At 53.3% G+C, this 70,595-nt stretch overlaps 1 protein-coding gene across 3 annotated transcripts; it reads right to left on the reverse strand.

The window, feature by feature from the left end:
* Window positions 1-2,088: 2,088 nt before the first annotated feature.
* TNIP3 (TNFAIP3 interacting protein 3) lies at window positions 2,089-27,375 on the reverse strand. Of its 3 annotated transcripts, none has more exons than XM_059695589.1 (11): window positions 26,859-27,375; window positions 22,526-22,606; window positions 20,003-20,068; window positions 18,721-18,852; window positions 17,544-17,672; window positions 14,427-14,546; window positions 12,855-12,980; window positions 11,711-11,761; window positions 10,393-10,491; window positions 6,981-7,041; window positions 2,089-2,302 (listed from the first exon to the last, which is right to left on the reverse strand). In XM_059695589.1, exons 1-11 carry the CDS (start codon window positions 26,892-26,894, stop codon window positions 2,256-2,258), a joined length of 948 nt encoding a protein of 315 aa, XP_059551572.1. In that variant the 5' UTR covers window positions 26,895-27,375; the 3' UTR covers window positions 2,089-2,255. The 3 variants fall into 3 exon arrangements, with proteins under 3 accessions (XP_059551572.1, XP_059551573.1, XP_059551574.1); XM_059695590.1 differs by having other exon boundaries at window positions 2,089-2,874; XM_059695591.1 differs by lacking the exon at window positions 26,859-27,375 and having other exon boundaries at window positions 20,003-20,120; window positions 22,526-22,592.
* Window positions 27,376-70,595: the final 43,220 nt, after the last annotated feature.

Consider the following 70,595-nt stretch of genomic DNA (forward strand, 5'->3'; position numbering starts at 1 on the left):
GCTCTGCCCTCCCAGCGGGGACTTGCACGTGGCAACGAGAGGACGGTGCCCTCTCCTCAGTCCAAGGCTTGAACCTGGCCACACGCTGTAGCCGCTCCCACAGAAGGTGTCGGGATTCGGCCTTGATTTCTCACCGAGGCGCCGCTCTGTGTCTGAGTTAACATTCGAACCCGAGGTTTACAGCGCCGGGGCCTGACTTCCCCGAGCACCCTCCCCCGATTTGCAGACCCCAAAGGGGTTCTGTTCCGATGGCTTATTTATTAACATCCCACTTGATGTAAATCACCAGGTACAGTCAAGGCAGCACTTCCGGAGGAGGAGTAAGGACCAGATGGGGCCTGGGGGTGTTATTCCAGTGGCACTTGTCCCGAGGTTGCCCCATTCACACCTCTCTGAAGGGGCTTTGCCAGATGAGGGGGAAAGGCAAGTGCAGAACTGCATTCTGTGTCTTGTTCCAGTGTTTTCCACAGAAAGTCCACGAGCATGTGCTGCCCGGTAACCCAGGGTCCCACGGTGTCAGGCTGCCAGCGTGGCCTTCATGGGCCACATCTGATCGTGTCGGATCCCGTTACACAGGCGTGGCCAGAAGTAGGGGCACCGGTGTGCGTGTGGACGGTAATACAGTCACTAGTAGAAGTAAGACAAGCGTGGACTGTCTCGCACACGCACCTGTCCGCCTGCTGTGCCCGCCCGGCACCTCACTCACCTCGCCTTCAAGAACTGGCAGGCGGCCTGGGGCTGGGGGATCAGCTCTGAGGGGAGCGCGGCCGTGGGAGCACGTTTGTTCTCGAGGAAGGAGGAGGGGCATCTGCTCCCCGCAGCGTCCCCGTGAGGATGACACACATGTTCCGTGTTCTGTCAGCAACCACTGTCTCGGACGCTCACTCCGTCCTGATGCCGTGTCAGGTGCGGGTTCACCTGAGACACCCGCTGGCAGGGGAGGCGGGGCTCAGTGTCTGGGGGGCCAGCGTCGGGGTCGCCGTGTTCCCCTGTCCCCGGGGTTCCCATCGGGAGCCTGGAGAGCACACTTGGCCCAGGTCTGTTTGCTGGCGGAACCTCCTAGAAGGGCAGTGCAGGGCGAGGGTCTCCCCAGGGCAGGGCAGGCACTGCGGGTGGAGAGAGCAGCGGAGGGAGGGAGGGAGGGAGGCGCTGGTGCAGGAGGACGCGGGCCTCCGCGGGGCGGGGGGGGGGGGGGGGGCGGGTGCACTCAGATCTTACTCGCTGGGCGCACCTCCGTGGGAAACCTCCCACCCCTACACGTGATGTTACATGCCTTTTTCGCTCATCGGAGAGAATGGGAATTTTTGAAAAATGCCACAACATGTCAGTGCAGCTGGCTTGTGAGTTCTGTTGTCCTGACTCACTTATACTGAAATGCGGTTCAAGCATGACTCACCTCAATAAATAGTAGCAAAAACAAACAAGCAAACAAACAAAAAAGGCTCTAGAATAGTGGTTCTCAACCTTCTGGCCCTTTAAATACAGTTCCTCATGTTGTGACCCAACCATAAAATTATTTTCGTTGCTGCTTCATAACTGTCATGTTGCTACTGTTATGAGTCGTCATGTAAATATCTGATATGCAGGATGGTCTTAGGGACCCCTGTGAAAGGGTCGTTCGGCCACCAAAGGCGTCGCGACCCACAGGTTGAGAACCGCTGCTCTAAATTCGCAGGACAATTCTTTCTCAGGCCTCGTGTTCGAGAGTGGAAGACGAGGCTGGATGTAGTGGAGTGTCCAGGCTCGACACCTTCCTGTACACGACGCCTCAAGTATTTCCAGAAACTGGAAAAAACACCCCAAGCACTTGCGCTGGAATTAAGCAGCGGGTTTCTGGACGTGGACGCTATATCGTCTCGGCACGGGGTCTGTGATTTCCTGCGGCTGCAGCTTCAGCCGATGGCCTGGTTTTCCAGGTGCTTCTAGTGGCCCTGCCACAGAGGGTCACACCCCCCCAGAGGGTCCGGGGTCCCCGCAGAAGCCTCAGCAGATGCGTGAGCGTAAGACTCTAAAGCCGGCTTAATCGTCAGACCTTGGCACGCCGCTGTGCAGCTGAGTGCGATGCTAAGTTACTGTGCAACTTGGATGCATTTGCTTTGCATTTTAATTGGCGTGAGAAGCTGGGGTTATGCTTTTCATTAACAGCCACTCGAATCCACAGGAAACAAAACCACACATTTAACCGCAAACCCCAGGTCTCTGAGCTGCTTCTGGGCGCACACGGGGCCCAGCCAGTGGTGCCGCCAGGACTCCCCTCACGGTCTAGTCGCCCCGCACGAAGGCGGCGCCCCGTTCTCCGCACCTCGAGTAAGGAAAAGTGGCAAGCTTATCATTTTATTCAGGTCGAAGCACTCATGTGGTTCCCACAAGGATCGACACCTCCTCGGTCCTGCCTTTGGGTCTCTGAGGCCAGGAGTGAGGGTCGGAGTGAGGCCTGGCTAAACCGCCTCCAGGCTGAGCCCCCCAAAAACCCTCAGAGCCAACCTGTACCACTGCAGACACTTTCCTCGGGGAACATGTGTTCCCGTCAAATACAATCTCGCACCAGCGGGGAGTTGCCGGGATCACGGAGCTGCCCCTGTGCACCCCATGGCGTGTGCCGGGGTCTCAGGGAGTGGCGCGCGATCGCCTGCCAGTCTGTGCCGCGGACACGGCGGTGTGTGGGCCGTGCCACCCTGGCCTCGCAGACCCCACGGGATCTCAGCCGTCAGAGCCTTTTCCTCTGCCCGGGCCCAGGCGTCACACGGGGGCGGGGCAGGTGACAGGGCAGCTGGCGGACGCGAGCCACTGTCACGGGCAGCGAGCACCCCGTCGGGCTCTCCCTGCGCCCATGCTCCTCGGGCTACTGGTCATCTTTCTTTTCTGAGGAGAAACCTGTGAAAACAGCAGAAAGATGTTTCAGATTGGAAATAAACAGCCCACCTCTCTCTCTCCTGGCTGAGGGTTAGCGTAAACCTCTGGGCTGGTAAAGCAGAAATGGTCTATCGGTGAGCTGCCCACAGGTGCCTGCCGAGACCCCCGAGGCAGGAGGTGGCAGGTGCTGCTCTTGGCGCTGGCAGGTGCCCGCCCTCTGGGAGGCCCCGTGCGGCCGGGGGCAGCCGTGCCCGAGAGGAACGCTCCGTCCCTTCTCCTGTGGGCGGGCAAGGCATGTGCTATGACACTGCGTCATACGTGCTGCTGGTAGGGTCAGTTTTTAACCAGAGAGAGACAGCTTGCCAGGTAAACGCCTTTTAAAATACGGCCCTGAGTACCGGCCGTCAAAGCCACAGAAGAGAATGGTCGGGGGGACTTATAATCTGAATTAATCTGAAAGTAATCATAGTATTTTAAATCTCAGAACACATATACTTATGTGAATAGGGGGTTACGTTTTTCTAAAGCTTCCTTTTCAAGGCCTGTGCAAAGCGATTGAGGAGGTGACTCAGCTGTGAATCCAGCAAACAGAACCGATAAGCATGGTCAGACGACCTACCAGGAGTCAAAACATCATCTCATCAACGTCATCTCATCAACATCATCTCATCCACATCATCTCATCCACATCATCTCATCAACGTCATCTCATCAACGTCATCTCATCAACGTCATCTCATCCACATCATCTCATCCACATCACCTCATCCACATCACCTCATCCACATCATCTCATCCACGTCATCTCATCCACATCATCTCATCCACGTCATCTCATCAACGTCATCTCATCCACATCATCTCATCCACATCATCTCATCCACATCATCTAATCCACATCACCTCATCCACATCATCTCATCCACATCATCTCATCCACATCACCTCATCCACATCACCTCATCCACATCATCTCATCCACATCATCTCATCCACATCATCTCATCGCCTGATGCCTGAGGATGGTAGTTGACATCCTCGGACCCCAGGCCTGCACGTAGCTGTATTCCTCACCCAGCCCCTTCCCCTTTATAATCCTGTCTCCTGCACCTGCTGTAAGATAGGATTTGATGCCTGTAAGCGCCCTGTCTTCCTGGTGGGCTGGCCTTCTCAGCAAACGCCTTATCTGAGTCAGCCCTGCCTTCCTTACTGGACACAGCGCCAGGCAGCCTGAGCCCAACGCGGGTTTCCGGCTACAAGATCTCAGTGGGAGCCACAGAAGACAGAGTCCAAGTGGCCCACCCGTGGCGGCAGGAAAAAAACGTGATTGATGCCGAAAATTGAGCTGCTTCCCTTATTCAGTGACAACCTGGAATGTGCTAGGGCCGTGGTGGGCAAACTGCGGCTCACGAGCCACCTGCGGCTCTTCGGCCCCTTGAATGTGGCTCTTCCACAAAATACCCGGATCGCTAAGGGCGGACACGTCAGACGCAGCTCAGCCCCCCGCGTGAGGGGTGGGGAGGCGCAGAGGGGACTGGCCGGCGGCAGGCCCACGCAGACCTTCTTGCGTGTCGCCAAGGACGGAACAAACAGCTCAAGGTCACAGTGTTCCGGGAACGCGGACGTCATTGTACGTCCCATTCTGAGAGCAGATGAAACAGGACTAACATGTTCTTTGTCAAATCACATGTTTCTAAGCCGAAGCATTAACAGCTGTGGACATCAACGTATAAAAACCCCACTAGGTAACGCTGCACAGAGAGAGAGCCTGATGCGTCTTAAATGCCTTGAAAACCTCCATCGAAATCTTCAGTTTCTGAAAGAAGAGTTGTGTCCCCGGAGCACAGCCTCGGACAGTGACGGAGAGAAAGGGGAGATGAGTGACCCCGAGGCTGTCCGAGGCGGCCCAACACCCCTGACCCAGCCCTGGCCCCGGAGCCTTCGCTGCGTCCCCACTTTCAGGGGACCCGCCTGCCCCGCCCCTCCCCTCGCTGTGCGAGCTGCCGCCCTCTAGAATACGATCACACGCAGACCCCCAAACCCTCTGCCCAGGGGGCCCCCGGCCTGCTTCCAGGCCTCGTCACTCTGACGTACTAGTGTGCCACGCACCTGACCTTGCACAGGACCGGGCCTCCCCTGGGAGGCGGTCAGCGGCCGTGAGCAGCACGGAGCACACGCATGTGTCCGCGGGAAGAGGAGATCACCGAGGGTTGTTATGCCGCTTCCCAAGGGTCAGCCCCGCTCTCATAGTCATAGCTCTCATTTGATAAACTTCTAATGCAGCAACGGGCACGTTTTCAGGGCCCTGTGGGCTGTGACTCAGGCGCAGGTGTGGGGTTCGCACACGTGGGATTTCACCCCAGGCCGGAGTCTTCCTATGGGGACTCGGCGTGCTACTCACAGTCCTAAGCCTCAGTTCCCTCCTTTGTAGATGGTATCACAGTGAAAACTACTTTACAGCATCTTGTGAAGATTAAAACAGTGCTTTAAAGATACTCAGGTTAACATATAATAGAGGCTTGTTTTTTTAAAAAAATTTATCTCTGTAGCAACTCACACAGCATGTTTATGTCACAAAACGCATTCTATTTCTTCCCAAGTAGACAAAAATCAGTAGGTTTCCTATACCAGCTGTAAAATCCTATTTTTTCATATTTTATTTTGGTTCATCTCAGCTCGTTTCCATTTTATATCGTGATTAGCTCCTGTAACACTGGTCCAGGAAGAATCTAATAGTGACGTATAGATGGCCTGATGATATTACTGCATTTTCTTCTGAGTAATTACAGTTTCTAGCGATTACACTGTAACTCGGGAAGAAAATATCTTTAATATTCATTCCAGACCAATCCAAAATGGAAAAATTATCATTTTGGGGTGACACCTCAGCTATTAAACTCTGCTACCGGATTTCAACATCGCAGACGTCCCCAGCGGTGACGGTGGGAGACAGCAGCCTTTCCGATAGAAGCTCTCACTGGGGTGCACTCAGCACCTCTGAGAACCAGCGGCGGTGTTTATAGTGGAAGCAGAGGAGGAAGAAAGCTGCCGTTTTCCCGTTCCCTCTTTCCTCTCTGTGAGGGTCCGAGCCCAGGCCTCTGTCACGCCCGTGCAGCTGTGCACGGCTGGCCAGGTGTGCACGCCACAGCTCCAGGGGCGTTCCCGACGGCCAGGGGCAGCCCTGGGACAGGTGAGGGTCACAGCCTGGCAGATGCACGGGTGACCCTGGCTCCCTGCTCTCCCCCCGCCCCACTGTGGGCTCCTTGTCCTGAAAACCCGCGTTCTGTGACCCCAGGCGCGAGCTCAGTGAGCTCAGCTTCCAGTGCGGCCTGACGCTGGGTGGGCTCAGCCTCCACTCTCCCGGGTGGAGTCACGCCTCTGGCAGCGAAGCGCCCAGGGCCCCGGGCGTGTGTCCTCAGAGACTTACACACGTGCACCGCGGACTTCAGCCTGTGTGCGGAGGGAAGTGGGACCGTGATGCTAACTAACTGGGCCAGGCCGGCCTGGCAGACACGGCCCACTCCTGGGTGGCCACGTGAGAAACACGCCAGAGAAAGGGGAGCAGGTTCCGGACAGGCGGGGGAGAGGGGGAACCAGAGGAAAACGAGATGAAAGAGTCTTCCAGGTGTGGGCACGCTCTGAGACTTCCTAATCTCCCCAGCAGCTTGGAGGTGGGCGTGTGGCGCGCCCGGCCGGGACGGGGTCTGCCTTCGCCATCAGGGACACATGTGAGCCTCGGTTCCCTCTGTCCGTGTGCCAGTGACACTGGGAACATCTGTGGGGAGAGCCCCCCCGCCCCCGGTCGAGGGGGGAGCATCTGCCTTTGGAGGGGAATCACAGAGCCCGTTGCGGCTGCACCCGCTCCAAGTCTGCCTGTTGGCCCAGATGGAACCCTGGCTCTGAGGCTGGAGCGGAGCGGCAGCCAGAACCGGCCCACGCGCTTCCTGGTGGGATCCTCTGTTCTTCTGCAGGACGGCAGGCCTGCCCAGGTGCGCGGAGCATAGCTGTGTGCGCAGCACAACCACCCTATAGCGCGTCATCCACACAAACCTACGCAAGTGAGCATCCCCCGGAGGCCCCATTAGGACGCAAACATGACAGACCGCGCGGAGCAGCTGTGGCCTTACCGTGCGCCGCGTGCTGCGCGTCTGGGGGCAGCCGGCCCGGAGCACCACGCTGGCGGTCTGGCTGTGTGGACAGGAAGCCTGGTTAGAGCGTGTGGGTACCACGCGCAGAGGGGCGCGTGCACAGGGTGACGAGGCTGCACAAGGTCGCTTCTACCCAAGCCGCTGGCAGTCCCACTGGTCTCTGAGGCCCCCCTCAGCACCCCGGCCCCCTCCCGACCCTGGCCCCCACCCCCACAATCCACCCCGTGGAAGGCCAGATGTGACTGCTCTGGGGTTGTGGCACATTTTGTTTTTCCAAAACAGATGTGTTCAGATGTGTCTGGCTGTCTGCCGAAGTATAAACACTTCTGTAAAACTCACTATAGCCCATAAATAAAACAAAGCCATTTCCTATCAACAAATAACAAAAGAAAAGTTCTTTTTAGAACTCCACACAGGAGGCAGCAGGAAGACCAGAGAGAAAAATGACAACTTTGGTGTTTTCCAGTGGATCCAGGGGGAACGCTGAGCTGTGGAGGGAGGATCGGGCCCTGGGGGCTCAGGGTAGGGGGCAGGACAGCTGGGCGCCCCCCCTGTTCCTAAGAACCGGCCCCACGTGCCCAGGTGGGTCAGGCTGGAGAGGCCGACACCAGAGTGCAGACCTGGATTTCTCTCCAGGGATGTGTCCCGGGTTCCTGCCAGCTCAGAGCAGCTAAGTGCTGAACATCAGGGAGCACATCACACGAACTGCCTTCCTTAATCGGCCTGTGGTCGGCCGTTTCAAGATGCACTCCCAGCCCAGTGTTTTTCACCGCTCGGCGCAGCAACCTGAACCAGACCTGCCCGCGAGGCAGCTGTCTCTGCTCCATGCGCTCAGCCTGCGTCCTGCCCAGGCCCCGCGTTCACGCCTGTCCTGCCCTAGTTCCGTCACCTCTAGGAGAGACCTCGGGGGACTTGCTCCGATCCAGAGCCACGGGGAGCTTGGCAGGGCGGCCCGGCCACGGGAGGTAACCCCAAACTCAGTCCCTGACAAGACACCAGAAAGCTGTGCTCAGCACAGCCTGCCCCCCACCCCCCCCCAGCACCCCCTCGGACACCTCGGCTCTCGGCTCCCTTCCTGCACAAAAAGCTGGGGCGGAAATGGATCGCCTCTGGTTTTCATCGGCTCGTTTATGTCGAGCTGCCTCGGTGATGCACTGGGTCAGGGGATGAGCCTCCGCCTCACAGGCCAGCGGAGGTGCCCAACGCGGGCGAACGCGCTGTCATTTCACCAACGCGCTCGCACCTGCTTCCACTCGGGCTCGGAAACAAGCACGGAGCGGCCTCTTAAAACTAATTCCGGGTCTTGGCGAATCCTGCCGTCAGGCCGAGATTCTGTTTGCACAAGCGCTGCTTGGAAATGCAGGCGTGACACAGGGCGTGGCGTCTTTTCCCAAATGCAGGCCTTAGGGGGGTAATTTCACATGATCGGCCGCCTTCTCAGTTGTTGTCGATGGGGAAAGTTTGACGAGCTCTTATGACAGGAGGACTTCTCCCTCCTGTGCATGAGTGAAGGTGTGAAGAAAACAGCCGTTTTTACTTCCAGATAAACCTGGATGATTCTTTGGTTTTACAGTCAACCGACCCCAGAAATAGTCTTCCAATTCCTCAACCTGTGGGAACTAACATCTAAGTAAATGTCTATCTCTTTATAGTTCCCGCCATATTAATTTACGTCTCCCTTCTCCGAAAAGTATTTAAGGAATCGTAGCTGCATTTGAAGATTCCCACCCTTGCGAAAGGGCTTCAGTCACGTTCAGATGCTGAAGTTTGGGCCCCGGAGGGTCCCGCTCTCTGTGGGTGCTCCGCTGGGGAAACCCAGCTAAACCTCAGACTCTTTGCAAAATTAGAAGCACCATTAATAGTAAAAGCAGCGGGAGAGGGGAGTGGTTGGACCAAATGCAAAACACGGAAAAATGCATCTTTTGTCTCCCTGTGTGAAGACCGTCTGTGCGGGCAGGATGGAGGGCGTCGGGGAGGGCGGTGGAATCTGGGACTAGAGGCAGGGAGGGTGCTGGGCTGACATGCAGGCGGGCTGTCCAGGCATCTGCCTGGGTGGACACAGCCGTGGGGAGCCACGGAAGTGGGTTGCTTTTTCTTGGCCCCTTTAAGAATATCCTTTCAATTGGAAAATGTTAGAAACTATTTTGCCCAGATGTAGCGCTGTCCACAGTAGTTCAACCTAAGTTGACAACGGAAAAGGGCGTCTCTTGAACTGAATTTTGCTTTATTCCCTTTGCTTTTCTTTGTACATGTGGACGGAAGGGGCCGCAGGCTGACCTGACGAGCTCAGGGGAGGCCTGCACAGCAGTCTTGCAAACTCAGAGACCTAAAGTCACCACAAAAGATGGTCTGAAATTACACTTTAACTAAAAGCAGTGATGGGGGGCAGTTACGTCCTAGGCAGGTATCTTCACTGACAAGGTGAAGGTCAACCTTTACCTTAACTGAGCCTGTCTGTCTTTTTGCATCTGTGATAACATACCCTTGAAGTGTCTGGGTCACTGGTAACTTCCCTTTTTCTGGAGCCCTTGGGGCACAACCAAATGTGCTGGGCGCCAGGACAGAGACCACAAATTCCTTCATCATCATGTTAATTGTTCCTGCACCCACCTAAGTGTGTGTCCATCATTTTACTTTTTATCCAATCCCAGGGGTTTCCCTGCTTTGCTTTCTCCCTCCTCCTTAATCTATCACCAATGGATTTCATGTAACACACCTATGTCCCTCCTTTGATTGCAAATGTATAAATACAGATGTAACCCGCCATTCTCCGGAGCACTATCTCAATTCATTGAGGTTCTGCTTCCCGGCATATGTCAACAGTTTGGCTCAAATAAACTCACAAAAATTCCTTACAGCCCTAACTGGTTTAGCTCAGTGGATAGAGCGTCGGCCTGCAGACTGAAGGGTCCCAGGTTCGATTCCGGTCAAGGGCATGTACCTTGGTTGGGGGCACATCCCCAGTGGGGGGTGTGCAGGAGGCAGCTGATCGATGTTTCTCTCTCATCGATGTTTCTAACTCTCTATCCTTCTCCCTTCCTCTCTGTAAAAAAAATCAATAAAATGTATCTTAAAAAAAAAAATTCCTTACAGGTTTCAATGTGTTTTGTTTTTTTTTCGTTAACATGCATAAAAATGTCCTCTTGGTAGAATCAGGTCTGGCATTGAAAACGACCCATCTAACATGCTGTGTGTTTGTTCAAGGGATCAGAGCCCAATGGGGCACCTTGCAGCGAATGTTCGTGTCTCTGTGGCAAGTCAGTGACAGTGTGTGTGGCCCCTGTCACTCTGCAGATTGGGGGCGGAGCTAAGGTGCCGCATTCCAGTGATGGGCTGATTTCAGGGCAGAAGAACGCCGGGCCAGCCCGCAGGCCCGGAGCGGCTTACTCACCGGCAGCCTCGGCAGGTCCGGCACGGCCCCGGGGCCGGCGGGGGCGCCCGCGTCCGGCAGGTGGAGACCCAGGCCGCAGCGACAGGCCGGGATGCGCATCTGAGGAGACAAGGCCGGCGGTCACTGGAGTGGGTGCAGCGGGGCCTCACCCTGACACCTGCTTTTACAGTCACATGGTTTGGTTTCAGTTTTTTTTTTTTTAATTTATTGGTTTTAGAGAGAGAGGAAGGGAGAGAGAGGAAGAGAAACATTGATGTGAGAGCCAAAAGTTGATCAACTGCCTTCTGTACACCCCGAACCCGGGACTGAGCCCGCAGCCCGGGCATGTGCCCTGGCCAGGAATCCAACCTGCTACCTGTTGGTGCTCAGGACAACACCCAACCAATGGGCCACCTGGCCAGGTAGTCTTTTTTTTTTTTTTTTTAATTGATCTTAGAGAGGGAGGAAGGAAGAGAAAGAGAAAGATCAATGTGAGAGAGAAACTTGGATCTGTTGCCTCCTGTATGAGACCCAACTGGGGATTGAACCTACAACTTGGGTATGTGCCTTGAGCAGGAATCAAACCCATGACCCTCTGGTGCACAGGACGATGCTCGACAGCGGAGCCACACGGGCCAGGGTTAGCCTAACTCTGTCACAGCAGGAGGTCGGACCCTGGACCGACACAGATGAGCTCACAGCTGACTTACTTAAGGTGAAGTTGCTATTTTTCTAATTTTGAAGAAATTAGCAGGACTTGAGAGGTAGCTAGTGTTAACTTCACGGAGTTGTCTTCACAGAAGGGCCTCGCATTGCGCTCTAGGGAGTTCTCTTACCTGAGGCGACACCCTTGGGCTCAACTAGTCAGAGCGGAAACAGTAGAGGACTACGATGACTATGACAGCCATGGCGGACGGGACAGTGTCGGGGCCGAGAGGGGACCCTATTCCCCAAAAGAGGTGGACATCTCGGTGGTAGTTTCCCACCGTAAACTGTCAGCAACTGCAGGGCCACAGGGAGGGGCTTGCCCAGCGGCCGTGGTCTGCACAGGATGCTCCTTGTGAGAACACACGGGCTCAGGCTTCATCACGTGTGGCAGAGCATGTGTTTCTCATGTGTGCAGGGCTGAGGGTCCCTGACGCTCTCTCCGCGGCCCTCGGCCTCAGTGAGCACAGGGCTGCCGGGCCCCGTGGGGACATGGAGGCCCTGGGACTGGCCTCGGGGGAGCTGCCATCCAGGGAGAGCAGGGGCGCGGGGGATGGGGGAGCGCAGGGGCGCGGGGGGTTGGGGGGTGTGCGGGCGCTGAGAGGCTTGGGGAGTTCAGAGGGCGGCCACGCACCTGTTCCAACTGCCGTTCCAGCCTTTCTTGCTCCAGCCGGCACGCTTTTACCTGTGGACAAAGCACAGGCACCTGCCTGTCAGAAAGGGTCCGATGGCTCCTCCTGACGCTGCTAGGGACTGGCTCTCGGGGACGCCCGGGGGCTGCGGGGACCAGGAGCGGAGGCGCCGGGGAGAGCAGGCGGGCGTCGGCTTTCCGGACACGCCTGGGCTCCGTCCCGGAAATCCCACCTGAGGGCTGGGGACGTGGGCCGTTCAGGCTGTTATGGCAGTGTGTTCGGGGGCCTTACAGTTCTCAGCGTGAGGGGGTACATTTCCGTCTGGATGGAGGAGGGGGGAGGCGCAGATGTGGGTGTGGACATAGAACAGCTTCTGGTACTCACTGAACGGAACTGGGGCGGCCGCAGTGTCCGGTCCCACAGGGGCCCGGGCACGTCCTGAACAGTGTCAGATAGTTGGTAGTGCGTTTTCCTTTCTTAAGCCAGAATTGTGTCCCCTGCACTGTCTCCATTCACATTAGCATTTACCCGTCATGGTGGCTTCCTGAGTCTGCTTTTAATATAGCCGATCACGCTTCATTTTAGCAGCTTACATTAACAGACCCTATTCCAACGAGTTGGCTCACATCACTGGCTTCTCAAATACTCCAGTCACAGTGACCCTGGGGCCCTCAGAGGGAACGCCTCGGTCCCACCAGACAGACACGTAAATGACACTTAGCAACGGGCCTGTGTTTGGAAGATGGGGACATTCCACTCAGCCCTTCACAGAACGTGACCAGGACTTGGACACAACGTCACTGCCCCGGGGAGTTTCAGGTTGGAGTTGGGAGTCCCGGATAAGCCAGCTCCCAGGCGACCAAAATAAATATCAGGAGGAAAGTATCAAAAGAATTAGAAGTCAGAAAAGAATGTTGGTGTCCAGCTGCTGGGGAACTCCTCGCTACACTTAACGCTAAAAGAAATACCCAGTTGCTCCCAATTTCTCACAAGATGGTTTAAGAATCGTTTCATCCCCGGTGCTGACCTCTCAGAAAAATTCAGCGTGAAATACCAGAAGCCCCAGGGCCTCGCGTTCTGCCTTAAGGGAGAGGGTAAACGGGCGGCACACACACGCGGGCCAAGGCCCTTCGCCCTGATGTGTACCTCGGACTTCAGCTGGCTCAGCTGGGATTGCGACGTCCGGTTCATTTGCTGCAGCTGCTCTTTCTCTTGGTTGAGTCTCTCTCGGTCTGACCTCTCCCTTCTGAAGTCTTCCTCGTAGATCTGCACCTGGGAGACATTCGCCCCGGTTACCGCGCTTCCTTTCTCCTCAGCGCGGGGCTCGGGGGCGTGTCCGTCTGCGTGTTCCTTCTCCCTCCCGTGACCGTCTCCTCGCGGCGGGCTACACCTAGCATGCAGGGCTGTCGTTGTGACTGTGATTCTATCTTTCTCTCTGCATAGAATGGCCCTTCTCCACTTCCTCCTGAATCCATGGGTTCAGAAGTAGAGTCATAACATGGACATTTTGAAAAGCATTGTCCTCGGCCATCGTTTGCTGCCTATTGGATGGCTGTGGTGACCTCTTCCCGCGGTAAGTGTGACCCTTTAGAGAAGCCACCTTCCCCGGCTCAAGGCTCAGACGTGTGGCACCTGCGTGCCGTTCTGAGAGAAGTTTGCTAACAACCACTGAGACACTAAGTGTTGACATGCTGTGTGCAAACAGAAGTGACAAGGTGAGCCCAGCCTGGAGACGGAAGTCTCATATGTGGGAGAATCAAAGCATGATCACCCATAGGTTTCCACAGGCGATTTTGGAGGTAAATTACAGAAAAGGAAATGTAGCAATATTTCAGTGGAACAGCTCTCTCGAGATGCTCCAAATATTCCAGAAAAGTAAGCAAACCAAAGAGAAAAGCGGACTTAATTGCTGCTGTTTTTCATTGGCTCGGTGCTGACTAATGGCTGGACGGCTAGTACGTGGAGCTGCGGAAACAGCAAACGAAGCTTCGGGAATGAGGCAAAGGGGTTCCTCCAAGACCATGACTTAAATTGCAACGTATATGGGAACCTGGTCGTTAGAGCTTTGTCTGTTAGCACTCATGCACATGATACCTTCATCCCCAACAGGCAATGAGTTTTACCTGGTGGTTCGTCAAGTTTAAGTCTGTAAGACTACAAAATGTAATCAATGAGAGAGGAAGAAAGTAAACATCTCATGTAGACTCCCATGTAGGTGTACATATTAATATTTAAGGCTCGGCAGCCATGAACGGGGCTAGGTGAGTGGGGAGGAGGCGGACCTGTGTGAGGGCGGAGGAGCAAGTCTAGCCCCTCGGTGAGGTGATCAGTATGGAGTATTATTCCCTTTAAAACCACCCTCGTTGTTCAAAAGCCCGGAAGCCGAAAGCTGCAAAACAACAGCCCAGCTGTTCCCATTGTCTGAGATGAGACGGCCCGAGACCCGGTTAATGCTGTTTGCAGAACAAAGCAGGCCTCCCTGAAGCTCACAGCATCGCGCCAGGAGGGTCGTGGTGTGACCTGGGACAAGCCTCTGAACCCATCCGACGCTCGGTCCTTCTGCTAACAGCCTGAGGTGCCGTGTTCTGGATTCTGCCCAGAAGCTTTGAAATGAGCTGATTCTACCTGACACACTGAATAGCAGACTCTCACAGGTGCCCGAAGGCGCCGGACCCCGGGCCAGCCTCTCCACGTGCTCACGCCCCTGCAGCCCCTCACCTGCTGTCTGAGCACCTCCATCTCTGTCCTCATGTCCTCGTGCCCGCACCCCGCCTCAGGCCCCCCCAGACGGTCCTCGGGAAGCGGAGCGCACTCGACCTTCAGGGCCTCCTGAAGAGCCTGTGTTGCAAGACAAGCACATCGTTGGCCTGAGAGGCACATGGTCTGCATTTCTGTGACAGTTACTGTGATCGTCTCCCCGGCACCCAAAGGCAGCGTTCCCTCTTGGGTGCCGCTCTCATGACCGAATGACTTCTGGTTTCCTGGCCTGGGCGCTTCTGTCTTTTCTCCACGAGGATGCTTGTTAGTCAACCCTCATTGCTATTCTGAAGGCTTTGCTGTGGCAGCCCCTCCGCCAAGCCCGCTGCGAAAGGACAGCATATCTATGCTCCTTCTCTAGCCTCTGTCTTTCTCTAGAGCAGCGGTTCTCAACCTGTGGGTCGTGACCCCTTTGGCGGTCAAACGACCCTTTCACAGGGGTCACCTAAGACCATCCTGCATATCAGATATTTACATTACGGTTTATAACAGTAGCAACATTACAGTTATGAAGTAGTAATGAAAATAATGTTATGGTTGGGTCACAACATGAGGAACTGTATTTAAAGGGCCAGAAGGTTGAGAACCACTGCTCTAGAGTCTCTGCTTCAGTCAAATAACGATCAGAATTGAGGGACAGCTTCCCCCGCGAGGCAGCAGACGTGCCCACCCCTGGGCGCTGCCTCCAGAGACCCTGGGTCAGCAGGTCAGGGCTGGGGCCTGAGACCCTGCCCCCCCCCCCCCCCCCCCGCCCAGAGCTGATGCTGCTGGGCCAATGCCATTCCGTGGAATATTCTGCTAGATCGCCGTGTCCCCGTGGGAGAGGGGGACACAGAGACGTGAGCCATGCGGAGTCACGGCCCGTCCCCGCCCTCCGCAGCAGCCCGCCCGGCCTCGCCGCAGCACCCTGCTCCCAGGGAAGGCGCCCAGGGGCCCACGGGGTAGGGGGCAGAGAAGGCCTCCGCTTTCCTGGCATTCGGTACAGCGTGGCGTTTCCCGGGAGGAGGAGGTGAGGAAATAAGACAGTTATGTTTGCCAACAGGATTCGCATCCTCACTCAGCAGCCCACGGCACCCGTACGTGTCCGTTTGTCTGGTCCTGCCAATGAGGGACAGCGCCTGTGCTGAGGGCCTCTGGCTCAGGATGCGTTTACTAGAACAGACGCCCACCATGGTGGCGGAGCATCCCTCCCGCTGGTGTGGACCCGGCGCGCGCACTGGGGGTAACCTGCTTATTGTCCGAGCCTCCACGCAAACAGGAAGGGGCACTTCAGAGCCACAGGAGCTCAGCCCTCTGTGTTTCCTTAGCACAGCGGTTCTCAGCCTTCCTAATGCCGCGACCCTTAATACAGTTCCTCATGTGGTGGTGACCCCCGACCATGAAATCATTTTCATTGCTACTTCATCACTGTAATGTTGCTACTGTTATGAATCGTCATGTAAATATCTGATATGCAGGATGTATTTTCATTGTTACAAATTGAACATAATTAAAGCATAGTGATGAATCACAAAAACAATATGTAATTATATATGTGTTTTCCGATGGTCTTAGGCGACCCCTGTGAAAGGGTCGTTCGACCCCCAAAGGGGTGGCAACCCACAGGTTGAGAACCGCTGCTTTAGCAGCTTCAGCGATGCCCTCCTGATGACGCCATCAGCACCCCACCTGCCTGCATCTGTGCAGTGAGGTCATAAAGGCCGGGAAAGAAAACAAATGGGTGGCTCGCATATGTGTGGCCGGCCAGCAACTCACCACGGAGCGGCTTAGCGTCCGCGGACACTGCGCAAAACCAGCCAGGCCCTTACTAACACATTTTAAAAAATTGTAACTATTATGACATTTCCTAGAACTATGTAGCTAAGCAACAAATTTTAACAAAAAATTCTTCTTGGAGGAAGAAGAAAACCCTATTTCTCTTACAACTTCCTGAAAAATGACATTGACATCACCCTTTCACAGGGGTCGCCTAAGACCATCGGAAAACACATATATTATTACATATTGTTTTGTGATGAATCACTGTGCTTTCATTATGTTCCATTTGTAACAATGAAAATACATCCTGCATATCAGATATTTACATGACGATTCGTAACAGTAGCAACATTACAGTTATGAAGTAGCCACGAAAATAATGTTATGGCCGGGGGTTACCACAACATGAGGAACGGTATTAAGGGGTCACGGCCTTAGGAAGGTTGAGAACCACTGTGTTAGAGAAACACAGAAGGATGAGCCCCCGTGGCTCTGGAAGTGCCCCTTCCTGTTTGCGTGAAGGCTCGGACAATAAGCAGGTTACCACCCAGTGTGTGCTCCGTTAATGACACGGGCCCATATTAACTCCCAATTTACATCGGCGGTCGCCAACCTTTCAGACCTCATGGACCACCAGTGGTCTGTGGACCACCGGTTGGCGACCGCCGCTTTAAATGACACCCCTGGTCACAGTTAACTGCGGCAGGAAACGCACAGTCTGCAATCCAGGTATTTTCAGGGCCAACCAACACTCCTGTTCAGGAAGAAAATTTCTATGATTTTGGTCAATTTCTAGTATTTTGAGAGATGCGTGTCTCAACTTAACCGTGTTCTGCAAGGGCTGCTGGTCCACATATGACATGGCCCTTGAACAAGCCAACAGCAAAGCATTTCATTTTTCCATTGATCCTTCCCCCCCGAAAATTAAGCTCTTACCCCACAAAACACACACACACACACACACACACACACACACACACACCCTCCCTCATCAGCCTCACGCCAGAGACCTGACGAGGGTGCTGAGAGCAGCCTGCTTCCTGTGGTTGACCCACAAGCAGGTGGCTGCTCCCAACCCCTGCTTGCTCTGTGGCTCTGCCAACTACACACCGTCCTGCCTCTCCTCCAGCTTTCCTCCTCATTGGTTTTCCAGGAGGAGTCTCTGCAGGGACACGAATGCCCAAAGCCTCATGGCCAGCCCGGGAGGAGAGATGTGCAGTGTCACAGAGACGCCCCTGTGCCCGGGCCCGGGAGCCCCTGCAGCGCGGGCCATGTGGGCCTCGCCGGGAGGGCCCTCCCACAGCCCGGCCCGCCTGGTACCTTGTTAAGGCGTTTTATTTCACATTCATAATGTTCCCGCCTCCTGCTCATGGCGGCATTGTTCTCCTTCAACAGCTTGTTTTCTTTCTTCAACGCGAGTAATTCTTCACTCTGGCTCTGCTTTTCCTTCTGCAGGGAAGAGCGAGAAAACCAAGTCAGCGCTGTCCCGATGACCGACGGACCGGCAGGCAGACGCGGACTCCCCACAGCCAGGCCCCGGACTCTCAGGGCGTCCATCCCACTGGACCCCGCTCCCTGGTGGAGGGCGGGCTAGCATCGAAGAAACCCTTCTCTTATCCTTCATGCTGGAAGCTGTGTGCCCTCAGACAAGACCTCAGAGTCCCCGATCTCACTTGGCGACGGGCCCGCGAATGGGTGAGTTCCCGTGCCCAGGCCTAAGCCATCATCATCAGCCTGTCGCCTGACCTCTGCAAGCCCAGCTGTCTCCGCTTGCCAAGGGCAGAAGTAATGCCTTCTTCCCAGGTGAGCTGGGAATGCCAGATGCGATAAGGAGGGTGAGGGACATCCCAAAATGTTACATTTTTCTGATTTCAAAAATAATACCTATTTGGCTCGGCCAGTGTGGCTCAGGGGTTGAGCGTTGACCTATGAACCAGGAGGTCACAGTTCGATTCCTGGTCAGGGCACATGTCCGGGTTGTGGGCTTGATCCCCCAGTGTGGGGTGTACAGGAGGCAGCTGATCAATGAGTCTCTCTCATCATTGATGTTTCTCCTTCTCTCTCTCTCTCTCCCTCCCTCTCCCTCTCTCTCCCTCTCCCTCTCCCTTCCTCTCTCTGAAACCAGTAAAAATATATTTTAAAAAATAATACCTATTTGTAAAGCTCTCTGTAAACTGAAACACAGCTGTACCAATACAAGGTATTGTCAGATTATTGTTAAATATGAGTTAAAAAAAAAAAAAAAGGAAGAAAGAAAAAGCTGAATTTTTTTTGAGGCTGAAATGCCCCAGAAGGACGCCCCCAGCTCCGTGGTTCAGGGTCCACCTGCCCATTTGTGGACAGAGGACGTGGCCTTGTCCTTCCTCTGGGTCCTGAGAAGAGCCCGTCTGTGGCCCTGCGACTTGCATCACTGTCCTCCCTCACACTCTCACACTCTCCCTGCCCCATGTCCTCAGCTCACCCCCCCCCAGGGCTGGGTCACCCTGGCCACACCCACCTCTTCTCTCTGCTGTTGCTCCTGGGCCAGGTCCGCGGGCCCGGCGCTGGCCCTGGGGCTCGCTGGCCGTCCCTTCTCCAGGCCGCTGAGGAATCGCTCTGTGGCCTCCAGCTTCGTCTGCAGCTCTGCAAGCTGGGGAGGTCGGCACAGAGGGTTACAGCCCCCCCTCTTGCCCCCACTGGAGCCCATACCCCCGGGTCTTCTCAGCTAGCGAGTAAGAGACAACCAGGCCCTGCTCCTGGGGGTCCCACACAAGGTCCATCCCACGCCCTGACCAAGGCCAGGGCATTTGCATCCTGGACCAGAGCCCCAGCCTCCCTCCTGGCTCCACCTCACCACCTCCCAGGGCACAGTTAGAGCTTAGACGGGGCCTCTGGGCCTGGCCTTCCACCCCCAACTGTCCAGGAGTGGCCGGCGGGGCACGGGTGTCTGCCTGGAGGAACGCTGCCCCATCTAAGTCGCAGCCTGACCCGCACAGGCCACTGTAGCCCTGAGTGCGGACGGCAGTGAGGGGCCCCAGGGCAGGTGCTCCCTGGCGGGAGGGCGAATGGCGCCTCCCCAACCCTCTCCCGCTCCCGCCAGCCGCTCGGACGCAGCGTAAACGTGCTCAGATCATGTCCTTCAGTGTGGCCACCCCCACGCTCCCCCGGACTCAGGACCGCAGGGGCCTGCCCGCCCTCACTGTGCTCTCGGGTCGGGTTCTGCATTCTAGTTACCAGGGGCTTCACTCTCTTCCTCTCTGTGCTGTGGGAGGAAGTTAAACTCTACACTGACTTGGACCTCTTAAAAGATATTTTCTCCAAAAAAGTTTTTGACAGCAAAGCAAACGCTGCTTGGGAGAGAACCTGCTTTAGTGAGAAGAGGGGATGCCCCATTCTGTCGCCTCCCCTGGGGCCACTGTGTCCCTGTGCAGAGTCGCCACGGCGACCAGTGAGGGAATCGGAGAGCTGGCCTGGCGTGACACGGGTGCACCTGAGACTGACCTCACCCACAGGTAACCTGCGTGTCTGTGGCCCTGGTCCTCTCACCTGGGCCAGGTGCCCCACGCGCCCCGATCCAAGTGCGTGAGAATTCCCACGATGGCTCCAGAGGGGAGGTGAGCCATTGCCAAGCCCGGGCACAGACAGCCGGCATTCACCTCCAGGGCCCAGGGGCAGCCGTGCCCTCAGCATCCCTCCTTCAGCTGCTGGCTCCGCACCAGTCCCGCCCCTGGGATCCCAGCACCCCCATTGGCTCCTCCGATGATTGGCTGGAAGCAGATCCGGGACAGGCAGGCGCTCACCTTCCCGGCGTACAGCTCCTTCATGCTTCGGAACTGCTGGTCCCACTGCCGGTTCACCTCCAGGAGCTGCAACCGTGAACACGGGGTGAGTCAGCACAGGCTCTGCCCGTGTGGACGTCTGGCCAGAAGGAAGTCCGTGTGAGCTTGCTGAGGTTTTGGAAACCCGGGGGAAGGCGGTGTTCTCGAAACGCTGTCGCCGTCGGCGTGTCTTGGCCAGTCCACCGACCATGTTATTAGTACCGTTAGCGTGGCTTAGTTTTGTGAATTTTTATCTTTGTTTAATCCAACCAGAATCTGGTAAAAATGTCTACGTATTGATGGTTTTCTGTAAGATTCATTAAAATATGAAAGGTCTTTTTTCAAACCTTTCCCTATGTTTCTATGTTGATTATTATAAAGAAATCTTTCTCCCAGCTTTTTTAAAAGCAGAGTTTATACTAACAATTCCAAACCCATTAACTGAGTACCATTTGCTTGCAATAATGGGCTTTTTAAAAATCCACACATGATTTGTAATATGGGTCAACAAATGGATACTGTCGAGTTTTTTAAAAAAAATATAGATTTTCAAGGAATAATAGTTTTGTCATAAGACAATATTTAGAAATAATTTAGGTGGCAAGCAGTTTGAAAGTTTAAAAAAACCCACACAACTATGTGCTACATAGAAGGAAGGAACAGACACTATGACCTGTGTTTTAAGTTTTCTTGTAACGGGAGTGTGCAAATTCCGGATTTAGAGAAACTCTAACAACCACCAGCAGACATCCATGCAGAAAACAGCCACATGGCTAAAAAGTAGCACGACTCTCTCCTGATTGCAAATCAAACTATCTAATCCAGAATGGCAGCTACAAGGTAATTCTTATGCTGGGAACACAGGTGGGTACTTCTTGTGAGAGTATACACCTGAACTCTTGGCATTTAGGGATCGGCCTTCTGTGCCATGGTAGCCATGGTAGCATGCCTCGCTATGGCTCAGGGATTTCCGGGGGGCTGGTATTTTATGCAGCACCACAGGGAGTAGAAGGCACGGAGGAGCAACAGGTAGGATGTCATACACGGAACAGTTTAGAGGAGCAATTACAGAATCGACAGCATACACGGTGCTACACTTGCTACTTTTTTCACCTCTTCCCCCCGTTGAGAAGTGCCGGAGACCAATTCCAGCATAACAGCAGGGCTGCATCTGGGAATGGCTGATGGCATTTCCCCAAACCTGAAAAGGGATGATTGCTTGGCTGCCAGACAGCTCAGGGCCGTGGTCGGCAAACCACGGCTCTCGAGCCACATGTGGCTCTTTGGCCCCTTGAGTGTGGCTCTTCCACAAAATACCACGTGCGGGCAGGCACGTTCAGTGCGATTGAAACTTCGTGCCCCATGCGCAGAAGTCGGTATTTTGTGGAAGAGCCACACTCAAGGGGCCAAAGAGCCACATGTGGCTCGAGAGCCGTGGTTTGCCAACCACTGGCTCAGGGCATCTTAATCTACATGTTATTGCTTCCTACTGGCCAAACACCTGAACAGCCATAGGCTAATTCCCCCAATCTGACAATGGACTCTGTACGAAACCCTGACCTTTGAAGTGTATATCTCTGCCTCGCCTCAGGACAAGTTGTGTTAATAAAAAGCAAGGGGTCCTGAGACGAGGAGACCTTAGACTTAAGACCTTAGACCTTAGAACTTAGCTCCTTTAGCTAAGCTCCTCTGACCCCCAAATGCCTTTCAAAATTATGCTTCGTCTCTGGACTATTTAACCTACGCACAGCCTTCTCCAGATTTCCTGAGCCCCTCTTGATGCTGGAACAAGAACCCCGGCAGAGAAGAATGAAGAGGTTCAAACCTTCATTAAACTCAGAAATTCAGAACTCAAAAACACAGTACCCGTCACATTCCCGATGGCACCTGAGAAGCAAACGTTCTATATGGTCCCACTCCTCAACCCCTGTCAGTCGGACGCCCAGGTCACGAAGTCGTAGCACCTAAGCCAGCTATAGTTAAAGCCTGGGACAGTGTGTCAGGTTGCAAGGACACAGGGTACAGGGGATAAGCTCTAAGTTTAAAGAAAATTAAGATTATCATCCTGGGATTTATGACTGTCATTCATTTGTACTGAGAGAGCAAGTAGGAGATAAGTAGGTGACTAAGAAAAGCACTTGCTCTCACCCTAATGAAGTCTAGCCCCTAGGGCAGTGATGGCGAACCTATGGCACGCGAACTCGTTTTTTTGGTTGATTTTTCTTTGTTAAAAGGCATTTAAATATATAAAATAAATATCAAAAATATAAGCCTTTGTTTTACCATGGTTGCAAATATCAAAAAATTTCTACATGTGACATGGCACCAGAGTTAAGTTAGGGATTTTCAAAATGCTGACACGCCGGGCTCAAAAGGTTCCCCATCACTGCCCTAGCGGTAGTGACTATGACCCCGTAACAAAATGAAAGGTGCATCCGGGTGATACACTCTCTGTGTTATTCTCAGCCCCAATCCACGGCGCACGTTGATTCAACTCACAATTACCTCTTTTCTCTGTTTTTCCAGGCACCTTATCTTTCGTTCAAGAGGATTTGTCGAGCTCTTTCCTCTGGATGGGTCAGCACACTTGAAAAAAAAAAAAAGGGTGAAACAAAATAGACTATAAAATAAACAGGAAAAAATACTGTCCTTCACAAACTCCACGCATTTGGCAAACTCTCGTGCCGTGACGTATACAACAATTCTATTCTAGCAGCAGCGATCCTCGCATCGCAGTCCTTCAAGAGGCCTGTTAGTCATACGCCTGACATCCACCTTGGAATCCTCATATAAATGAGCATAGAATAATTCTCTAGCAAATTATAGAGCATCTATGGAATAGGCAAGCAAGAAATTAGGGTTTCATGATCTTGGACTTCAATTATTTTTTAAAAAATGCACTTAGAAACCTGACACGTCTCGTGGATGCAGGCGGGGCATTTACACGGGAACCTTCCTGAACAAGCATGTTCATAGGTGTGTCCGTGACCTGAAGGGCGGCCCTGGCGCAGGTCAGAGGTCTGAGGGGACCGGCGAGAAAAGAGACCAGCGCAGATGGTTAAAGGGCAGAAAGTTGATTCTAAAACAACAGGAAGTCAGCTACCTCAATGGCCATCCTACAATGCGTTACAGCGGCGGGGTGGGCGTAGAATGTGTGGGATACTGTCATTTTAACCAGCCCTTTGAATAGAGACACTAGGTGGCAAATTGTCAGGGTAGTTTGTTGTTGTTTGACCAGGGCTGGGAGTTTTCGTTTAAAGAAAGCGCAGCAGCTCTAGGAATGGCCTGCCCTCCGCCCCAGGGAGGATGTAGGTGCTCCCTCCGCAGCCTTGCATCGGCGATAGTCCCTAAATCTGCTGTTGGGTTTCAGGCTCAAGTTACCGTGAACCACAAAGCTGCTTAAAGGTATTCCGGCGCGATTAAGAAACGCATTCAGAACACGTTGGCCTTCCAGAGACTGCCAGGAAATGCCCTTTCGCAATCGTCACGGGCTGTCAAGGGCTTCTTTCCTTAGCGATGATTTATGAACTGCCTTCCCACCGTCTCTGTTCACGCCTCCCTCAGTGCCTTAGGGTGGTGCCCTTTGCAGGTCTGTAGATGCTGCTCTCAACGTTCCTGCTTCTTCCCATTCAGACCCATGCACAACTCAAACCAGCCTTTCCAAGCGACACTCTGGCCCTAGCCTGTTTGGCTCAGCGATTCGAGCATCGGCACGTAACTCAGTTCCAGGCTTGATCCCTGTCCCCAGTCAGGGCACGTGTGGGGTGGTTGGCAACCAGATGATGTGTCTCTCTCACATCCATGTTTCTCTCTGTGTGTTTCCCCCGCTCCCTTCCACTCTCTCTACGATCAATGAGGGAGCGGGGTATCCTTGGGTGAGGATTAACAGAAAGAAGATTAAAGGCGACATTCCGACTGCAAGTGGCTCTGGCGGTGCCAGAGTGGCCCCAGAACCCAGGCGACAAGTGTGGCAGGAGCTGCATTCAGGCTTTCCCTTTGGGGGAAGACGTCCAGAGTAGATATTGGGCATCCTGGAAGGAACAGGCTGAGAGCCAGCCCTGCCCAGTGTGCCCTGAGCTCACAGAGCAGAGGGGCCACGGCCGATGCCAGGCCCGAGGCTCTCACACAGCCACGGGTCACGTGGGAGCCAGCCAACCACAGGGCACCCGGGCACTGAGCCAGCAGTTCTGGAACGGAGCCAGGGCAGCTCACTTTCTTTCTAGTGGACTATTTTTAGAGCAGCTCAGGGTCATAGCACAGTTGAGTGGGAGGCACAGAGATTCCCCGTGTTCCTGCTGCCCCCACACGCGTGTAGACTCCCCACCACTCCACCCGAGGGGCACCTGTTACACCAGTGAACCTGCACGGACACATCACCACCGCCAGGCCATGGAGTGCGTTAGCGTTGTCCCCTCTTGGCGTTTCCCACGTTATGGGCTTGGACAGAGGCAGAGTGAGTGACAGGTGTGTCACTGCGGCATCACAGTAGTTTCACTGCCCAAAACTCCTCTGTGTCCCACCTACTTATCCACCTCTATTTTACACAAATCCCACAGGTCATCATGATTCATAGTAAAGTGCAAGATTCTCCCATGTCACACCATGCACAGAACGTGGTTCATGCTACTGTGCCAGGTTCTCCCATGTCACACCATGCCCCGAACATGGGTTCATACTAACACGCCAGGTTCTCCCATGTCACACCATGCCCCGAACATGGGTTCATACTAACACGCCAGGTTCTCCCATGTCACACCATGCCCTGAACATGGGTTCATACTAACACACCAGGTTCTCCCATGTCACACCATGCCCAGGGACATGGGTTCATGCTAACGTGCCAGGTTCTCCCATGTAACACCATGCCCAGGGACATGGGTTCATGCTAACGTTCAAGGTTCTCCCATGTCACACCATGGCCGGGAGCATGGGTTCATGCTAACATGCAAGGTTCTCCCATGTCATACCATGCCTGAGAACATGGGTTCATGCTAACATGCCAGGTTCTCCCATGTCACACCATGCACAGAACGTGGTTCATGCTAACATGCCAGGTTCTCCCATGTCACACCATGCCGGGGAACATGGGTTCATACTAACATGCCAGGTTCTCCCATGTCACACCATGCCCGAAAACATGGTTCATGCTAACGTTCAAGTTTCTCCCATGTCACACCATGCCCTGAACATGGTTCATGCTAACATGCCAGGTTCTCCCATGTCACACCATGACCGGGAACATGGATTAGGATCTGTATGGGTCTCCTCTGTATCTGAGATATAGAAAAAGTCTGGGATCAGCAAACATTTGTATGGCCCTGCCTTCTGGGAATCTGGGTTAACAGTAATCAGATGGTGTGCATTCTTCCCCCCCCACATATAATTTTCTCTGAAAAAATATGAAATATATGGATCCTTAATTTTTATTTTATAAATAAGAGTAATTGAAAAGCTAGATACAGTTCTGGGAAGGAGAGGGAGAGAAGAGAGGGAGGGGACAGAGGAAGAAATAGAGAAGGAGAGGAGAGAGGGGGAGAGAACAGGAACAGGAATGGCTTACAAGCATAAATTATCACCAGAAGCTTCTCTGGAGATTAGCCAACACTTTGCCATGGTTCCTATGCCTCAGGCAGGTGTTCACATGAAGCAAATCCTATTAAACAACATTTCGGGGATCTTTTCATTTACATTTGCTTTGCTATCCAGTTGCTAATGAAGGCATCTGATATTGCAAGAAGTGCAGATTTTTCGTCATTGGTCCTACTAAGGGCCCAGTTATGTAACAAGGATCCCCCATAAAACGTAATCCATTCGGAGCATCGGGGTGTTTCCCTCTCACTTACCACAGTAACAAGACCACCCTGCGCCAGGCAGGTCTGACGCTGCTCAGTTACACACCCACGTGAGCAAATGAGTCTCACATAGTTTCCCATGATGTCTTGGTTATCTCTTTTAAAAAATACACCAAGAAAGCACATTCGTTCATTCATTCATTCATTCATTCATTCAAATAATATCTGTCGTAGTAACCAGTAACCAAACAAAGACAATGGTACCAATTCCAAATATATCCTATATAATAAAAGCCTAATATGCTAAGTGGCCTTCGTCCGGTCAGCCATTCAACCAATCAAATCGTAATGTGCTAATGATATGCTAAGGCCGCTCAACAGCTCACTATGAAGTGCACTGACCACCAGGGGGCAGATGCTCCAACTGGTAGGTTAGCTTGCTGCTGGGGTCCGGCCAATCTGGACTGAGCGGGATGGGATAGATGTGCCCTGGAGCCCTCCCTCGGCCCCTCCCCATGTCCAGCCTGGCCCACAATTGGCCCCCAACACCCTGATCAGGGGCCGGGCGGTCAGCCAACTGCCTGAAGCCCCTCCCCCCAGCTGGCCCTGCCCCTGATGGGATCCCATCGGGGCCGCTGGACCCCACCCATGCACAAATTCGTGCACCGGGCCTCTAGTATATTAATATTTTACTATGGTTACTCTATTGCAATAATACATTGTATTTCCAACCACATTAATATAATATCCTTTCTAAATTTTACATTGAATCAAATTCTTCAAAATCAAGAGCCAAACATGAAGCGCATCGACTTGGGAAGTAACCGGATTTAATCTCTCACTGAGCGAAGGAAGAAATATAGCCCAGAGGTGGCAAAGACAATGCGATGTCTCCCAGCTCTCGTGTCTTTACTGCATTGCATTGTTTAAAATGCAGAGCGGATCTTAGCTGAAGAGCAGCCTGGCTGTGTCCACTCTCGTTCATCTTTGCACCCTTAGAGACGCTGTGGTCCGGGGGGTGCCCACCTCCCCGAGGGTGCTCTTACCTCCGTGGGCTCCGTGGCGCCTTCCACAGCGCTCATTCTCCGCGTGCCCTGCTCAGGGTGCGCCGGGGGGGCTGTCTGTCCTGGTGTCTTGGAGAGCAGAAGGAAAAGAAGAAAGAAAATGGCTCTTGAGGTGTCGTTTCAAGGGAGGCCAAGCATACAAAGTTTCAAAAGCCCACAGCGCGTGGAAAACAGGGACAGCGTCTCTTCCTTACAAGGGAACAGCGTGCTCGGATGGACGCACGCTGCACGGAATGGTTACAAGCCCAGCAACTGCGATTTTAACGTTTCCTCTCTTCCAAGCCGGGATTTCCCGGGATGTCTCAAGCCGGCAGGCTGTGACTCAGAGGCTAGGGGTGGATTAGCCCTGCTGTGGTATGTAAATCGCCATTCTTCCTTTCCTGGCAGCGTCCTCCGGGGAGGGGAAGTCACCGGAGCCGGGCAAACCAGGCCCCTCACTGCCATCACCTCCCTGCATTTCCCAGAGCCGGGAGGTGACCGCTGACTCCTTCCGGCTCACTCACCGTGTCCCTCAGGCCAGGCTTTCGGGCAGCGCCTCCCGAATGTGCGCTGAGCTGTGTGGGGCTTAGTGAGTCATCTGTTGTTCTTTAAGTTCTGCTAATTTTATGGAACTAAGAGAGAAAGCCATTCAGTGCAGAGGAAATTGGCATCGTGTGCACAGCTTCTCTCCTATGTTGGCAGAACGTTTACAGGTGGTTCTCGGGTTCAAGGCTGCACTTTCCTAGGCAAAGTCCGGGTTTTCTCCATGGATTAGGAGAAATCGGACAGAGAACACCATCGGACATGAACTCTTTCCTGACCTCACATTTTCCCTCAGTTGGTGGGCTCTTGGCCCGTGCAAGGCATCGAGTGATGGAGCACTTGGTAGTGGGGCCAGGGGTCTGAGGGGTGGGTGCTGAGCGCTGCACCAAGGGGCCGATGGGCAGGCCTCATCCTGGCGTGGAAGAAAGAGAGTGAGAGATAAGCAAGAATACGAAAGGGAAGAGTGTGCTGCAGGAAGGAGAAAAGAAAGAATTGACAGTTGATCACATCGTTCACATTTATCTTCAGCGCTTCCTATGAGATGCCCACATGGATGTAGTATAAATCCCAAAACTCCTGAAATTCAGAGCCTTTCGAAGGGGATGAATGGGCTCCTCCCGGGCCCAGCCCCGTGAATCCCCTCCTTTCCCTGAAACGAGTCCTGGCCCCAGTGCATGCAGCTCGGACACCTGGAGCCTTGCCCTCTTGGGCCCCCTCCAACATGGGGCTGCTGATCTTGTTTGACCTCCAACCAGCCAGGCCACATGCTCTGCCTGGTATGTACAATAGCTCGTTTACATGTGGGTGTGGTCACCTCTGTGTCCACGGTTCCCAGGCATGCACAGGTGCCCCGCACATGTTGAAGGATAAATATCTACCTGCTAATAGTATAGACGTGTGCTGTATGTGTGTGTGTGTGTGTGTGCACATGTGTGTGTGTTTACTCTTTGCTGGTATCTTGGTCTGTTGGGGTGCACTGAAGTGAAAGGCAGTGACATTTCCTTAAGGCAATATCTAAAATTAGCAGTGGGAATCAAATGGTTCCGAGATTTCAGGGGAGTGTTATGACTCATATGGTCTGATTTTAGGGGACACAAGCATAGATTTCCTGGAAACGGCCACTTCCCTAACAGTAAAATATGCTCAGCAGAAAAGAAAAAAAAGAACAATAATGTAAAATGCTTTTTTCCAACACACACACCCCCCATAGTTATATATATTAATAACTTGAGGTCTTATGTGTGTACTTAACAGTGGTAACCAGTGGATGGGACAACAGTGACCTGGGGAGTGGTCAGAACATTTTCTTGCCAGGAAACACTGTCCTTGGCCCTGCTGTCTTTGGGTGTTCTCTGTCCAGGTGCCCCCTGTTGGGTGTTCTCTGTCCAGGTGTCCCCTGTTGGGTGCTCTCTGTCCAGGTGTCCCCTGTTGGGTGCTCTCTGCCCAGGTGTCCCCTGTTGGGTGCTCTCTGCCCAGGTGTCCCCTGTTGGGTGCTCTCTGCCCAGGTGTCCCCTGTTGGGTGCTCTCTGCCCAGGTGTCCCCTGTTGGGTGCTCTCTGTCCAGGTGTCCCCTGTTGGGTGCTCTCTGTCCAGGTGGCCCCTGTTGGGTGCTCTCTGTCCAGGTGTCCCCTGTTGGGTGTTCTCTGCCCAGGTGGCCCCTGTTGGGTGCTCTCTGTCCAGGTGGCCCCTGTTGGGTGCTCTCTGCCCAGGTGTCCCCTGTTGGGTGCTCTCTGTCCAGGTGTCCCCTGTTGGGTGTTCTCTGCCCAGGTGGCCCCTGTTGGGCGCTCTCTGTCCAGGTATCTCCTGTTGGGTGTTCTCTGTCCAGGTGTCCCCTGTTGGGTGCTCTCTGTCCAGGTGTCCCCTGTTGGGTGCTCTCTGTCCAGGTGTCCCCTGTTGGGTGCTCTCTGTCCAGGTGTCCCCTGTTGGGTGCTCTCTGCCCAGGTGTCCCCTGTTGGGTGCTCTCTGCCCAGGTGTCCCCTGTTGGGTGTTCTCTGCCCAGGTGTCCCCTGTTGGGTGCTCTCTGCCCAGGTGTCCCCTGTTGGGTGCTCTCTGCCCAGGTGTCCCCTGTTGGGTGCTCTCTGTCCAGGTGGCCCCTGTTGGGTGCTCTCTGTCCAGGTGTCCCCTGTTGGGTGTTCTCTGCCCAGGAGTCCCCTGTTGGGTGCTCTCTGTCCAGGTGGCCCCTGTTGGGTGCTCTCTGTCCAGGTGGCCCCTGTTGGGTGCTCTCTGTCCAGGTGTCCCCTGTTGGGTGCTCTCTGTCCAGGTGTCCCCTGTTGGGTGCTCTCTGCCCAGGTGTCCCCTGTTGGGTGCTCTCTGCCCAGGTGTCCCCTGTTGGGTGCTCTCTGTCCAGGTGTCCCCTGTTGGGTGCTCTCTGCCCAGGTGTCCCCTGTTGGGTGCTCTCTGCCCAGGTGTCCCCTGTTGGGTGCTCTCTGTCCAGGTGTCCCCTGTTGGGTGCTCTCTGTCCAGGTGTCCCCTGTTGGGTGCTCTCTGTCCAGGTGTCCCCTGTTGGGTGCTCTCTGTCCAGGTGTCCCCTGTTGGGTGCTCTCTGTCCAGGTGTCCCCTGTTGGGTGCTCTCTGTCCAGGTGTCTCCTGTTGGGTGCTCTCTGCCCAGGTGCCCCCTGTTGGGCAGTGGTTGCTTCTATGAATAGAAATCCTTGTTATACTTCCTTTGCCTTTTCTCATATAAACAGATTTCTGTTACTCCAGAGCAGGGGTCCTCAAACTTTTTAAACAGGGGCCAGTTCACTGTCCCCCAGACCGTTGGAGGGCCGGACTATAGTTTTTTTTAAAAAAAAACTATGAACAAATTCCTATGCACACTGCACATATCTTATTTTGAAATAAAAAAACAAATGTTTTCGGTGGCCACACGTGGCCCGCGGGCCGTAGTTTGAGGACCCCTGCTTCAGAGAGCCACAGCTGTGAGTGAGTGAGCCAGGCCAGCCCTGGGGGCTTTTAGCTATGTGCTCTCTCCCACCCCACCCTCTCACGTGGGGTGTGGGCTCTCAGACTGGCTCCGTGTCCAGCTTTGCCTCAGGAGATACCTCACTGGCAGCAGTGATTTCGCGAGACAGACCAGCCACTCCACGTTTCCACGGCGGTCCTAAAGAGTCCTCGTTTCTCGAGTGACACTATTTTATAGAGAAAATAACTAACCAGGAGAAATACAGGGAAGGGAAGGGCCAAGCAATGACCAGTCACTGGTCTGTAACTATCATTCACATTGAGATTATTTTCTCAAAAATTAGTCGGAGAGAGATCACTCCATTTCTATCAATGCTTGGAGCCGTTCACTGGCAGGTAAAATAAACACGAACTTTAATCTCCTTTAGAAAGGGGGTTGGAGGACCTCCTCTGCGTCCTGAATCTCTTGGCAGGAATGTGTAAGCGAATGTGCTACACAGGCAGGAGACAGAGTGTCTGCTGTGACTGGGGGACCTGACTCGAGAGTCCAGTCACCGGATTCAGACCCCAGCTCTGCCTCCCACTGCTTGTAACTTGGCATGAGGCTGAAGGCCCCAAGGCCCACAGGTGCGAAATGGGGAGAGTGATGGTGTCCTCTCCCGGGATTTCTATCTGTGAAAATACCTACAGGAGCTTAGAGAGCCATCATAATATGACCTTAAAAGATAGAGCTGCCAATCAAATTATTTATGCAACAAGTAATCTGGCCAAAGGAAAGGGCTGTCAATCAGTGATGGGGGCGTTCTGGAGGCGGGTTTTCCGCAGGTGGGGAAGTGGGTGCCTGTTAGGCATCCAGACAGCCATGGGGAGGAGGCAAGGAAGACAGCCCTGTGCTGAGACTGGACACCAGCAGACTGGGCACGCTCTCGGCTCTGAACACACACCCAGCACGGGGCCAGCACGTGGCCAAGAGCCGCCGACTTCCATTCAGCGAGAAGGCGGCAAGGGGAGACCCACAGCCTTTCTATAACCTTCCTCACCATGGGAGCTTCCACGGTGGCTTCCAGAGTTTATTCACGGGAAGATTCTTAGGCGGGCGCCCAGTAGGCACTCGTGTCTCTCTCTGAGTCAAGGCCCAGCTCACCGTTTCTCGTTAGGTGGCCTTGAGCTTCTCATCTCGGGATGTCCCAGCCTCCACGCCTGGTACCCGGACGAGCACAGTAACCCCACGCCTCCCAGCTTCCCCTCTCGCTCCTCGATCCATGCTGAGTCCAGCGGCCACTGTGAGTCTCTAGAATATGCCATTTCACGCCACTCCTCCTCCCATGGCTTCCATCTCACTCAGAGCCGGAGCAGAATCCTTAGAGTGGCCACAAGGACCCACACACCCCGCACAGGCGTGGCCCGCCTCTCTCAGCACCGTCCCCTTCCTCTCTGCTCCCTGTCCCCACCATGCCGCTGCCCTGTGGCCCTGCGCTGCACGCTCCCTGTCCTCCCCCAGGTCCACATGGCTCACGCCCCACCTTCAGGAGGTGATAGGTGATTGCTTGAATGGCAGCTCTTTGTTGAGACCTTACCTGCCTCTCACCCCAGACCTTCCCGCATTCGCAGCAATGTTTCCCCCGTGCTGTGTGGATAACACACCACCTGCTTCTCTTCCTCGTGCCTTGCCTCCCCATCAGAATGTAAACTCCAGAACAATTAGTGCCAATTATTTCCATGCCTGTGCCATGCACAGGGCTCACACAGGAAGCCCGCTCTCCCGGACACAGCGCTGAGGCCCACATCCCCCTGCGAGCTTACAGAGACCTCAAGCGCAGAAAGGGCAGCTCCTTGGCCTCCAGACTAGGGCATCTCCCCTCTTTCCTTCCCGCACCTGGGCTTGGCCTAGGAGGGTGCAAGGAGAGGCGAGTCTGGAATTCCACAGCCCCTGAGGGTGCATGCCCTTCCCTCCTGGCGGGGCACGCGCCACCCTCCCTCGCAGCCTGGAGATGCTGCCGCGGCCTCTTTGCACCACGGCTGCCTTTAGTTTTCAGTGCGTGTCACAGGCATTGTAGGGCCATGGCTTTGCTGAACAGTCTGTGGTCTGCATGGAACGGAGACTGTCTGAGCCTCCCGAGGGGGAAGGTTTCTCCGCGCTGCACCAGCCACGAGCCCTGCGAGGGTGGACTGGAGCCTGGTCCTCCAGAGCAGGTCAGCGCTTCCTCCTCTGTGGTCCTGGCGCTTCCAGGAGCAGCAGCACCAGCGTGGACCATGAAACGATCATCAGGTCCACACACCTGTCTCTCCCACAGTCAGTCATCAGGTCCACCCACCTGTCTCTCCCACAGTCAGTCATCAGGTCCACCCACCTGTCTCGCCCACAGTCATTGGGTCCGCACACCTGTCTCTCTGGAGAGCAGGATTCCTGGGGACCAGGGAAGTACCCTCAGCTGAGCCCGGACACCTGCACTGTTCCTCGCTCAGGAAGAGGTGTTTTCCCTCGGGCTGGCTGAGTGTGTCATAGATGCGGAGGGAAAGCCCCGTCTGCCTTGCATTTCACAGCCAGCCCCCGGCCTCCAGGCCACCGCACCGAGAGCCCGCACTGCCGCCCGCACCCATTATTGACATTGTGGCTAACAAACTGGACCTGGAGGACTGGCGTGGGAAAGTAGGGTCGCCAAACCCAACTCGGGGTGGCAGTCCGCGTCCCATCACACAGCCACGCAGGTCAGGGGTCCAGAGGACACGTTTGTGAAGCATCTCCTACGGCCGTGCTACTCACGGGACCTCCCAGGCCAAATACTCTGCTTCCTCAGTGTCATCATGAGTTTATAAGTTTCTTAACCGAAAGGCTTCTGTTATCCGATGGCATAGCCAGGAAGGTGTATCTGAGGCTTTTTCTAATGCCGCGCTGAGGCCCCGGGAGTCTGGGCGAGGACAGCCTAAGGCAGGAAGAGCCACACCAGCCCCAGTGTCCACTCGCAGAAACCCCAGATTCCCGCTCTCTCTCCTCTTCTCCTCTGTGCAGGCGCTGGGCCCTCTGGTCACCCCGTCAGGTAAAATTGTAAAATTGGGTAGAATGCCCCCCCCAATTCCACTCCTTACTTCCAGGCTTGGGGCTTCCCCGTGACCCCGCGTGCTGTCTCGCTGCTCCTCTGGCCACCCAGCAGCCTGGCCTGTGGATGCTAGGACCCTCCCGGAGCACAGCTGCCTCTCGTCTCCTGGCACCTGGGCGAGTCGTCCCAGGGATGGGTCCGTAGGAAGTGTCCTACTCAAAGGTGTCTCTTACCCACCCAGGGGGAGCCTCAGTTTACCCCGAACGCCTTCTATCCAACAAGCAAGGCCACGCAGAAGTCAGGAACGGCTTTCGTCTCCCTCCTCTTTAAGAGTCTGAATTCTGGTGTCTGAGAGGCTGGTTTTAGCTTAGAGACTTGTGTCTGTTTTCCTGTGCCGCCCAGTGAGATGTTTTATTGTAAACTGGACTCAAGGGGGGCAGACACCGCCAGCTCTCCTCGTCCGGACGTGCACCTGACCGTCGTGCTCAGTGGCGGCCTTAGCATCTTCGTGAGGAAGGGAAGGAGGAGTTTGCCACAGACCAGCCTGGTGCGCAACCACGCTGGCCTCTCCATGCACTCACCCACGGAGCTCTGGGGTTTGGATACACTTGATGATGAGAAGGCTCGACTCTCACAGCTGCACTGGCAGCGAAGGGGAAGCCGCAGCGCTCATGGCAATGGCCTCGCTGAGCCTGCAACCCTGATCTGCAGACACACGCAGAGCAGCTGAGCCAGACTTGCAGGCAGCTTCCCAGCCGCCCACTCAGACGTCCCCAGGAAAGGTGACCTCCCCAGGTCCTCACACCACGACGCCACGCGGACCAAGCCTTCCACGGCCGCCACCAAGTGCTTTCACAGTCTCACTCGCTTTATATTCTTGCCAAACCCATTTTACAGATGGGAAAACAAGATTCTGACCATCAAAATCTCATTTTGATAAAGAATAGGCTGGCTCAACTTTCAAAAAAGGGAAATAAGAAAATAGAAGCTAGATCTTATTCTTTTCTTATTGGTTTTTTTTCTTCAAACAAGTGGTTCCAGAAACCACGTGTCGCCTTGCGGTAGTTGGCAGGAAGTTTCCCTCATAATCTCTGAGAGATTGAGAGAGAGAGAGAGAGAGAGAGAGAGAGAGAGAGAGAGAGAGAGAGATTTGTTGTTCCACTTACTCATGCATTCATCGGTTGCTTCTTGTATGTGCCCCGACTGGGGATCGAACCCCGCAACCTTGGCATGTCAAGATGACGCTCTAGCCAGCTGAGCTACCCGGCCAGGCCTGTACCAAAGGTATGAAAAGCCAATCTCGGGGGCTGTTTCTTAGTTAAAAATCAATAACGCAAAACAGAATCCAAAGACAAGACGGTGTCCTCAGGCCGTTCAACGCTGGGGGCCTCTCAGGGCGTGGACACTCTTCCCCCTGCTCCCAAGCCGCGTCCTTGATTCCAGACATCACGGGGCCTGGGGCTGTTGGTCCGTGAAACGCATTCCACACCTCCTACCACTTCCTTTTGCATTTGAAGACATACATTACAGGGCCAGAAATTAATGCTCGTATATGAATGTCTTGGGTTAGTGTCAATTGCATGTAATACTCGTTCTGGAAGCTGTTTATTCTCACTCAGACAATGTTTTTCCTTTTTGCTACAAGACTCCCAAAGCCCTGTGCTCGCCCACTCCTGCTGCAGCCGGAGGGGAGAACACACCTCCATACAGGGAGCCCGCGGTTCATCCACGATGCCTTCCGTTTCCTCGAGGCGGTGAGTCAGCCACGCACCCTCTCCTAGAATACTGCTTATTCTGGCAAAGGTGGCTGAGCAAAACGGGAACTTTGCCCCAGGCCCCCACCAACTCTTGGCTCTCATTCAGCTTCGTTCTTCCCATCTCATAGTCATAACGAAATTCGCTTCCTGCTCCTGGGAAAGGCGTCGTGGACTCTTCTTCTGCTTCTTTCCGTGAAGGCCAGAGACACCCTGCAGCCCGACCTATCGTCGCCGCTCACCCTGTCTCACCGTCTCGCCATCTTGCCGGGAGAGAAGACTTCTCACTGAGTTCCCAAGCTCTCGGTGTCTCCAGAGATGCAAGGCGCTCGTTCTGGTTTGAATGCAGGCCTTCCTTCCAAAGAGACTCTGCCGGGCACTCACCTAGGAGTCACCGTCGGCTCGAAGGGCCCTTTGAACGCCTTCATCCCCGGTCTGCAGGGTGAAGGGAGACCTCCAGGGGCTGTTCCCCCGAGACTTGACTCCCAGGACAAGTGAAGGCACCGCAGTTTGAGCCCAGAAAGGAGGGGCACACCCACCACGCGAGCTCCTGGTTCTAGCCTGAGTGCTGGCCCTGTCACCACGTGACCCGTGATCCGCGTGAGGCCGGTGTTGCCATGGGAACACACAGCCTGTGGCAGGCCCACGCACAGAACTGCGGGGTCTGTGGGATCACAGGGTGGCTGGGACGTGGGTGCATTCGGGGAAGGGCCGGATACGTAGGAGACAGCGCGGCCCTTTTCTGCAAGGAAAACACACTCACAGCTTTGCTTCCTGTCCTGAGACTAGAGCAGTTGTTCTCAACCTTGGCTGCACATGAGAATAACCTGGGAATCTTTTTAAAATCCTGATGTCTGGGCCTCATCCTCCGGAAATTCTGTTTCTTTGTGATGGGGTGGGGCCACAACATTAGTAACAAAGAAACAGAATTTCCGGAGGATGAGGCCCAGAAATCAGGATTTTAAAAAAGATTCCCAGGTGATTCTAATGTGCAGCCGAGGTGGAGAACCACTGGACTAGAACTTGACAACTTTGTGAATTTAGGCGCCGTTTTCAAATTTCTGTGAACCTTGGCTTCCTCAGCTGGACACTGAGGACAGAAATAGCCCTGTTGTGTTGTCATCGATATCAAACAAAATATAAATATTTACCCCCCTACCTGCTATGGTAGGTGCCCCAAAACTTTAGATCCTGTTTCGAATGTTTTGTTTTAAACTTAGGCAGGGACTAGCCCAGGGGGGTTTTATAGATCCAGCCACGGCCTGTGCGCTCTGTGATGCAGGGAAAGGATCCAACCTTGAAGTTCTAGGCACTTGTCTATGAGCAAGATCCATGTTGGAGAATAAGCCTTAGTGTGGAGCAGAACTGAGGGCGGCCAGGAGGCATCGCCTCTGAGTATCTGAGCTTTGGCGCAGCCGTGAGATGCAGGGAGAGGACCAAAGGTCACACGAAGGAGGGATAGGCAGGAGGGAGAGAAGCGCTGTTCTGTGAACGGTGTCCACGGAGGTGTGCGCAGGAGGCCTGGGAGAGCCCAGGACGAGACCCAAGTTTGGGTGACTTGGCAGATAATGATCCATTGACGAATGTCAGAAAGTTTTAGCTGAGACGAGATTGAGTGGCTGTAGAAGATGCTGAGTGACATTGACATGCGTGTAGAGAGGAGTCACGATCAGCATATGTCTGGCGTCCTCAGCGATTATCTTGTAGTTTAATGAACTGAGGACCGTCCAGACTCAGGTGAGTCTGACATAGCACACAGGCGGGTGAGAACGGCCAGCCCGGGGGAGGGGTGGGGAAGGGAAGGTCTGAGAAAAGGGGGGACCTGGGGGCTCACATTACAGATGTCGATGGAAGAAGACATTTGAGCGAGTGAGTTGAGTCCAATGCCAATGAGAGTTCAAGTGAGAAATCAGAGGGAAGGGCCCGGGGCTGACCGGGAGGGCGTGGCCGCGGGGGAAGGGGCTGGGAAGCCCTGGGCGCCGTGCTCTGGAGCGAGGCTGCGATGGGGGAGCCGCAACACCGCCAGACAATACTGTGCTCTCACATCCGCTTAAAAGTGGGGAGCGCTGAGCACTTGTGAGCCGGTGGGAGGAGGTGGAGATGTGAGGAGTCAGGAGCCCAAAGGCCCCTGAGCAACGGTCCTTCACCTCAGCTCGGCCCGCCTGCTGCCCAGCAAACGGGTGCTTCAGGGCCTCCTGCCTCTGCCTCCGCTGGCCAGATCCCATCTCCCCCCATCGCTGTGACCGCTGGCCCACCTCCTCCCCCTCGCTCTCCAGACGCCTCTGCCTGGCACGTCACCAGGAAAACGAAAAGCGTGGCGAGGCATGCGCTCTCCCTGGCCTGGGTGTGTGGGTGCAGGAAGGCGAGCACCTTTCACCGAGACCTGTGTGCAGGGGAAACAGCGTCCTAACCTGAGAGGCAGCCTCAGTAACTCCCCAAAGAGAGGGAACGCGTCCCCAAGAGGGTGGCAGCGAGGAAGCAGACGAGGTCACTGCCATGTGAGAAGGATCAGGGACAACACGGGCAGAGCGGGAGGCAGGCGTGAGCAAGTGGGCCTGGGGCTGACAGCAGGGGCGGGGCTCAGTTCTCCCCTGCAGACGTCCTTCCAGGACTAGACGGGCGCGCTAGAGAGAAGGGTGCATTTCCAGGATGGAGGAAGTCCTAGTGGGGTCAGAGGTGCCTGGGGGAGGCTGGGAGGTCGGGAGTGGGTGGGAGAGGGGGAGGGAGGGGAGGAAGGAGAGGCCTGTCTCTGCTCAGCCCTTAGCAGAGCCACTGCTGACTTTGAAAGGAAAGATGACTTTTTCAGGAAAAAGTGCGTTTTCAGGGAAACGTGCACAGGTACAGAGCACGCACAATAAATACTCTGTTCATTAATTGAATGACACAAAGAGGCACAGGGCTAGCCACAACATGCTATTAAATGAAGGGCAATTTTAACAGTGTGTGTGTGCATGTGCGCGCGTGCACATGTATGTGCATGCATTGTGTGTGCACGTGTGTGCGTGTGCACGTGTGCGTGTGTGTGTGTGTGTCTGTATGTGTGTGTGCAGGAGAAACACAGACCCCACATTCTCAGTGACGATGCCCGGGTGTGGTGCCCTGGAGGAGATTCAAGGGCACAATCTCTGTTCAGAAAGGCCCGAGGCTGGCACAATGCCAGGGCCTCCTTTGAAAGAGAAAAAGATACCAACTTGTGAATGCAAATCAGGAACAAAAGTCAGTCCCCCTTACGGGAACCTGAGCTTCATTGGCCCCTCAGTAAATCCGTCTCCACGTGGTTTTTATCGTTATCTCACTGCTTGGTGTAACTTTTGCGCAACGAGCACGAATCATTTCAGGAGCAGGAAATAAAACAGAAGTTAGGCAACATCTGTTCGTGTCAGCCATGCTCTCACATCTACTTACAATGCATTAAAAAAAAAAAAAAGATAATTTCAAAAGAACAGCTGCCCGTGGGGAGGGCGACAGAGCTGATCGCTTACGGTGTGTTTCCAGAACGCCGCCACGGGTGGCCCAGCGCGCTCACCCTGCGTTTATTTGCTCCCAGAAAGCACCAGAGACAAATGTCCCCAAACAAGAGGAAGCTAGCAGCCAAACCACGCTGTCAACCAGGAAGGCTTCATTTCCTTAAAAATGCATGCGCGGCCCTGCCGGCCTGGCTCGGTGGTTGGGCATTGACCTATGAACCAGGAGGCCACAGTTCGATTCCCGGTCAGGGCACAGGCCCCGGTTGGGTTGTGGGCTCAATCCCAGTAGGGGGCCTGCAGGAGGCAGTGATCAATGGTTCTCTCTCATCATTGGTGTTCCTATCTCTCTCGCCCCCACTCCCTTCCTCTCTGAAATCAATGAAAAAATATGTTTTTTTAAAACTGCACGTGCATCCTGCTGATGCTGGTAGCCCAGCATGACCGGGCTTACATAGATGGGTCACTTCCTCGCAGACGGGCGTCCTGGCTGCATTAGACACCCCCTCCCTGCAGGAGCCTGGCGTCCCAGTGGCCGTGGGCTGTCACTCTCACCGGAGAGCGCTTCTGCTTAGGGTCCCTCTGTCACAGGAAGTGGCTGCGTACAGCCTTGTCCTCTGGGCATCAGGAAGTTCTTACTGATGGACGTGGGGACGTCCCCATCCCTTCCTCTCGGTGAGCACGGTGACAGGTGTGGTGAGACAAAGCAGAGAGAAGGCGTTGCCTTACCTCCAGGGAGCGTGAGCCTCCGTGCAGGGGCGTGGCCCCCGTGGGGGCGGCCGGGGGCCCAGGAGCCACCCTCCTCTCGATGAGGTCGCGGATGGCATGGTCCAGCTCCACACTTTCGCACCTGCGGGACACGCAAGGCCAGGTTACCGGGCGACGGAGATCACATGGTGCAGAGAGCTGGTGAAGGACACGGAGGTGAGGTGGCTGTGTACACGACCCACCGGAGTGCCCATCTCTCACTCATTTGTATCCATTCGTCCAGGTCCTCTGCGCTTTAATTTTCACTCCTTTGCACATTGATGCCAAGTGATACAGTAGATTCGGGCACGGAGGGATTTTTAGTCTGATAACAGGGACCAGAGCTGAGCCCCCGCTGAGAGCCAGGAGTTCACAGATGCTCTCCTGCAGTGGCCACAGCAGCCCAAGCGAGGGCATGTGACAGGGCCACTCCCTGCCTCTCTCGGGTGAGCAGGCGGGCGTAGGGAGTGCACCCACCAGCTAAGGTAGGTGCCGCTTTAGAGGGGAACACAGTGGGGACCCAGGATCAGTCCCTTGACTTCTCAGCACCCTGACGGCCTGATTCAAAAGAAGAGGAAAACAACGTTATATTGTGCGGCTGTGGGTAGGGTCAGTGGTAACATGTACACAGCTTACCACAGGCCGTGCTCACAGCTGGCACTGCTGTTATTGTTGTGTTGTAAACCAGCGAGCTAGATACAAGACGCCTTGGCAAGCCAATTAATTAGGGGTCTTTATTACGTGCAGGCCCAGAGGGCGGTGTCTCCCACATCTCTGAGCAAACACATAGAGGAAGTTTTCCTTATTTATACCCTTTTGAGCTCTTTGTCTGCAGAGTTCACAAAGAGCTCTGTGTACGTTATTTTTGCAGTTTGTGATCTTGGCTACATAATGAACAAACACTTGGCATGAGAATATGGGAATGATTATCAGCATTTGCCTATGACGTCAGACGGCTAGCTTGCAAGGTCAGACAGTTAAGTTTTCATCTTTTTCTATTGTTTAAACTACAACAGTTACTTTACAGAATAAGGGACTGTCTAAAAATAACAGAGATGACCTGCAGAACAAGGGACTAAGAGTAACAGAGTAGTTCAAACAGCAGTTTTCCAAAGGAGGGATTGCTATGCTTCATTATGATTCTGAGGCTCTACCGTGGTTACCCAACCATCTAACAGGTGAGTTAGGCAAGTAGGGACCCCCAGTTTAGTGCTGAACACAGAAATCTCTCAAAAAGCTCAGACGCATTTCAGTTTTGTTCAAAAGATAATCAACAAGTGCAGGCACACCTCGGAGGGAAGACAGCACGCCAGCGATGTGGGTTTCATAACATCCTTGGCAAACCTTTCAGATCAGTGTCCAGTATGGGAACTGAGTGGATGGAAACATCTTACATTCTTCTTTTAGCCGGTGAAATGTGTCGTATTTCGTGCATGTCAATAGACTCCCTTTGTTAAGGAGAGTGCGTATTAAGGTTCCCTTCTTTCCTATAAAGCTCAGGATTCTGCCGGCTGAAAGGCAGGATCACAGTCAGTAAACTCTGCTTTGCTGCTTAGATTACAAATAAAGGCAGGCGACATCGTTATAGTCTCAACATAACATGATGACCCAGGTTTCGGAGTAGAGGTAGGACATAAAACCACTCGACAAGTCTCGTCAACACAAGCAAGACAAATCCTACACCACCTTGTGCTGGCTTTCCTGGGTGCATGCTGGAGGTCCCCCAAAATGTATACACACACTTGGAACAATTATAAGGCAGTGTTTATGGAAATACATTTCATTTTCAAAGCTGAGCAACCAGCTGTGAAAGTGTGCATACATTTTGGGGGACAACCCGTATTGTCCTCACTGTGTGACCTGCCCCTGATTCTACTCAGCTGACGAGGCGGGGCGAGGCGCCGTGGGCTGTGCTCTGCACCCTCCTCCTGGGTCATCTCCACTTCACAGGTGAGCACCGTGAGCCTCGGGGGGGTTAAGTGCCTTCTCTCAGGTCATTGGGCTTGTCGGGGGCGGGGTGAGGATGCACCTGGGCCCACGGCTCTGTGCTCTCCCACGGCCTGTGGTGATGTCAGCAAGTGTCATTACAGCAGGTCCACAGAGGGCTGTGCTATCCAGATGACTGCGTGTGGGTTTCCCTTCCTGATGACATTTTGGCTGATGCCCACACGGAAATGCCGCCGACCGAGAGAAGGTGGAGGTCAGGTCAGGCCCTGGACACAGGCTGTGACTACCCGGTTCGCACCCAGCCCAGCTCACGTGGCTCCTTCTTTCTCTAAAGTGGGAGTTTTTGACCAGAATCTGTGGATGGGTCATGGGCCCATGAATCGCCTCAAATCAAATTAAATGCAAGATAATGTGTGAGTATCTGCTCCTCGACTCTTTCGAAAGAAAGGGTTTCTATCACATTCTGACCTCTCCAAAGATAAACATCAAATCACTAGTCCAACTTCGGTTATTGCCACGAGCAACCCCTGAAAACCACATCTCCGTGGCTCTCTCTGTCTGCGAGTGTACTTCATGTCCATTGGCCATGGACCACAACAATCTAGACATGACCCTTTGAATCAAACACTATGACCAGAATCTTGCATTTTTGTGGCTTCCTTACTGAATTGCAAGTAAACGAAGACTTTAGAGGCGATATTGTTGGGCTTAGAGGCCGCTGAGACCAGGGGACAGAGCTCAGTGAGGTCCGAGAGTCCCTGTTGGACCCTTGGCTGACTCACCGTTCACATCCCTCCTTCCTACCCTTCACTCACAAGAACAAACCAACATGGAAAGTAAATAGAGACCGAACCTGGAGAAACTAAGATGGCGGCATAGGTTAACGCCGGAGATTGCTGCCTCGAACAACCAATTCAAGGGTACACCTAAAAGACGGAACGAACATCATCCAAAACCACAGGAAGGCTGGCTGAGTGGAAATTCTACAACTAGGAGGAAAGAGAATATCATACCCAGACTCAGAGGAGGCGCAGTGCTGAAGTGAAATACTCAGGTGCGGAGCGCGCGCGGAGCAGGCTGGTGGCGGAGGGTGCAGTTGTTGTTTTCAATCTGGAGGGAGTTTCAGACTCTGAGCTCCAGATCCGGGCGAGTCTCTGGGGACCCAGACTCAAACGGGAGAAGCGGGACTATCTGGTTTCGGTCAGAACTCGAAGGCAGCTTTCTCTCCGAGGTTTGCAGCGGTTGCTGGGACTCTGTGAGGCAGAGCCCCTGGGGACGGAACTGAGAGCAGCCATAACTGCTCACTCCGGCCCGCCCTGTAGATCCCCTGGGGACCCGCCCCGCCCAAGCCCTGCCCAGAGCCATTTGCCGGATAGCCTCAGGCAAACGCTAGATTAGCACCGCCCTAGAGATCAAGCACAGAAGCTCTCCCACTGCAGACACAGCTGACTCTCATAGCCAGTTAGCCTGGAGGTCAAATCACCCCCGGTATTGCCGACAACAATCAAGGCTTAACTACAACAAGACTGTGCATAAAGACCACTAGGAGGTGCACCAAGAAAAGATAAAAAAATGTGGAGACAAAGAAACAGGACGCAAATGTCAGAAATGGAAGATATAGAGCTCAAAACCACACTTTTAAGGTCTCTCAAGAACTGTCTAGAAGCTGCCGATAAACTTAGTAAGGCCCTCGAAAAGACTGGTGAGACCGCCGATAAATGTAGTGAGATCCTCAAGAAATCTAATGAGACCCACGATATTGTGATAAAGAACCAACTAGAAATTAAGCATACACTGACTGAAATAAAGAATATTATACAGACTCCCGACAGCAGACCAGAGGAGCACAAGAATCAAGTCAAAGATTCAAAATGCGAAGAAGCAAAAAACACCCAACTGGGAAAGCAAAATGAAAAAAGAATCCGAAAATACGAAGATAGTGTAAGGAGTCTCTGGGACAGCTTCAAGCGTACCAACATCAGAATTATAGGGGTGCCAGAAGATGAGAGAGAGCAAGATATTGAAAACCTATTTGAAGAAATAATGACAGAAAACTTCCCCCACCTGGTGAAAGAAATGGACTTACAGGTCCAAGAAGCGCGGAGAACCCCAAACAAAAGGAATCCAAAGAGGACCACACCAAGACACATCATAATTAAAATGCCAAGAGCAAAAGACAAAGAGAGAATCTTAAAAGCAGCAAGAGAAAGAAACTCAGTTACCTACAAGGGAGTACCCATACGACTGTCAGCTGATTTCTCAACAGAAACTTTGCAGGTCAGAAGGGAATGCCAAGAAATATTCAAAGTGATGAATACCAAGAACCTACAACCAAGATTACTTTATCCAGCAAAGCTATCATTCAGAACGGAAGGTCAGATAAAGAGCTTCACAGATAAGGAATAGCTAAAGGAGTTCATCACCACCAAACCAGTATTATATGAAATGCTGAAAGGCATCCTTTAAGAAGAGGAAGAAGAAGAAAAAGGTAAAGATACAAATTATGAACAACAAACATGCATCTATCAACAAGTGAATCTAAGAATCAAGTGAACAAATAATCTGGTGATCATAATAGAATCAGGGACATAGAAAGGGAATGGACTGACTATTCTTGGAGGGGAAAGGGGTGTGGGAGATGTGGGAAGAGACTGGACAAAAATCGTGCACCTATGGATGAGGACAGTGGGTGGGGAGTGAGGGCGGAGGGTGGGGCGGGAACTGGGAGGAGGGGAGTTATGGGGGGAAAAAAAGAGGAACAAATGTAATAATCTGAACAATAAAGATTTAATTTAAAAAAAAAAAAAGAAAAGAACCGAACCTGGCTGGAGAACCTGGCAAAAGAACCTTGCTATGCTGATCAACTGAAAAAAAAAAAAAAGTAAATAGAAACGAAGTTCATAGGAATTAGATTTTAGGAATAGGAGAGTGGGTTAAGCCAAGGTGACACACTTTTAACAAATAGTTCTCCTATCCCAAAGCACCCATCAGAAAGAATGTGTGCACCCCTATGTTCAGAGCAGCACAATTTACAACAGCTAAGATCTGGAAACAGCCCAAGTGCCCAGCAGTAGATGAGTGGATACACCATGGAATACTATGCAACTGTAAAAAAGAAGAATCTCTTACTCTTTGCGATAGCATGGAGGGACCTGGAGAGTATTCTGCTGAGTGAAATAAGTCAGAGAAAGACAAGTATCACATGACCTCACTCACATGTGGAATCTAATGAACAAAATAAACTGATGAACAAACCAGATTCAGAGACATGGAGGCCTGGGACAGACTGACGATTCTCAGAGGGAAGGGGAGATGGGGTGGGGAGAGATTAACCAGAGAGCTTGTATGCATGTAAGCACAGCCCATAGGCACAGACAATAGTGCGATAAAGGACTAGGGTGGAGCGGAGCCAGGGCAGAGGGGAGAGGGGCAGGGGAATGGGGGCATCTGTAATACTGTCAACAGCAAAGATACATTTTTAGGAAGGATTTCCCGTGAGTGACATACAGTGTGTGAGCTGTCCCTCCCAGGCCACCCTGGGGAGCCCACAGTCTGCCCAGTAGTCCAGTGAGGGACTAGCTGAGAGAGAAGGCAGAGGCGAATCAATTGCAGGGTTACTTGGGTCCTCAGACTTTTATTACATATTATAGGCCTGGTGCACGGATTCGTGCACTGGTGGGGTCCCTTGGCCTGGCCTGCAGGGATCAAGCCAAAACCGGGTCTCCGACATCCCCCGAGGGGTCCTAGATTGCAAGAGGGCGGTTCTCAGGTGACGTGCCCTGGAATCAGGCTCCCTCCTCTCTGGTTCCAGGTGCGTCGTCCAAGAACCGCTGCTGCCAAGTGACCATAGCTCAGCAGATCCTGCATTGAGCACCTGCCCTCTGGTGATCAGTGTGCATCATAGCAACTGGCCAGTCAGCTGGTTGCTTAGGCTTTTATATAGATAGATAAATTCAGGAGCCTCCAGCATAGGAGCCTCTAAATATCACCCAATAAAGCAGAGGGTGCAGCGTATCCTCCAGGGCCTGGTCTAGTAGCTCAGGCAAGGATTCCTTACGTTTTAGTGTTCAATGAGAGTCTTAACGTTGTTAATCTGTAGATGCCTCTCTGGTCATCTGCCTTGTAGGGCCTCCGCCAGCCTGGCTCTCCTCTGGCTCCGGCATCCCTCGATTAACTTCCCTGCAAACACTCAGCTCCTCAGGTGGGTCTCCTTCACTTTCCGGGGGCCTCGCTGAATAATGAGGCGAATTAAACCGTATGTTCACTCCACGCTTGTAGGATGTCACGTTTCTGACGCCTGTGCTCGTCCATCAAGCCCGCCGGGCGTCGGTGCTTGAAGACGTCACATTTCCAGGACTTCACTGGGAAAGGCTGGCGGTGAGAAAGGCCGGGTCTCACGGCTCCATGCCACACTCGCTCGCGCGTTAGTACTGGCACACAGCGCACATTCCGGAGGAAACGATTACACTCCAAAGGCAAAACAATGCGACCACGGTCTTGGAAGTAACGAGATGATTTCACTGGCCTCCGGCATTTAGGAGGAGGGAGATGCGGCTCAGAGGGGGGCGCGACGGGAGAGCAACGCCGTTTGGGCACGGCTGCTGTTCCACCTGCCACACCCTCCCCCAGCTCAGCATCCACGGTGCCTCCCCGCCCGCTGCCCAGGCCCCCCCGGTCAGGCTTGGACCTTGGTCATTAGGCCAGTCTTCTTAGGGAAGAGTCTGGAGAAGAAAGTCCTTTTTCAGATATGAGACAGGGGAGCATCGACAGCAGCCCCCTGGATTGGAAACGTGCCCGGATGCTCCCAGCCCTGGCGGTGCCCGGTGCCGCCGAAGGAGAGGGCCCGGGAGACAGCAGTGCGCGCCACTCTCAGCATCCACTCGGGGTCACTACGATCAGCATCTGAGGGTGCTCCCGGCTCCTCCCAGGGGAAATAAATTGCTCAACAGGGAACTGGCGCCATGCACGCGGGCTCAGGTGAAAAGCCAGGGGTTGTAACTGTCTGAGGAGATGGGAGCTTTCACAGACGTGGCTTTAGACCGAGGTCGGAGAGAAAAGGCCACCTCACAGCATGTGGGGGCCTTGGGCACACGTGCATCTAGAGAGAGTCTAGTGCTGGCACGCAGTGCTAGATACACACACGCATCTTTCTAGAGTCTCACCCAAGGCTACACGGCCTCACCATTTAAATAAGTGTGGACGTTGGACGTTGGTCTGCACGTCTGAGACCAAAGCCCCAGGAAGGGCACGTTTCCCATCACCATGGGGGTCATTGGCCTCAATCTGCCTCCGGGCTGGGTCCCGGGTTCGATCCTCTGCCCATGCGATGGGGGCCGGGGAGGGGTCAGGTCCTCGAGCTGATGCCACAGGCTTCGGCCAAGATTGGCCGATTGGCGCAGAGAGGCGGGGCTGCTGCGGAGGTGACAGAGTTCTGCAGAAGGAGGTCCTGGGACCGGTGGGGAGGGCCCTGCAGGTGCAGTCCTCATCCCCCAGGGCCGGTGCTAGGCTGAGAGGCTGCACCTTAGAGCACATGTTGTTTTGACAGAAGGTGTTCTGGGATGTGCATGCCGTCTGCCCAGCTCAATGAGCCATCCTACCGCTCCCGCCTCCGCCCCGGGAGGGACCTGGACCCTGGGTGCATGGACGCGCCCACTGTCCGTTTCCATGGCAACCTGCATCCGCCGGCACCCAGCCTGTCACACGTTATTGTGACTGCGTGTTCCTTCGCATGTATCCGCCATCAGGTCAGAGACCTGGGGGCCAGGGGCGGGGGGCGGGGGCGGGGGGCGGGGGAGGGTTCAGCTTGCTCATCCCTGCATCCCCGGGGCCTCGCGGGGATGATGAAAGATTGGACAAGAGAACAAACAGCCAAGAACACCCAGACGTGGGGCCAGCAGGCAGAAGGCGGCAGAAGCTGGGGCTGAGAAGGGGTGGGGGGCATCTCTCCCCGGGCCCGTGCTCTCTCCTCCCTCCTGTCCCCATGCGTCTGCCTCTGGGAAAAGGGCTGGTGGAGGCCCAGCAGCCTGAGTATTTAACAGGGGGCACGCCTTCCTGCTACAAGCCGTCGGGGTCTGGAGATATTTCGGAGTGGAGTCCTGCCCAGTCCCCTGGATTTATACCCGTCGTCAGGGCAACACCAGAGAAGAAATCAACTAAGGCTAAAACCTTCTCCGAGGCAAGTGTCCCGCGCCACTCCCCCGCCCGCGCCGTGTTCAGAGAAAACGACAGCCCCTCTCAGGGCTCAGGGAGAGGCCGGCCCTGGGAGCCCAGGCGAGTTTCTCTGTGGACTCCGCGGAGCGGGGACGCAGGTAAAGACAGAGGAGGAAGTCGTGCAGACATTGCTGCTGCCCCCCCCAACCCCCGATTCATTCCAGAGTGAAAAGTGACCGCCCTGCACCCCTGACACAGGAAGAACATGGCTAACAGCGTCATGGGCCAATCAGGTGTGTTTTTAGTGCTGTTTTCCTGGCATTCTATGTCCTCAAGGCTGTTTTTGGTCATGAAATTTCATTCTCTTAAAGACAACAAAGAGTGAATACTCTAAAGCAGCGGTTCTCAACCTTCCTAAGGCCGCGGCCCTTTAATACAGTTCCTCATGTGGTGGTGACCCCCAACCATAAAATTATTTTCGTTGCTACTTCATAACTGTAATCTTGCTACTGTTATGAATCATCATGTAAATATCTGACATGCAGGATGTATTTTCATTGTTACAAATTGAACATCATTAAAGCATAGTGATTCATCACAAAAACAATATGTAATTATATATGTGTTTTCTGATGGTCTTAGGCGACCCCTGTGAAAGGGTCATTTGACCACCAAAGGGGTCGCGACCCACAGGTTGAGAACCGCTTCTCTAGGCCTTTGCAAACCCCCAGCCCTTTGCAAACCCCCAGCCCTTTGCAAACCCCAAGCCCTTTGCAAACCCCAAGCCCTTTGCAAACCCCCAGGCCTTTGCAAACCCCAAGCCCTTTGCAAACCCCCAGGCCTTTGCAAACCCCAAGCCCTTTGCAAACCCCAAGCCCTTTGCAAACCCCCAGCCCTTTGCAAACCCCCAGCCCTTTGCAAACCCCCAGCCCTTTGCAAACCTCCAGCTCTTTGCAAACCTCCAGCCCTTTGCAAACCCCCAGCCCTTTGCAAACCTCCAGCTCTTTGCAAACCCCCAGGCCTTTGCAAACCTCCAGCCCTTTGCAAACCCCCAGCCCACACTACCTGTAAACTGCCCGTTTTGCATACCCATTCTTAGCCCTTTTGCCTGCTTCCCCATGTAATCTTTGTCCTTTGACCCAATATAAGCAGCTGGCTTATGGGGGGTGCAGAGCAGATGTCTGTGGGTGACCTGCTGCTCTCCCATACTGCAGTAGGATTGGAATAAACACTCCCATAGGATTCAACCCTGTCTCTGCTGAATTGGCTCACGCAGCAACAGGCAGCCCGGACCCACTGGTTGTCTGGTTACACTTTCGCATAAGGGTTATTTTGAGCTAAAGGCACCTGAAAAAGCAGATGCGGGAAACGCGTTTGGATCCTCCCCTCTTCTTCCTGAAAGCAGGCGGGGAGACCCGTGAAGGACACCCCCACCCACACACACCTCACACAGGAGGAACGGGGCCCTCGCATCCCCAGGACCAGGGCGAGGGTTAAGGCTGAGAGACTTCACACCTGACCTTCCTTCAGCCTCACCACGCACTTTGCTTTTCCACTAACGCTTCTCTTTGTTCAGCCTAATAACAAGCAGTTAGGTCTGGGGTGAGGTCTGCATTCCACAGGAAGGTCCCAGGCACGGAAGACTTAAACGTGTGTGCTTTTCTCTTGCAAGCCCAGCCGGGACTGAGATGGGGAGAGAAAAGGGTTTTTTTCCTGTCACTGCGGAGGATAGATTCCTCAAAAAGAGAGGCTTGCACTGTGGAGCGTGCAGACACGGCGAGTCACGAGCATTCTGCTGGGGAAAGTAATTTTCTCCCCGTAATGTTCTTGGAAGTAAGCATTTCCACAGGAACATTCGTTAATAGATTTTACAGTTGTGTCTGCATTGAAGCGAGGGGATAAGCCAGGTCTGGAATGCTCAGATGAAAGAGCCACATTATTGTGTCAACCCCAGCTTTCTCTAATTTACCGAGTTTAAGTCGTTTTAGTGGGAACTATAGGTTTAAGGGGAACTGTTTCTGAACACCTGTTTCTGCACAGCTGGAAAGGCTGCAATATTGGATGGTGCCTCTAGAGGGCGCCGTGCGTTCAGTTCAGGTAGAAACCAGTGCTTGAAGTTTGCATTTTGAGTTCAGGAGAGACACAAATGCGCAGTGCACACATGTGCGTTAACTGTAGCTCATTTCTGTTTCATTTACTTTACAATGTTTAATAAAAATTATTAATAGTTTTTGATGCTGGTTAGGAACCATGCTTCTTTTCTAATAGATTTTTTTTTTTTATGTTGTAGTTCTTGCTTGACATTTCTGTATTACACCACATGCTGGGCTTTCCGCCTATGGTGGAGGCTGACTTTGGTAAGCATGGCAATAATCCACATTCGTTCTTTTTCTGTGTTCATCTGGCTGTGAAATGGATGAGCCTAGAAAATCTTTTTGTGCCAGAAATTGGGAAACACTCAAAGGATTTGTTCAATTGTGACCATTTCAGAATCAAAATAAATAATGATTTAAATGTGAACCACTTTACCCTGGAGAATCCTAGCAGACACCACCAAGCAGACACCAAAAAATAAAATTAAAATCACCGTAATGAGGAAAATCCAAACTGATTATCTGAAAGGATGCATTTTAAAAAACACCAGAAAGCATCACTTCTCGTCTGATGTATTCCTGCCCAAAATGCACCATCTGCACCTGATTCTGAGGAAACTTTCAACAAAAGCACGTTGAGAGACAGTCACCTGACTGCCAGGCCTGTGCTGTTCTAACGTGCCAGGTCACGGAGGTGAAGCCGACACTAGGGATCAGATAGAAAGCAAAGAAACCGAAGGTAAAGGGTGTCCCAAAATTCTCGCAAGAAGTAATTTTGATAGAAAACACAGGTTTATAAATAAAAATTGTAAATTTTTTTATTGATTCATAAAGTATACAGTATAGGGTTATGTATGGAATAGCATATCGGGTAAATGGCCTCCACGGCTTTGCTGGCACATACGCACTCTTTTGTTGAAATTTTCCATGACCGTTTTGCATCAATGTGGCTGAATTTCGATGAGGCTCATTGTCATCTTGATGGCTTGGTTCATTGACAAAATTGTCGCATTTGGGGCTCAGAAAATCCACGAGTGATTGTTGAGAAACAAATGCATCCACAGCGTGTCACTGTTTGGTGCAGATTTTGGGCTGGAGGCATCATTGGACCATTCTTGTTTGAAAATGCGGCTGCTCAGGCAATAACAGTCAATGGTGCTCGATATCGCGACATGACAATCCATTTACCTGATATGCTATTCCATACATAACCTTATACTGTATACTTTGTGAATCAATAAAAAATTTACAATTTTTAATTAGAAGCCTGGGTTTTCTATCAAAATTACTTCTTGCGTGAATTTTGGGACACCCTTTATAAAGGGAAAGCTTCCTCCGTATTGATTCGGGATCTGGGGAACTGACCCCACGCCACTGTCCTAGGACGTGTGAAACATCTGAAAATGAATGGGCTTATCACAGACTCCTGTGCGTTGTTCGGTCGCCTGGTACAATCTGTAGCAAGATTAGCAGCCCTCGGACCCGGAGCTGGGACAAGCGTGTCCTCCCCGGTGGATGGTCACAGGGAAGAGTGTTCTTGGCTGTGAGTGGGGACTGATTTCTGAATGGCTCCGAAAAGAAAGAAAAGAAGATCTGTGTATACTCCTTACACGTGCGGGGGACGTTTGAAATTATTTTAAATTTTTAAAAGCACTTAGAGATTAAAGCTTACAAATAAAATCTGATTTGGCATTTAAATGACCTTATGCTCGATTAGCGATGATTTCATAAAAACGAGCTTAGCATTTCACGGTGTAGCAGAAACTCAGACCCGAGCCAAGAAGTCCCCTCTGAGGCCTGTGGAGTCAGCAGAAGCCAAAACAGAGCGAAGGCGATTTCGCGTCTTGTTTTGCTTTTCTAAGAGAATGTGGAAGAGCGTTTGTGTGGAACAAATTACTCTGAGGGTCTCCTCCAGCCCAAGGATTCCGGAAAGTAAAAGGAGCTATTTCCAGCATGAGATTGACAGCCCAAACAGGAAATAACACAAAATAAGCAAAACCCCTAACACCCCCCCCTCCCCACCGCAAAGCCTTCCCTTCTGCTTCTCGGGCTGCCCCTCCGCCTCCCTGTGGGCTTAAACGTGGAAACGTCCAGGTTACAGAGCTGCCTTTGAGAATGTGGGCCAGCGCCGAAGCCATGCGCAACGGGAAATCACAAAACCCAGGAAGGCTGCTTTCTCATTCAATCCAATAAATAGTCTTTACACTCTCTTGTGCCAAGCCCACTGACCTCAAAGTCAACCCAGAGGAGGTGCCAAAAGCAGGAAATGTGCATCGAAGGGGATTTCTTTTCTTTCGTTTCTCACATTTTTTTTACGCAATGATATGACCTTGACATCAGAAAATATCGAAGGGATTTAAGTGGGTTTTTATCACAGTACTATTTACATTTCCCACAGTTATGAAATAAAACCGTATGGACTATTTCTGACTCTAGAGCAGCCGTGGGCAAACTATGGCCCGCGGGCTGGATCCGGCCCATTTGAAATGAATAAAACTATTAAAAAAAAAGACCGTACCCTTTTATGTAATGATGTTTACTTTGAATTTATATTAGTTCACACAAACACTCCATCCATGCTTTTGTTCCGGCCCTCCGGTCCAGTTTAAGAACCCATTGTGGCCCTCGAGTCAAAAAGTTTGCCCACCCCTGCTCTAGAGAATGGATCTTTTGTTCCTACGTGAACAAGCGTATAAAGGCAACGCTGCAAAGACCAGACGCGGAGTCCCTGGAGCCGGTAGGTGAGGCGCTGGCCCCGAAGCAGGTGGCCCCAGGACGGCCTTTCAGAGATCAAGTGGGAAGGATGACAGGGGGGCGCGTCCCACAGGGTGGGGGGCCAGCAGGCGGGCGCCGGGCCCTTGCTTATGAGTGCAGACAGGATGAAGGGAAGCGGTTGCCTCCTACTGAAGAAATGACATTCGCCGCGTTCAGGTGGTCCTGGTCTGGTTGGAATGCATGCGCGCACGCGCGCACACACACACACACACACACACACACACACACACACACACACCCCGTAGCATAGGCCGAGCTGGGCAGGACTCTCAACGCTGGGTGCTTTGTCTCCTTCGGGCCACAGAGGGCGCTCTCGGGGCAGGAGCTGCTTCCAAGGTCTGAGCCAGGAAACAGGTTCCCAGAGATGGAGTTACCTGCCCAAGGTGAGCCCTCCGCCATTGCCTTTCACGGAGCGGCGATGCGAGCCACAGGGAAAGAATTCCAGCAGATCTGCCAGTGATGCTGGCTGAGGTGGGTGGGTTTAGCAAATGGTTCTTTCTCCCATAACATCCTATCTAATAATAGACAAACATGGTAATTGACCATACCTTCACTATGCCTCCCATTGGCTAATAAGCAAGATATGCCAATTAACCGCCAACAAAGATGGCGGCTAATTTGCATACTGCGGGGAGGGTGGGACAGTGTGAGCCACCATCCAGGCCGCCATGGGCTACCCCAGAAGCCGCCTGCCTGCCACCCATGATCTGATCCGGTCCTGGGCCACAGGCAGGCCAGCCCCAGAAGCCCCAGAAGCTGCCAGATATGGCAGTAACTCTATCAGTAAGCACTCTGAAAGTCAGTGGCATAAATGCACCAATTAAAAGACAGATTATGAGGGTGAATCAAAAACAAAACCCACTTTAAATATAAAGACACATATAGATTAAAAGTAAATGAACTAAGCTGCAGCCTGTTTGCTCAGTAGATAGAGCATTAGCCTGTGGACTGAAGGGTCCCAGGTTCGATTCCAGTCAAGGGCATGTACCTCAGTTGCTGGCTTGATCCCCAGTCCCTATCAGAGCATGTGCAGGAGGCAACCAATCAATGTGTCTCTCCCTTTCCCTTCACTCTCTCTAAAATTCAATGGAAAAATACCCTTGTGTGAAGATTAACAAAAACAAAGTAAATGGATTAAGCAACATTAAAGAGATTATAAGAAAAATATATTCCAAATTCTGTTAGTTGTATAATGGTTACATTTAAATTATTAACACCTAAGAAATTGGGTGAAGGGTACATATAATATGCTGTAGTATTTTATAGTTTTCTTTACATGTATGAGATTATTTCAAATTAAAATATTAAAAAATTAAAAATTAATAAAATATTAATTGAAATGTATCTGCATTACATGAAAAATCTCCTAATTGCTTCTAGCATAATTTATTAAATTGTGCTAAAATTCACAAGGGTTCAATTAAAAATATCTTAATTCTAAATGACATAATAGAAAATATATAATAGTGTAGTTATAAGCACTTATCTGAAAATAAAAATTTAAAGAAGTGAATTTAAAGAAGGGATTAGCCAAAGAAAATATATGCACAACCCATGGACACAGACAACAGTATGGTGATGGCTAGAGAGAAGCGGGGGGCAAGAGCTGGGTAGAGGGGGCAAAAGGGGGGAAATAGGGACAGCCTATATAATAATAATAAAAGGCTAATATGCACACTGACTGAACAGCAGAATGACCAGTTGCTATGATGCACACTGGCCACCAGGAGGCAGACACTCAATGCAGGAGCTGCCCCCTGGTGGTCAGTGCACTTCCATATGGGGAGTGCCACTCAGCCAGAAGCTGGCTCATGGCTGGCCAGCGCAGAGGTGGTGGCAGGAGCCTCTCCCACCTCCGTGGCAGCACTAAGAATGTCCAACTAACGGGTTAGGCCCGATCCCTTGAGGCCTAAGCCTTTAGTGGGACATCCCCCGAGGGCTCCCTGGCTGCCAGAAGGATGTCTGACTGCAAGCTTAGGCCTGATCCCCCGGGGAGAGGGCCTAAGTCAACAGGTGGAAATCCCCCAAGGGGTCTTGGACTGCAAGTGGGCGCAGGCCGGGCTGTGGGACCCCCCACCCCCCAGTGCACAGATTTTTGTGCACCGGGCCTCTAGTCCATAATAAGCATGGCTTGCACAGCAGGAGGAAAAGCCAGGGCCTATACACCTTTGCGTCTGAGGAGCTGAGAGTCAGGCCCTGGGCCAGGCAGTAACTGTGTGTGGTAGTGATCACAGCACAATGAAAGTGAGCACTGCAGTGAGGCTGGGCAAAGCAAGGGGTTGCTCAGACTTACTCTTAGAAAAGCGAGTTATAAAATACCCAGGGGGAAGTACTGAGCTCTGAAGACGAAAAGAAGTCCGTAATTGCTTAAAAGTATATATACATGCAAATCAAGTCTAAGTAGGGATACCTAGCAAAGTCAAGTCTCAAGAAGTGCTGAAGCAATGAATAGGGTTCGCAAGTATTTTCCTCTTTTATAGTAAAGAATTTTACTTTTATAATAATACAACTTGGGAGTAGGAAATGCAGAATAAAATCATAGTAGCTAGGCCTTGTCTTCTTTACATGCACATGTATATTTTTTATGTTGGAACTAGGGGCAGGCATATAAAGCTTTATAGTTTGCTTTTTCTCATTGATGTGTTGCCAGAGTGTTAAAGGCCTTTCCTTCGGTGAGCCAGCCATGAGTAGAAAGGAATTCAAGCGAGAGCTTTCAAGAACAAACTTGAACAGACTTGGCTCAAAGTAGGAGGCTCCATGAACCTGATAGCAGACCAAGCATTTCAGCACCAGAGCCAGGCCAGGCCAGAGGGCCTCTCCTGCAGCTTAGAGCTCCAAGGATGAGCAGCGGCCGTTCACAGAGAAGACGCCTTATTTCGCCTTGACTGTTCAAGGTTTTGGATGTTCCTGAACCCCTGCGTCCAAGCTCAAGTACACACAGGATCAGTTCTAAGCCCAGCTATGGAGATAAGCAAACAAAAAAAAAATAGATTCACCCAAGAATTCTGAAGGGTTTAAAGAGAAAATTTAGGAATCGTCCTCCAAGTAAGCTGGCTGCCGGAGAGAAAGGCGGATGGTTAACATTATTTGAATGAGTGGGAAGAGCCATGTAAGAAAGGCAGAGCCACCCTGGCCGGGTAGCTCAGTTGGTTACAGCATCATCCCATTTGCCAAGATTGCAGGTTCGATCCCCGGTCAAGGGCACATACAAGAATCAACCAATGAATGTGTAACTAAGTGGAACCACAACTCAATGTTTCTCTTCTCTCTCTCTCTCTCTCTCTCTCTCTCTCTCTCTCTCTCTCTCAATAAAAAATATAGTCAAAGACCTTACCAGTGACAGTGGAATTCCGTGGTGTAGCTGCACTACTGTGAGAGGAATTTAAGCCGTGGAAGGAGAAGTTTCTCTAAGGAACAATATCCTTGACCGAGTACACGCACCCGTGCAAACTTCACTGAGATTATAGGCGAAGGCGATTTTAAACAACGAGCAAATACGAAAATGTTTCATTATGTTCTAAAAAACAGACTACAGAAAAGAACTGAAGGGTGTGGACAAGAGACCTGCTTCTAGGTGAGTGTAAGTATTTGGTGTCTCTTGGAGATCTGGGCTAGGAAAGCTTGCATTTTGTTTTTACGAAGAATTGCAGGAGAGAAAAAGTAGACAATGACAGTAACCTTTCCAAAGCCTTTTCAAGCCACAATGCTAACTCAGAGGGATGCGTTCTAGGGATGAAGCACCAGCTGCTAGGAGTAGGCCGACGAGCAGCACACGACCTTCATCGGAAAGAACTGTGTTTGCGGAAAACATACCCAGAACACACGGGCTGGTGCTGGGGCCTGAGCTTTCCGTCACGGAGAGGCCGACCCGGCCTGCGGCGTTTGAAATCACGCTGCCAGCGCGGCAGAGATGGGTGAAAACGCAAAACCGAAAAAGGACCAGATTTTATCATTCAGCGAACACGGAGCACCTGACCGAGGACGTGTCAGAGGATCTTGGTGGTGGGTACATTCTGTCAGCGGCAGGAAGGAAAAGGAAACCCCTGCTCTGTGGAGTGTACATTCCAGGGTTTCTTAAGAACAGCAACTGTTGGCCTGGCTGGTGTGGCTCTAGAGTGTCCGCCTGTGGACTGAAGGGTCCCAGGTTTGATTCTGGCCACGGGTTGTGGGCTCGATCCCCTGTAGGGGGCTTGCAGGAGGCAGCCAATCAGTGATTCTCTCTCATCATTGATGTTTCTATCTCTCGCTCCCTCTCCCTTCCTCTCTGACATCAATAAAATATATTTATTAAAAAAAACAACAACAACAAACAGCAACTGTTGCAGTATCCTGCCTCCAAACTTACAGTGACTTTGCTGTCAAGGTCATTACTAAACGTGGCTCAGAAGACCTAGTGAGGCCAGCCACCCCGGTCCAGAAGGTTAATTCCCTGAAGTAATTAAAAAGGTGGTACATCTGTTTGGAAAATCTAGGCCGGCTCAAAGACCGCGTGGCACACTCAGGGACTCCGCCCTGGGAGGAAGCCCTCCTCTCAGAAGCGCCTCTGGCCTGCGATGCACAGACAGCTGGGAGGTGTGCAAATTTCACAAATAAAGACGAAGGGCGAGGGAGAGTTCTGAGAACGAGATTATCTTTATCGGGTGAAACTTCTCACGAGATCTCTCGGGGACGGTGTGGGTCCTCTAAGTTGGCCAGAGACACAAAGTCGTAAAAAAATAAAAAAAAATGAGGAGGAGGCTTGTGAACCTTTAAACCTAAACCAACCAACAAGCTGGAGAGAGCCCCGCCTGGGAGCCAGGGCGAGAGGGAAGAGAGGGCAGCTGCGCCCAGATGCAAAGTCAGGGAGAGGATCGTGGAAGGAGCCGCATGGCCTCGAGGGCCGGGACGGGTGAGCTGAGCGGAGGGTTTGGGGAACACGCGCCTGCGGGCACTGAGCTGGCACCGCAGGGGGCTCGCGGGGACCCAGCCGTTTTCATTTCAAGGTAAGAGAGGCCCGTCCTGGCGCCCTCAGAAAAGAACCTTGCTGCCCAGCTGCCCGCCAGCTGGCTCAGGGGCTGAGCTTCAATCTAGGAACCAGAAGGTCAGGGTTCGATTCCCGCTCAGAGCACAGGCCTGGGGTGTGGGCTCGATCCCCGGTGCGGGGCGTGCGGGAGGCAGCCGATCCATGATTCTCTCTCATCATTGATGTTTCCCTCTCCCTAGCCACTCCTCTGTTAATCAATAAAAATACATTTTTTAAAAAAGAGCCTTGCTGGTCTTGCCGCTTGGAAGTTCGCCTGCCCGGGAGGTGGGCAGAAGGACATGGCCGTGCCTGGGGTCAAGGACGAGAGAAGGAGGTGGCACAGGGAACCGCGATGAAAGATCTCCACCAAGACCGGCTGAGAGCTGTGATGAAACTCATAACCGAACTGATTTCACCTCCCATGTCCCCACGTCACACTCAAGGGGACCCGGGTCTGAGCGCGCCGGCCGGAGAAGGGGCGACGGCTCACAAAGACCCAAAGCTCAGCGTCCAGGGGGACGCACCCCTTTGCTGTCCTCAGACAGGAAAGGAGACGGAGGGAGCGCGGACGCCAGAGCAGGTGCTGGTCAAGGTGCCACCCAGGCCGCGGCGCCGAGCACCTGCCTCGGGACACTGGGGGCTGCTGCCCCCCCCCATCTGCGGCCTGAACTGTCGTGTCCACGCCCCGAGGGAGCACCCGTGTCACCGAGGGGCCCAGTGCCCATGTCCCCGCTCAGAAACCACCGTCAGGCCGAGGCGGCACAGGCACCTCCTGGGTGAGCGCGGAGACAGCGCGGCGTGTGCGGGTCCTGGACACACGCAGAGGGGCCTGTTCTCACCCCAATAGGAGCCAACACCAGCCCCATGAGAGGACTCAGGGGGTTCCGGGAGGCAGGAGAGCAGAGAGGCAGGGTCCCTCCGCATCGCCGGGACTGGGAATGGACACTGCACCTGTACGCGTCCCGGGGTCTCCACACGCAGCTGGGCAGCGGCCTCTCCTTTCCCCCCCGGGGTCTCAGCGCCGTGCGGGCAGCCCCGGCTTTCCCAGCAGCGGAGCAGCGATCCCCATCTCCGCAGGCGCTCTGGATGGGCAGTGTGGGTGCGGGAGCCCTGGCCCCGGTGCCCTGGCCACTCAGTGACCGCCAGCAACTGCCCGGTAGCAAGCGTCCCTTCTGCTGCCCATGAAGCCTCCTTCAGGAGGTGCCCTCGCTGCGTGACTCGGGACGGAGGGCTGCCCGCAGACAGGTGGCTGTCCCGTCCTCACAGCTCGCTGTCCTTCCTTCCCCAGCCCAGCGGCCACCGAGTCCTCCAGGCTCCATGGAGAGCCACGCCTCGGGGTGCGGGAGCCGAGGGGGCGGCAGGAAGTGGTGCTGGACCTGCTGTGAGAGTGGGGGGCCGCGTGGGAAGGGACGGGGTGACAGCGAGCGAGGAGACGTGTGTGGGAGGAGTGGAGGCGTGAAGGTCGGGGAATTCGGCGGCTGCCATGACCCGCTGCTCACTGACGGCCTCCAAGCCCCGTCACTGATGCTCTGACCTGCCCGGAGGATGGGGGGCAAGAGGGGACGTTTTGGGGGGTGAGGAACGTCCAGAGAACGTGCGAATCAAACGTTCCGCCACAGGGAACAACGGGGCGGCCACCTTGCTGCTTTATTTAGTGCTCGGAGGGACCGGGGGCGGGGGGCTGGCCACGGAAACCACGAGGCCGTCCACGGAGGTGGCTGTGGTCGCGGGCCTGCCTTCCGGGCAGCGGCTCCCGGCAGGACGCCTGGCGATCAGGCATCGCCGTGTCCCACGTGTTTACCATTAGTTTCCAGGCATCACTCCGAATGCTTCAAAAAGCAAAACACAGAGACAAACAACCCCAAACAAACACAACCGGCTTTCCCAGAGGAAACAACTTTGTCTTCGCGGGGAGGGCGTGCGGTTAGCCTCTGGGTAACTCACAGACGGATGGTGGACCGGACTTTTCCAGATGTGCCTGTCGCTGCTTCGGGCAACGCACGCATCTGCCTCCCACAGTCTCCCAACCCGCGTCCTCAGGCAACAGCGGGACCCGCTCGGAAGGTCTGGGTGCCTGGTGGGCCCCGCCGCGAGCTCGCTGTGATTCGGGCGAGCACTGGGCTCACTCTTTGTCCCGTCGCCCACGCATCCACGCGCTCTCTCCGTGGCCTCCGACCGAGACCCTGCTGTGTCCGGGCCGTCGCCTGTCCTCACGTGTAACTTAGGGGACCTGCCCTAGGGCAGTGCGATGTTGACATCAGCCTTCAGGTTAAATGCCCCCTGTCTTTTGAGAACGGATAGAAAAACCTGCGTCTCTAATACGGCATACCAACTTGCTATGCGTTTATCATAGCAATGGGCTATGCATTTTTCAAATGAATAGCCTGTATTATTATTTTCTTTATTGGATATTTTTACACCATAAAAGTGTGCCCGTTTTAACAGGCAGACATCAGATCAGATAAAAAGAAAAGGCTAATTATATTCTTATTCTTTCCTCGTTCGGCCTTATTGTGATAATTAATATTAACACCAGTATTCCACATTTTTCTCTATGCTCATAAAAATATAGGGTGTCACCCTAGCAGCTAGGGCCTAGCTAGTTTGGCTCAGTGGATAGAGCATCAGCCTACAGACTGAAGGGTCCCAGGTTTGATTCTAGCCAGGGACACATGCTTAGGTTGTGGGCTCATTCCCCAGCGTGGGGTGTGCAGGAGGCAGCCAATCAATGATTCTCTCTCATCATTGATGTTTCTCTCTCTCTCTCCCTCTCCCTTCCTCTCTAAAATCAACAAAACTATATTTTTAAAAAATATAGCATATATTACTCTGCTAATCGTTTATTTTGTGTTTCTCTAAACATTCTTCTAGGTTCCAACAGATAGCTCCAACCAATGATTTTTAATGGCCAAATCATATTTGAAAATTATGAATGGGGCAACTTGTGTGATCACTTCCCTATGATGGAATATAGGGAAGGTTTTTTTCCTAATTATTTTTTAAGGTCACTACAATCAGTGCTATCATAGAAATATTTGTCTAGATCAGGGGTTCTCAACCTTCTGGCCCTTTAAATACAGTTGCTCATGTTGTGACCCAACCATAAAATTATTTTCGTTGCTACTTCACAACTGTCATGTTGCTACTGTTATGAATCATAATGTAAATGTCTGATATGCAGGATGGTCTTAGGCGACCCCTGTGAAAGGGTCGTTCGACCGCCAAGGGGGTCGCGACCCACAGGTTGAGAACCGCTGCTTTAGTGGTTATTTCTGGCTTTGACTGACTTTGCCTGATGGGAGCCTTTTCCCTTGCCTGCCTGCAGTACTTCTTTGTCGGGTTGGAATATTAACAGGTATCGGCGTCACGGCAGAAATACCAAGCAAGGGAAGTGGACGTGGCTGCGGGCGCTGGTCCTTAGCTGAGCACTGCTTGCGGTGTCGCCTTTCACCCTCACCTGAGCAGGACAAGGCGCTGTGGCTATCGCTTGATTTGCAGGTAAGTTCATGATAATGATGATCAGCTCATTCCTTAGAAATAATCTACATGTTCTTCATGAATGTCAGAGGCATTTTATCAATGACACATTCTCAGTGTCCTGACTTCAAATACAGATTGACGTGAAGATGTTGAAAGGTTAGCTGTGGATATCTCTCCGGCTTTCTCTTGTGCTGAGCCCCTGAGAGTATACAGAGCTGTCTGATTTTGTATTTATGGGGGTTGCCCCTTGACATTTTGACCCAAAATAGAAATAAATGTAAGTAAATGTAAGTACTGACCCCAAAGGCAAAGGGCTCAGAGCACAGAGCGGTGGTGCGGTGGAGGCGGCCCCGCTGGAGGGAACTCTCGCGGGGGGTGGGCGGGCAGGGCTGCCCGGTGTGGTCTGGGGATTTCTGTCCTCTGCCTCTTGCTGCTCCTTTGCACTGTGGCTGACTACTAACAATCGGAGAGACAGGGTGGGCTGGTGGGGGGGACTCTGAGGTTTCAGAAAGCTGCTCGCCGGGCAGAGAGAAAGTGCCTCCGGGTCGGTGAAAATGGCCACAGCGAGCCTGGTCACGGGCACAGCACGCACGGGGGGCTTAGCCGGCTGTGAAGCAGGAGCTTTTAAAGCCCAGAGAGCAGTGAGCGAGTCTTAGGAAAAGGAAACAAAGTCCCCGTCAAGGTGCATCCGCTCAAGTGTGGCAGGAACCAGGAGGCACCCCCTTGGGATTTATAACAGTTAAAGGTCGACGATTCTATGGAGAGGTGCTGTGTCTTTAAATCTCACTCTACACCATTTCACGCGTCTGGTGACTGTCACGGGTTCTCTTCGCTGCTGTAACGCCGGGTGAAAGTGCAGTGAGTGACACCCCCCAGCAAACCTGCAGAAATGGGCCCCGCTGACGGCGCAGAGCTGGGCAGTGTGGCCCCGGGGGCCAAACGCCGGGGGTGGGACCAGCACCACGTTCTCGGCCTTGGTCCCTGTCCCTGGCAGAGCTCCTGAAACTCCTGGGACCCTGAGAGGTGGGCGAGGCTTCCTGCTCCTCAGGAGCATCCTTTGACCACGCCTACATTTATGCTAATGAGGTGGCTCAGGCTGGACCTAGAGGTGGCCTCAGGCTGCTATGCCCAGCTCCCCTCCCTCCCATGCCTCGCCTTATACCTGGCTTCCATTCAGCCATTCCTGAGATGTATCCTGTATAATAAAGGGCTAATATGCAAATTGACCGAATGGTGGAACGACCAGTCACTATGATGCACACTGACCACCAGGGGCAGACACTCAACACAGGAGATGCCCCCTGGTGGTCCGTGTGCTCCCATAGGGGGAGTGCCACTCAGCCAGAAGCCGGGCTCAGGGCTGGCAAGTGCAGGGGTGGTGGGAGCCTCTCCTGACTCTGTGGCAGCGCTAAGGAGCAGTGACCCAAGCAGTAAGGAGCAGTGAGCAGGCGGGTGGTAAGGAGCGACGCGTCCCAGACTGTGAGAAGGATGTCCAACTGCCGGCTTTGGCCTGCTTCCCCGGGGGGAGTGGGCCTAAGCAGGCAGGCAGACATCCCCCAAGGAGTCCTGGACTGCGAGAGAGCACAGGCTGGGCTGAGGGACCGCCCCCCCTCCCCAGTGCATGAATTTTGTGCATCAGGCCTCTAGTAATAATAATAATAATAATGAATTAATAGATCAGAAGTGATACTATCACAACAGAAGAGACAAGTAACCTGGTCATATTGGCCCTGAGAGCCCTGTGAAGTGCATATCCAAAGTCTTGTTTTTCTATACTTCACTCAACAATTCCCCTGTAGGAATTCGCCCTAAGAAAACGAAAGTGAATGTGTGCAAAGATTTAAGCACACATATACTCATAGCATTGTTTCTAATAGCAAAAGAGTGAATTCCACCTAAAGGTCTCAAACAGGGAATCAGTTGAATGAATCTGATACAATTATGTAACTGGATATGATGGATATAAATATTTACTTGGGGAAGTATTCATGATACACCCACAGAAAGTGTAGAAAACAACTTGTGCGCCATGACAAATAGTCAAAGAGAAAAATAGAGAGGTCGAGAGAGGCCTGCCAGCCTTCAGTGGCCGTCTGGGGTGGTGGGGTTAAAGGTGAGTTTCTTTTTTTCCTCTCTGGCTAAATTTTGCGAAGATTAAAGCCTTTTGCATAAATATAGTACCTCTTACTGTTGCCATACACAGAGAGAACCGGCTTATAACTCATGTTTTAATGTTATAATCCTATATAATAAAAGCTTAATATGCAAATTGTCTGAATGGCAGAATGACCGGTGGAACAACCGGTCGCTATGACACACACTGACCACCAGGGGGCAGATGCTCAACATAGAAGCTGCCCCCAACCCACAGGCCCCAGGCCAGCCAAGGCGGGTGCCAGCGGGGAGCTCCCCTCCCGATTGCCCTGCTGGTCACCCCACAGATTGGTCCTGATCGCTGGCCAGGCCTAGGGACCCTACCCATGCATGATTTTGTGCACCGGGCCTCTAGTTAGAAAATAATAAAACTATTTTCAAGGAGAACGAGAGGGGTGAGCAGAAGGCACGTGTAGGCTCATCAGCAGTGGTCGGAACCTGTGTGTGTGGCCATGGAGGAGCGCAGCCACCCTCCAGGCTGGACCCGTCCCGCGTCGCCACTCACTCCGCAGACGCTTGCGGCACATCCATGCTGCCCGCTGCGATCAGCCCTCTGCCCGTCAAGAGCAGCGAACCGTTCCGCAGAGACGACTCGGAGCCATTGGGGAAAACCAAGAACCACGAACTGAAGTTCACTTTCCTATGAGGCTTGGAACCTGCTCTGACCTCAGATGTAAATGTGACGAAGACTTTGCAAGCTGGTAACATATGGAGCCCCTGTGGGTCAGGCTGTGAGCCGCAGCCCCCCAGGCTCATGTTCGGGGTCCCCATGATGAGCCGGGCTCCGGTTCATTGCTGTCAGTTCCCTTCCCCTTCCTGTTTGTGTTCTAAAGGAACATGCAATCGAGTGCAGAGTAAAACACTAGCCTGATACTAGGAAGAGAATACCAGGACCTGCTTGGTTAGAACAATGGACGCAGTTTGGCTTGGAGAGCAGGCGTCCTGGCTTAGAAACGGTTCTCAGATGGGAAGCGGAGAAAGCTCTCCTCTAGCCCAGTTTCCTGGGGCAGTGAGTCCGCTGTGAGTTAACTGCGATTCTATCTAAGGGAGCAGTGCATTCAAAGGGTGAAGTGCTAGCAAGAATGCTCCGTCAGTATGAAAACTGGCAAATAATATAGTGACGAAAAGTGAGGAATAGAAATGCATTTCCAACGCAATCCGAACACCACCTGCCTACATCCTGCGGTAAACCTATCTCTGAACAGAGAGGCATACCGAGTGTTCGGAGCAGAAGCCTCCCAGAGACGAGAAAAGCAATTTGCTGAGGGGATGAAATTCAAATGTTCAACTTGTATGAGTAAAAGAGATCCAATCCACAGCCAAAGCAAATTTTCCAAACCCGGGTCCCTCCATCTCCCCCCATTCTTCTCTCACTCAGTGGCTTTCCATGACTTCCTGTCAGAGCAACATAAAGGGTCAGGAATTTATTTCCAAATTGCCGTGGAAGCCAAGTTTTGTTAATGCAGCCTCTTCCATCATTTTTTGTTGTTAATCTTTGCCTGAGGATACTTTCTCCATTGATTTTTAGAGAGAGTGGAAAGGAGGGAGTGAGAACAAGAGAGAGAGGAACATCGATGTGAGAGGAGTGCATTGACTGATTGCCTCCCTAACGCACCCTGAGTCTGCCCTGACCTGGCCGGGGGAACCTTGACCCAGGTACCTGCCCTTGACCAGGAATGGAACCTGACACTCTAACCACTGCACCACACTGGCCAGGGCTCTTCCATCTTTTTTAATTGACTTTGAACCATGTCAAGTTCAAGCCAGGGGAACGAGTGGACTGCCTCAGAAACCATCCTGTATCTAATGACGACATTGGAGGAGACTCCTTCAACTTAAACTCTGAAGCCTTCTGCAAAAAAAAGGCAATTTATTCAGCTGGCCTCGGGTGTCATCTGCCTGGGGCCTCATATAGGCCTCCAAGCCGGCGAGGGGCCGCCACAGTTAGTATCAAAGCCGTTCCCATCGAGGTAACAGCTGTCAGACCCAGGCTCCTAGACACGGATTTCACCCAGGGAGGCAGGCCAGGCCTGACCAGTCACTGACCAGGAGATTCTTTGAAGCACCCTAACTTGATATTCTTCCCAACAGTGTCTCTCCAAACACCCCCTGGCACATAGTAGGAGCTTTTCAGGTGATCGCTGCATTGATGTCGGTATAAAGTACTCAAAATGGACAGACAGCAAGCAGGTTAGCACAGACACCTATGGGTGTCCTGTGTGAGCCGGGCCTCGGGGGATGGGAGTCTGTGTCTATCTCCTGGGCCTCGTTTGCTGGAGGGCTTTCTCCAGATGTCCATCCAGCTGAGAGCACGTCTTCCCACAGCCCCCTGTCGGAAGTCTCTGTGAATTCTTCCCGCCAGTGCAGGCTAATTTATCTAACATGTCACACACAAGACGCAGGGCAGACACGCCACTGTCTTATTTTGGAAAGAGAGAGACTCAATTAGACTGTTGCCCAGAACTCAAGAGGCCTTTGATGTGTCACCGTGTAACTTCGGAAAAACTGACAGATTTGTTTCACGAACGTCAACATTGAAACGACGTAAAGCCTGGCTAAGAGTTCGTAACATTCCTGAGGAGAAGGCAGGCTCTCTGCTGGACTGCCAGTCGTTGGAAGTCTTTATCCATCACTTCAAGATCAGTGTCTCTCCTACCCGCCGACGCGACAGGCAGGCACGGGGATAACCTGTCTGGGGAGGTGAGCGACGTGGACGGCAATGCGTGGACAGCAGCGCCTACCTGTCCGTGTGCTGCCCTCCCAGGACAGTTTCGTTCAGGGCCAGGAGAGAAGGCGGTTAAAGATAAGAAGGCAAAAGGATTGGGAAAATGCTGATGACAGCGTGAAAGAGATCGGTTGAGCTTTCGCTGGCCACATCCACCCTCTTTTCCAGCGAACACATCTGCCCTCCAGCCCGTAAACACCCCCTCACTTCTCTCCCTTTATGAGCAAAACATGGGCTTTAAGGGACGTGTACTAGCCGGCAGCTGTTTGGCTGCCAACGGCGGCATCCGAGGGCTGTGCTATCCACATGGGAACAACACACGATGGTTTAATGTTCTTCGAGTGCACCCGTGTTCTACATAAAGACGCTCGAGTGCTTTGAACCTGGGGAGACACGGGAGCTGTAGGTGCGTGTGACGGCCGTCCCTGGTTCCCAGAGGCCGTGGGTAAGGGAGGCCGCGTGTGATCCTGTTTCACGCATCAGTTTAGTGAGACGAGCATCAGGCCAGGTGAGGGCGGGCTTGGTGAGAATCGCACGTTCGTCTCGCTCTCCCAGGACTACCTCTACCTCAGGCTGCAGTGAGTCTTAATTGTTCTCCTTGCATTTCTTAAAACAAGTGTTAGGACAGACAAACATCTACCTTGGAAAATTAAAATGCGAGCTGGCATTCCAAAGGTACTCCAAGCAAGGACGCCCCCGGGGCCACAATCCACTGCGTGGAGCTGCCTCTAACACGGTAACGGGGATATAAAGCCCATAAAACATCGCATTTACTTGGATAATTTCCCACTGGGGTCAGCTGTTTCCTCTACTCCTTTGCTTTTACTGTGAGAAGAGCTGGGTATGAGGACAAGCGCATCTGGATGTAAAAGCAACTTAACGTGACGGCCAGTGGCCCCCCTGCAGAACCGGAGGGGGGGGGCGTTCAGGGGGACAGCGACCGCAGGAGGGCGAGGCCACACTGGCTACCCTGCCCCACCCTCCGCCTCACTCTCCCTCCTCTGGCCACGTCTCCCCTCCTCCCACACCGGAACATTCTGTGAGTTGTGCGCGCCCTTCTCAACACAAGCAGCGAGGACATGGGACCTTTCTGCGAGCTGTTAGGACAATGTCTTGCCAATAAAAGGTGGCAAATAAGACGTCAAAGAAATACCGTCTGGGCCAGTGAGCGAGGGAGGCTGGAGAAGAGCCGTAAGAGGCTGAGGGTGAACGGGGTGAACGGGGCTGAGGAAGGGACCTAGTGAATTTCTCAGCCGAGGCCTGAGCTAAGGATGAAGCGTCAGGAGAGAAGATGGAGCTACAGGCACCTTATTCAGGCAACAGCCGTTTCCTGGGAGCAAAGCTGTGCTGTTCAAGGTAAGGGACGGGAGGGCCAGCCTTGTCAAGGGCAGTGTACCAAGTGCTTTCAAAGTCAAATCGTCGCCACGGCCACCAGGACGCCTACCCCACGGAGAGGAGGACAGAGCGTCCGTCAGCCACGGCCACGGAAGAAGTGAAAGAGGACAGCAGGTGCTCGCACAGCCCACCCTGGGCGCCCCCCATCTCCTTATCTCCTGTGGGGGCTCCGGCAGACACGCTCTCTCCTGCTCTCACCGCCACCGGGTCCCAGAGCGGAACGTCGCCCTCAGGACCGCACCGGCCGCTGCGGAAAGTGCTCTTACCTTTCGGAGTCTGCGGACGCCAGCATCCCAGGCTCTGCTCGCGCGTCTCCTGTCTGCTCAGGAGCTGGGCACATGGAATCTAAGAGAGAAAATTCACACGGGACGTGAGGCTTGGTCGTGTCCCAGGGGAGACACCGGAGTCCGTGGCTGGAGGGGAAACCGCCTGTCCCCCTAGGCCACGTGTTTCTCTCCACGCGTTTCCCCACCGCCTGGCGCGTGGACAGAGCAGACGGGCCTCTGCCTGGGCTCACTCAGGGGCGCACGCGGCAGCACAGCCACGCGGCCTGTCCTCCAGGGACATCTCGTGACAGGGAGGCACTGCCCACCGCAAGCGAGGGCAGCAGGACACGCGACAGGCAAGCGTGGGCTGTGACGCCGTCAGAAGGACGTGTTTGTGGCCAGTGCGCCCCGTCCAGGAACGAGTCCTGCGGGAGGCCCGACCGGGGACCCCAACCAGGAGGCTTCTCAGGGGCCCTTCATGCCAGGTCCTCTCCAGGGGGCGTCGGCGATTATTCGCACACTGCCAGGATAAGACGGGAACCGGGAATGTGAGCATTTAAGAGGAGGACATTTTAGAAACTGTGTTTTTAAAGGATTTTTTCACTTCCCGTGTTTTTCTAATATTGATGGCAACATTACACCGACCTCAGGGGACCCCGGGAGGCGTGCATCGGACCGAGGCCTTTGAAGAGCTGGGGGTGTTTAAAGAGGCCGATTCCTGCAGGCACTCCACGCGTGTTCGACGTGTCTGGAAACCACCCGTTGTCGGGATCCCGTTAGAAAATGCGGGCGTGTCGCATGTGTGGGAAGCATGCAGCCAGCTCGCCTCGGGTTTTATGAGTTTCTCTAATTGTTACAACAGCCCCCTCAAAGCTGGCTGGGTAAAGTGCTAGAACCAGGATTTTTCCAGCGGTTGGCAAGCTTGCTGTGCAGAGTGTGGGGGCGGCTCTTGAACTCTGCTTTGTGGTCCGCTGTGGCGGCTGTTTAAAGCCACCCTTTGCCACCATGGCAGCCAGTGGCCAGATGAACGCAGATGCTCTTCAGGCCTGTGGAGGGACCACCAACCACCACAGCCGTCGCTCAACTGGGCTTCTGGGTGCGGCCCCGGGAGAGGCCACGGGTCTGCAACGGCGTCCGAGAGGCAGGCTTGCGAGGTGCTGCCCGCAAGGTGTGGCTGGAAATAAGGGCCACCCTGTGATTGTAGAAGATGAGGTGCTTAGCATTTAATGAGCTCATTACAATCAGTGTGTGGGGTGATTTTTTAAAATGTCTACCGTGGTTTCCTTGTGCCTAAAATGACTTTTGAAGCAATGCTACCTTCCCGCAGACCTGCAGGGGCATGGGGTGTCTGGTGTGTCAGGGATCCCCGAATCTGAGACCCTGGGGAATGTTCTTGAGTTGGGACGCCCTCATCTTCCACTCCAGGAAGCAGAGGCCCAGGGGACCCCTGGTTTGGCGGATTCTGGGCTGATCCGGGGTGAGATGGCAAGACACTGGACTCCTCGCCCCCGATTTGTGGTGTTGTCAGTAGCTGAACATTATACAGAGGACATTTCAAACCTGAAATAAGGTGAGTCTACTTTTACCACTAAAACACCTAAAAAGTAATATAGACCATTCTCACATTATAAACAAAACCTCCTAAGACTATCTGTCTCAGGCAAGGACGTGGTCTTACTCGAACGCTGGTGGGGAACGACCCCCACAGCAGTGTGCGGAGAGAGAACTTTCCAGACTTAACGTTCATCTCACAGTGGGAGACTCACAGACGGTACCTCCAAGGCACTGCCAACAGACAGGACGGACCCGTTTACCTAACACTGTGTCTCCTTCGCGAGTGGCTGTGATGGGCTGGGACTGGACACTGTTATATTCCATCCAGGACGTCACAGTCGCAGCCAGGGATGAGGAGGAAGGTCACTACTGCAGGCAGAGCTATAACTTCCCACGGTGAGTCCATTCCGCCGAGAGAACAGCAGCAAGGGAAGCAGCGGGCAGAGGCCGTCGGCAATTAAAGGGCTCTTCTCTCCAGAGGAAGCGAGTAAGCTAACCCTGAGGACCGGGCCTTCCAGCCCCGTGACTGCGTCTCTCCTTTCCCTTTTCTCTTTTTGGTGTTGGGGGGATGAACAGCTCAGACATGTCCTGGGCGCAGGACGCGTGGCGTGGCTCTCTGACCTGCACCGCACCGATCACACGTCAGAGGACGTTAATCCACAGATAAGGGACTCTCCGAAGTGCCGCCTCCTGGGCTTTTCAGAGTCCTCCAGGCAGGAGCATGGGCCCCTGACCGCTCGGTGGTTCGGAGGAATGGAAACAGGCGGGTGCCCTGCGCAGACCCGGAGACGCCCACCAGGCCGGGTTCCCCCGCGCACCTCCAAAGGGCTCATAAGCCCTGCACCATGTCCCTCAGCCGTTTACCTTGCTTGACATTTTAAATATTTGAAACAGATCCTTCATGGGACAACCAAGGCAGACAACAGACACTGGGCTCTCGTGAGAGCAAGTGGTAGCTGAGCAGGGATGAGTGGATGGTCCGGGAAGACGGGGTCCCCGGCCCCGGACCACTTGTGCCCAGGAGGTGGCGTCTCCTGCTTCACCCTCAAGGGCTTAAACTATGACTCTTTGCGTTTTCCTGCTTGACTAGGGTGTCTGCCAGCTACACTCCATTTCTGCTGGCTTGTGGGTAGAAGTCAGAGGCTCTCCTTTCGCTAACGTCTGCGGCCTTTATCGGCAGGGTCACCCGAGAAGCCGGTGGGCCCCCACATGGCCCGGCACCCGGAGCCTTTGCTGTCACCATTGATACGAGGTGTAGCGGTGACACAACCCCGCTATGCCGACGTGGCTACTGTACTAGCCCCTGAGACCCCTCTTCTGAAATGACTTCCAGGATCCACGCCTCGTTCTTTTGAGAAACTTGGAAAAGAACTACGTGATCAGGGGAAAGTTTGGTGCGTAAGGGGACGAGAGTAAAGCTAAGGACCTGCAGTGGCTTCTAACTCTGAGATTGCTTCCTTTTCCTGTTGCAGACCTTGAACATCCCCTTCTCTGCACCCACAGGCGCGGGGCAGCGCGGTGACTGCGAGGGGCCGGGAAGTGGGGCGTCCCTGCTCCCCAGTGATTCTCCCCTGGGGCGAGGGGGTGACAGCCCTTCGTGCCTCTGCCTCCTGTTCGCTAAGACGAGATAATAATATCAGCCGCCTCACTGGGGCTGAATGGTGACTTCGAGATGTCACATGTATTAAACAAAGTTCATACAGCAGAGCTTGGCATGCGGTTAGCACAATATACATGTTAATGGGTGGCGTTT

This window comes from Myotis daubentonii, chromosome 5 (assembly GCF_963259705.1).
Source record: "Myotis daubentonii chromosome 5, mMyoDau2.1, whole genome shotgun sequence".
NCBI classification, from domain to species: Eukaryota; Metazoa; Chordata; class Mammalia; order Chiroptera; family Vespertilionidae; genus Myotis; species Myotis daubentonii.

What these genes read in the sequence shown, in the direction of transcription:
- TNIP3 (XM_059695589.1), bottom strand. Translation starts at nt 26,894, where the DNA reads ATGAGCGCTGTGGAAGGCGCCACGGAGCCCACGGAG. An exon ending in TGGAGGTGCTCAGACAGCAG is followed by an intron (nt 12,981 to 14,426) that starts GTGAGGGGCTGC and finishes AATGTCTCCCAG; the next exon opens with GTGCAGATCTACGAGGAAGA. An exon ending in TGGAACGGCAGTTGGAACAG is followed by an intron (nt 10,492 to 11,710) that starts GTGCGTGGCCGC and finishes TTGTCTCCTCAG; the next exon opens with ATGCGCATCCCGGCCTGTCG.